This window comes from Bufo gargarizans, chromosome 1 (assembly GCF_014858855.1).
Source record: "Bufo gargarizans isolate SCDJY-AF-19 chromosome 1, ASM1485885v1, whole genome shotgun sequence".
In the NCBI taxonomy this organism is placed as follows: domain Eukaryota; kingdom Metazoa; phylum Chordata; class Amphibia; order Anura; family Bufonidae; genus Bufo; species Bufo gargarizans.
Window position 1 is genome coordinate 279,863,440 of NC_058080.1, and position 72,089 is coordinate 279,935,528.

Sequence of the window (72,089 nt, forward strand, 5' to 3'; positions counted from 1 at the left end):
CTATTTGAAATCTATCCCTAAAAGGGTATATAATATTGAAGGTGCACATAGGGTCATTCAGAATAACTTCACACACACCCGCTACTGTGTATTTCCAAGTCTAATTCTGTCACTAAATCCATACCGGTGACCCAGCGCCTAAATACTAGGCCTCAAATTTAATTCCCTCTAAATCTCTCGTTACCCACCGTTGTACTGTTGTTGCTGGGCAAGATATTTAGTGTCCGTCAAAGCACATTTTTTGTTCTGGGTTGAAGTACAATTCCCAATTTAGCAATTTCATAATTTAGTGGTTCCTGCTATATCAGAGCTATTTGAAATCTATCCCAAAAAGGGTATATAATATTGAAGGTGCACATTGGGTCATTCAGAATAACTTCACACACACGCTTCTGTGCATTTCCAAGTCTAATTCTGTCACTAAATCCATACCGGTCACCCAGCGCCTAAATACTAGGCCTCAAATTTATATCCCGCTGAATTTGAATACAATACATTGGGCCAAATAATATATTTGTTGTTGTGGTGAACCATAACAATGAGAAAAACATCTAGTAAGGGACGCGGACGTGGACATGGTCGTGGTGGTGTTAGTGGACCCTCTGGTGCTGGGAGAGGACGTGGCCGTTCTGCCACATCCACACGTCCTAGTGTACCAACTACTTCAGGTCCCAGTAGCCGCCAGAATTTACAGCGATATATGGTGGGGCCCAATGCCGTTCTAAGGATGGTAAGGCCTGAGCAGGTACAGGCATTAGTCAATTGGGTGGCCGACAGTGGATCCAGCACGTTCACATTATCTCCCACCCAGTCTTCTGCAGAAAGCGCACAGATGGCGCCTGAAAACCAACCCCATCAGTCTGTCACATCACCCCCATGCATACCAGGGAAACTGTCTCAGCCTCAAGTTATGCAGCAGTCTCTTATGCTGTTTGAAGACTCCGCTGGCAGGGTTTCCCAAGGGCATCCACCTAGCCCTTCCCCAGCGGTGAAAGACATAGAATGCACTGACGCACAACCACTTATGTTTCCTGATGATGAGGACATGGGAATACCACCTCAGCATGTCTCTGATGATGACGAAACACAGGTGCCAACTGCTGCGTCTTTCTGCAGTGTGCAGACTGAACAGGAGGTCAGGGATCAAGACTGGGTGGAAGACGATGCAGGGGACGATGAGGTCCTAGACCCCACATGGAATGAAGGTCGTGCCACTGACTTTCACAGTTCGGAGGAAGAGGCAGTGGTGAGACCGAGCCAACAGCGTAGCAAAAGAGGGAGCAGTGGGCAAAAGCAGAACACCCGCCGCCAAGAGACTCCGCCTGCTACTGACCGCCGCCATCTGGGACCGAGCACCCCAAAGGCAGCTTCAAGGAGTTCCCTGGCATGGCACTTCTTCAAACAATGTGCTGACGACAAGACCCGAGTGGTTTGCACGCTGTGCCATCAGAGCCTGAAGCGAGGCATTAACGTTCTGAACCTGAGCACAACCTGCATGACCAGGCACCTGCATGCAAAGCATGAACTGCAGTGGAGTAAACACCTTAAAACCAAGGAAGTCACTCAGGCTCCCCCTGCTACCTCTTCTGCTGCTGCCGCCTCGGCCTATTCTGCTGCTGCCGCCTCGGCCTCTTCCTCCGCCTCTGGAGGAACGTTGGCACCTGCCGCCCAGCAAACAGGGGATGTACCACCAACACCACCACCACCACCTCCGTCACCAAGCGTCTCAACCATGTCACACGCCAGCGTTCAGCTCTCCATCTCACAAACATTTGATAGAAAGCGTAAATTCCCACCTAGCCACCCTCGATCCCTGGCCCTGAATGCCAGCATTTCTAAACTACTGGCCTATGAAATGCTGTCATTTAGGCTGGTGGACACAGACAGCTTCAAACAGCTCATGTCGCTTGCTGTCCCACAGTATGTTGTTCCCAGCCGGCACTACTTCTCCAAGAGAGCCGTGCCTTCCCTGCACAACCAAGTATCCGATAAAATCAAGTGTGCACTGCGCAACGCCATCTGTAGCAAGGTCCACCTAACCACAGATACGTGGACCAGTAAGCACGGCCAGGGACGCTATATCTCCCTAACTGCACACTGGGTAAATGTAGTGGCAGCTGGGCCCCAGGCGGAGAGCTGTTTGGCGCACGTCCTTCCGCCGCCAAGGATCGCAGGGCAACATTCTTTGCCTCCTGTTGCCACCTCCTCCTTCTCGGCTTCCTCCTCCTCTTCTTCCACCTGCTCATCCAGTCAGCCACACACCTTCACCACCAACTTCAGCACAGCCCGGGGTAAACGTCAGCAGGCCATTCTGAAACTCATATGTTTGGGGGACAGGCCCCACACCGCACAGGAGTTGTGGCGGGGTATAGAACAACAGACCGACGAGTGGTTGCTGCCGGTGAGCCTCAAGCCCGGCCTGGTGGTGTGTGATAATGGGCGAAATCTCGTTGCAGCTCTGGGACTAGCCAATTTGACGCACATCCCTTGCTTGGCGCATGTGCTGAATTTGGTGGTGCAGAAGTTCATTCACAACTACCCCGACATGTCAGAGCTGCTGCATAAAGTGCGGGCCGTCTGTTCGCGCTTCCGGCGTTCACATCCTGCTGCTGCTCGCCTGTCTGCGCTACAGCGTAACTTCGGCCTTCCCGCTCACCGCCTCATATGCGACGTGCCCACCAGGTGGAACTCCACCTTGCACATGCTGGACAGACTGTGCGAGCAGCAGCAGGCCATAGTGGAGTTTCAGCTGCAGCACGCACGGGTCAGTCGCACTACAGAACAGCACCACTTCACCACCAATGACTGGGCCTCCATGCGAGACCTGTGTGCCCTGTTGCGCTGTTTCGAGTACTCCACCAACATGGCCAGTGGCGATGACACCGTTATCAGCGTTACAATACCACTTCTATGTCTCCTTGAGAAAACACTTAGGGCGATGATGGAACAGGAGGTGGCCCAGGAGGAGGAGGAGGAGGATGAGGAAGAGGGGTCATTTTTAGCACTTTCAGGCCAGTCTCTTCGAAGTGACTCAGAGGGAGGTTTTTTGCAACAGCAGAGGCCAGGTACAAATGTGGCCAGCCAGGGCCCACTACTGGAGGACGAGGAGGACGAGGATGAGGAGGAGGTGGAGGAGGATGAGGATGAAGCATGGTCACAGCGGGGTGGCACCCAACGCAGCTCGGGTCCATCACTGGTGCGTGGCTGGGGGGAAAGGCAGGACGATGACGATACGCCTCCCACAGAGGACAGCTTGTCCTTACCCCTGGGCAGCCTGGCACACATGAGCGACTACATGCTGCAGTGCCTGCGCAACGACAGCAGAGTTGCCCACATTTTAACCTGTGCGGACTACTGGGTTGCCACCCTGCTGGATCCACGCTACAAAGACAATGTGCCCACCTTACTTCCTGCACTGGAGCGTGATAGGAAGATGCGCGAGTACAAGCGCACGTTGGTAGACGCGCTACTGAGAGCATTCCCAAATGTCACAGGGGAACAAGTGGAAGCCCAAGGCCAAGGCAGAGGAGGAGCAAGAGGTCGCCAAGGCAGCTGTGTCACGGCCAGCTCCTCTGAGGGCAGGGTTAGCATGGCAGAGATGTGGAAAACTTTTGTCAACACGCCACAGCTAACTGCACCACCACCTGATACGCAACGTGTTAGCAGGAGGCAACATTTTACTAACATGGTGGAACAGTACGTGTGCACACCCCTCCACGTACTGACTGATGGTTCGGCCCCATTCAACTTCTGGGTCTCTAAATTGTCCACGTGGCCAGAGCTAGCCTTTTATGCCTTGGAGGTGCTGGCCTGCCCGGCAGCCAGCGTTTTGTCTGAACGTGTATTCAGCACGGCAGGGGGCGTCATTACAGACAAACGCAGCCGCCTGTCTACAGCCAATGTGGACAAGCTGACGTTCATAAAAATGAACCAGGCATGGATCCCACAGGACCTGTCCGTCCCTTGTCCAGATTAGACATTAACTACCTCCCCATAACCATATATTATTGGACTCCAGGGCACTTCCTCATTCAATCCTATTTTTATTTTCATTTTACCATTATATTGCGATGCTACCCAAAGTTGAATGAACCTCTCCTCTGCCTGTGTGCTAGGCCTAAATATATGCCAATGGACTGTTGCAGTGGTGGCTGACATGAAGCCTGATTCTCTGCTATGACATGCAGACTAATTCTCTGCTGACATGAAGCCAGATTGTCTGTTACGGGACCTCTCTCCTCTGCCTGGGTGCTGGGCCTAAATTTATGACAATGGACTGTTGCAGTGGTGGCTGACGTGAAGCCTGATTCTCTGCTATGACATGCAGACTGATTCTCTGCTGTCATGAAGCCAGATTGTCTGTTACGGGACCTTTCTCCTCTACCTGGGTTCTGGGCCTAAATTTATGAAAATTGACTCTTACAGTGGTGGGTGACGTGAAGCCTGATTCTCTGCTATGATATGAAGACTGATTCTCTGCTGACATGAAGCCAGATTGTCTGTTACGGGACCTTTCTCCTCTGCCTGGGTTCTGGGCCTAAATTTATGAAAATTGACTCTTACAGTGGTGGGTGACGTGAAGCCTGATTCTCTGCTATGATATGAAGACTGATTCTCTGCTGACATGAAGCCAGATTGTCTGTTACGGGACCTTTCTCCTCTGCCTGGGTTCTGGGCCTAAATTTATGAAAATTGACTCTTACAGTGGTGGGTGACGTGAAGCCTGATTCTCTGCTATGATATGAAGACTGATTCTCTGCTGACATGAAGCCAGATTGTCTGTTACGGGACCTTTCTCCTCTGCCTGGGTTCTGGGCCTAAATTTATGAAAATTGACTCTTACAGTGGTGGGTGACGTGAAGCCTGATTCTCTGCTATGATATGAAGACTGATTCTCTGCTGACATGAAGCCAGATTGTCTGTTACGGGACCTTTCTCCTCTGCCTGGGTTCTGGGCCTAAATTTATGAAAATTGACTCTTACAGTGGTGGGTGACGTGAAGCCTGATTCTCTGCTATGATATGAAGACTGATTCTCTGCTGACATGAAGCCAGATTGTCTGTTACGGGACCTTTCTCCTCTGCCTGGGTTCTGGGCCTAAATTTATGAAAATTGACTCTTACAGTGGTGGGTGACGTGAAGCCTGATTCTCTGCTATGATATGAAGACTGATTCTCTGCTGACATGAAGCCAGATTGTCTGTTACGGGACCTTTCTCCTCTGCCTGGGTTCTGGGCCTAAATTTATGAAAATTGACTCTTACAGTGGTGGGTGACGTGAAGCCTGATTCTCTGCTATGATATGAAGACTGATTCTCTGCTGACATGAAGCCAGATTGTCTGTTACGGGACCTTTCTCCTCTGCCTGGGTTCTGGGCCTAAATTTATGAAAATTGACTCTTACAGTGGTGGGTGACGTGAAGCCTGATTCTCTGCTATGATATGAAGACTGATTCTCTGCTGACATGAAGCCAGATTGTCTGTTACGGGACCTCTCTCCTCTGCCTGGGTGCTGGGCCTAAATATATGCCAATGGACTGTTGCAGTGGTGGCTGACGTGAAGCCTCATTCTCTGCTATGACATGCAGACTAATTCTCTGCTGACATGAAGACAGATTCTCTGTTACGGGACCTCTCTCCTCTGCCTGGGTGCCGGGGCCTAAATATCTGAGAATGGACTGTTCCAGTGGTGGCTGACGTGAAGCCTCATTCTCTGCTATGACATGCAGACTAATTCTCTGCTGACATGAAGACAGATTCTCTGTTACGGGACCTCCCTCCTCTGCCTGGGTGCTGGGCCTAAATATATGCCAATGGACTGTTGCAGTGGTGGCTGACGTGAAGCCTCATTCTCTGCTATGACATGCAGACTAATTCTCTGCTGACATGAAGACAGATTCTCTGTTACGGGACCTCCCTCCTCTGCCTGGGTGCTGGGCCTAAATATATGCCAATGGACTGTTGCAGTGGTGGCTGACGTGAAGCCTCATTCTCTGCTATGACATGCAGACTGATTCTCTGCTGACATGAAGCCAGATTCTCTGTTACGGGACCTCTCTCCTCTGCCTGTGTGTGTGCTGGGCCTAAATATATGCCAATGGACTGTTGCAGTGGTGGCTGACGTGAAGCCTCATTCTCTGCTATGACATGCAGACTGATTCTCTGCTGACATGAAGCCAGATTCTCTGTTACGGGACCTCTCTCCTCTGCCTGTGTGTGTGCTGGGCCTAAATATATGCCAATGGACTGTTGCAGTGGTGGCTGACGTGAAGCCTCATTCTCTGCTATGACATGCAGACTAATTCTCTGCTGACATGAAGACAGATTCTCTGTTACGGGACCTCCCTCCTCTGCCTGGGTGCTGGGCCTAAATATATGCCAATGGACTGTTGCAGTGGTGGCTGACGTGAAGCCTCATTCTCTGCTATGACATGCAGACTGATTCTCTGCTGACATGAAGCCAGATTCTCTGTTACGGGACCTCTCTCCTCTGCCTGTGTGTGTGCTGGGCCTAAATATATGCCAATGGACTGTTGCAGTGGTGGCTGACGTGAAGCCTCATTCTCTGCTATGACATGCAGACTGATTCTCTGCTGACATGAAGCCAGATTCTCTGTTACGGGACCTCTCTCCTCTGCCTGTGTGTGTGCTGGGCCTAAATATATGCCAATGGACTGTTGCAGTGGTGGCTGACGTGAAGCCTCATTCTCTGCTATGACATGCAGACTAATTCTCTGCTGACATGAAGACAGATTCTCTGTTACGGGACCTCCCTCCTCTGCCTGGGTGCTGGGCCTAAATATATGCCAATGGACTGTTGCAGTGGTGGCTGACGTGAAGCCTCATTCTCTGCTATGACATGCAGACTAATTCTCTGCTGACATGAAGACAGATTCTCTGTTACGGGACCTCTCTCCTCTGCCTGGGTGCCGGGGCCTAAATATCTGAGAATGGACTGTTCCAGTGGTGGGTGACGGGAAGCCAGATTCTCTGCTATGGAACCTCTCTCCAATTGATTTTGGTTAATTTTTATTTATTTAATTTTTATTTTAATTCATTTCCCTATCCACATTTGTTTGCAGGGGATTTACCTACATGTTGCTGCCTTTTGCAGCCCTCTAGCTCTTTCCTGGGCTGTTTTACAGCCTTTTTAGTGCCGAAAAGTTCGGGTCCCCATTGACTTCAATGGGGTTCGGGTTCGGGACGAAGTTCGGATCGGGTTCGGATCCCGAACCCGAACATTTCCGGGATGTTCGGCCGAACTTCTCGAACCCGAACATCCAGGTGTTCGCTCAACTCTACTCCCCAGGCCTGGGTCCCGCTGTGCTGCCGGATTCCTCCCGGCCCGTGCCCGCCTGAAACTAACCTGCCCCACAGCAGCACAAACTGGAAGATCCCTGGAGGGGCTCCTCTCTCTGCGCCGGACCCTCAGGGTCCCCTCCGGGCTTAGGCGCTTCGGAGGCCTGGTACTCCACGCCCATTTTCCTAGGGGCACTTCAGCAGCAGCACCACCCAACCCCGCCAGCAAACCCTGGATCTGAGCCTGCAGCATACATGGACTTCTCTGTTCCACAGCCACCTGGAGCTGCGCCAGCATCGCCTCCAACTTAGGCATGGTAAGTAGGTTCTAGGGCACACAGCACACTGTATTTTTATTTTTATTTTAATAGGGGGAGGACAATTGATCCCTTCACTGTGCCCACTAAAATGGCCCCTTTCCTGCCTTTGGACCCACTTTTAACTGTCTTCCTCCTCCCACCAGCCACTCCCCTACGACCACCGCCCTTAACCAATTTCCTGCCATTTTCTCCCCACTCCCTCCAAACCCAGTCATGCAAGCCTCCCCCAAGGCTTGCAGCCCAGGTCCGGCCCATCCTAAAAGAAAAACCCAGAGTCCAAGTGAATTGGGCATCCACCAAATTGACCCCCGCCCCACTGTCTAAGAAAACAGAAAATGTCTCAGTTTTATAAACCGAGACTACCATAGCTGGCAAAACAAACTGAGACGTTCATATGGAGGAGATGTATACACCCAAGTTGTCATCCTCCGCACAACCTGGGGTCAGTATTTTTCCGATTTGCTCCTGAGAGCCGGATCATTTCACTTAGTGTCCGTGGCCCACCTTCGAAACTTGGAACAATAAACCTCTGCTGACCAATCTTCCTGCTGAAGCCGCTGTAATCTAGACTCGGCTAGGAAGACTCGGTCAGGGTCATCGTATATGAGACCCAGGGCCTCAAAAAACTAATCTACCGAGTACCAGCTGATAACGAAAGCCCTGAATTGAGGATCAGAAGGTGCTGATTGGAGGACGAAGGGAACCCCCTCAGACTTTTTAGATTTGAGTCTGAATCAATTTTCCTAGAATCAAGAGTGCTCCAATTGACCTAAAATGTTGTGTATGACACTAAAGTCTTCCTGGACTATTATTTTTCTCTTTCTCCCTCCCTCCACCAAAAATTTGTCCAAATCAAATCACCCAAAATTTGGGTTGAAATCACATTCTGTTCATTTCAAGCTGGAGAAAGGCTATGCTGGATTTGTCAATGTGTGATGTAGGAACCTCCTTGCTTCCATGATGACCACGCCAGTGCTTAGACCTCCAGAGATATTTAGATCCATGCATCTATCAGATATTTCTAACTTTTATTATATTTGATTTTGTACAATCTCAGCGATATTTATAGGTAATAATCATTTCATCTTTTATATTACAGATCATGTTAATTGATTGTGTAGCAAGACAGAAAAGCAGATCCGGGACATTTACTGTATAAGCATCTGCCACTAGATACAGGTACGGGTAGAAGTGTTACAGCAGTGGTCCCCATGGCTGTCTCTGCTCACCCACTCCAGGGTGCCACTTCAGACGTGATACATACAGGGAGTGCAGAATTATTAGGCAAGTTGTATTTTTGAGGATTAATTTTATTATTGAACAACAACCATGTTCTCAATGAACCCAAAAAACTCATTAATATCAAAGCTGAATATTTTTGGAAGTAGTTTTTAGTTTGTTTTTAGTTTTAGCTATTTTAGGGGGATATCTGTGTGTGCAGGTGACTATTACTGTGCATAATTATTAGGCAACTTAACAAAAAACAAATATATACCCATTTCAATTATTTATTTTTACCAGTGAAACCAATATAACATCTCAACATTCACAAATATACATTTCTGACATTCAAAAACAAAACAAAAACAAATCAGTGACCAATATAGCCACCTTTCTTAGCAAGGACACTCAAAAGCCTGCCATCCATGGATTCTGTCAGTGTTTTGATCTGTTCACCATCAACATTGCGTGCAGCAGCAACCACAGCCTCCCAGACACTGTTCAGAGAGGTGGACTGTTTTCCCTCCTTGTAAATCTCACATTTGATGATGGACCACAGGTTCTCAATGGGGTTCAGATCAGGTGAACAAGGAGGCCATGTCATTAGATTTTCTTCTTTTATACCCTTTCTTGCCAGCCACGCTGTGGAGTACTTGGACACGTGTGATGGAGCATTGTCCTGCATGAAAATCATGTTTTTCTTGAAGGATGCAGACTTCTTCCTGTACCACTGCTTGAAGAAGGTGTCTTCCAGAAACTGGCAGTAGGACTGGGAGTTGAGCTTGACTCCATCCTCAACCCGAAAAGGCCCCACAAGCTCATCTTTGATGATACCAGCCCAAACCAGTACTCCACCTCCACCTTGCTGGCGTCTGAGTCGGCCTGGAGCTCTCTGCCCTTTACCAATCCAGCCACGGGCCCATCCATCTGGCCCATCAAGACTCACTCTCATTTCATCAGTCCATAAAACCTTAGAAATTGAGATATTTCTTGGCCCAGTCTTGACGTTTCAGCTTGTGTGTCTTGTTCAGTGGTGGTCGTCTTTCAGCCTTTCTTACCTTGGCCATGTCTCTGAGTATTGCACACCTTGCGCTTTTGGGCACTCCAGTGATGTTGCAGCTCTGAAATATGGCCAAACTGGTGGCAAGTGGCATCTTGGCAGCTGCACGCTTGACTTTTCTCAGTTCATGGGCAGTTATTTTGCGCCTTGGTTTTTCCACACGCTTCTTGCGACCCTGTTGACTATTTTGAATGAAACGCTTGATTGTTCGGTGATCACGCTTCAGAAGCTTTGCAATTTTAAGAGTGCTGCATCCCTCTGCAAGATATCTCACAATTTTTTACTTTTCTGAGCCTGTCAAGTCCTTCTTTTGACCCATTTTGCCAAAGGAAAGGAAGTTGCCTAATAATTATGCACACCTGATATAGGGTGTTGATGTCATTAGACCACACCCCTTCTCATTACAGAGATGCACATCACCTAATATGCTTAATTGGTAGTAGGCTTTCGAGCCTATACAGCTTGGAGTAAGACAACATGCATAAAGAGGATGATGTGGTCAAAATACTCATTTGCCTAATAATTCTGCACTCCCTGTATGGTTTGTAAGAATAAGTGACGGATATGCCCTCACACATCACCTACATTTCCTTGTAGTGTGTCTCAGCGCTAGTTGGGCGTTTTATGTTTGTTTTAAATATTATTTTAAAAGTGTGAACATTGTCCTGAACCGTTGGCAGCACAACGGTTCTCTATAGGTGGGTGGAGCGTGATTCCCTTTGCTAGGGCTAAGGAGCGCCAGTCTGGCACCGGCTGGAACAATTATTTCTATGACATCTGCAGTGAAATTCATTGACTTTAATCAATCCTGTCCCCTGTATTATGCAGTGGCCAGGTACGGGTGGATAATATTCTGTATTTGTTGTGATGCCAATTGCAGCGTGTGCAGGGTACTATCCGAGGGGCCTTCCAAGGTTTTATAACGCACGTTCCAGATAAGCAATGACAGAGTGGTGTAATGGCCTATAGCAGGGGTGGCCAACCTTACATACACAAAGAGCCCAAAAAAAACAACTTATGACTTCCAGGAGCCACAAGCTATACATTTGCACACAGTCACCGTATTTTGTGCCCAAAAGATGCACCTAGGTTTAAACAAAGAAAAATAAGATAAAACATTTTTTTTATCTGATCTGAGGTCTGCTAAAAAAAAATTCTTATTGTTCATTAGCAGACAAAAAAATAAAAAATATATTTTTCATCAGACCTCAGATCAGACGCCTAAATCAGATCCCCAAACCTCATCAGACTTCCAAATTAGACCCCCAATGCTTGGATCAGACAACACCAATCAGACTCCCAGTGTCAGACCCTTGGTGCTCATATCTCACCCACCATGCTCAGATCTCCCCCTTCTCAGATCTGACCCCCCATGCTCAAACAAGACCGCCATGCTCAAATCTGAACCTTCATGCTCAGATCTTCCCCCTCATGCTCAGATCAGACCCCCATTGCTCAGATCTGGACCCCCTCATGCTCAGATCAGACCCCTCATTTCCCAGGTCAGGACCCCCCCCCCATGCTTAGATCAGACCCACATTCTTAGTTCTATCATTTAAAAGAATCTCTTCCCTCTGCTGATCAGACACTGGGCTCCTGCTCTGGCACCTGCTACTCTGCAGGTCTGACATGCTCTCCACTGTGACCTGATGAGCAGTGATGGCCAGTTCGCAGTGTTCGCCAGCGAAAACATGCGGGCTGCCATCTTTAGTAAGGTAGACTCACACGTTTGGCGATGCACAGGTAAGCCCTTACCTGTGCCACGAGCCGGCCTGAAATCAAATGTGGTCACCGGGAGCAGGCAGTTTTGAGAACAGCCCGATGAAGGCCCCCGGCGGCTGTTCTCGGAACTGCCTGCTCCCCATGACCGCATTTGATTTCAGACCGGCTCCCGGCACAGGCACAGGTAAGGGCTTACCTGTGCATCTCCGAACGGGTGAGTCTACCTTACTAAAGATGGCAGCCCGCATGTGTTCGCTGGCGAACACTGCGAACTGGCCATCACTGCTGATGAGCACAATGTCAGGTCATAGTGCATGTCTCCACGTACTACGTTCCTACACTGTGTGCATCAGGACCTGGTAGAGAGTGAGCTGGAGCTGCAAAGTAGTAACAGTGCCCGGTCAGGAAAAGAGATCTGAGCATGGGGTGGAGAGTGCTTCCTGGCTTCACAGCTAGAGCCTCACTTGAAGAAGCAAACATAGAAACATAGAATGTGTCGGCAGATAAGAACCATTTGGCCCATCTAGTCTGCCCAATATACTGAATACTATGGATAGCCCCTGGCCCTATCTTATATGAAGGATGGCCTTATGCCTATCCCATGCATGCTTAACCTCCTCCACTGTATTTGCAGCTACCACTTCTGCAGGAAGGCTATTCCATGCATCCACTACTCTCTCAGTAAAGTAATACTTCCTGATATTACGTTTAAACCTTTGCCCTTCTAATTTAAAACTATGTCCTCTAGCAGTTTTCCTTCTTTTAAATATTCTCTCCTCTTTTACCTTGTTGATTCCCTTTATGTATTTAGCAGTTTCTATCATATCCCCTCTCGTCTTTCTTCCAAGCTCTACATGTTAAGGTCCTTTAATCTTTCCTGGTAAGTTTTATCCTGCAATCCATGTACCAGTTTAGTAGCTCTTCTCTGAACTCTCTCCAAAGTATCAATATCCTTCTGGTAATTGATACTTTGGAGAGCCGCATGTGGCTCAAGAGCCACAGGTTGGCCACCCCTGGCCTATAGCATCTATGTAGGGTAGTGATAATTGTGTCACGGTGTCTCCTACCTGGGTACGGCTGTACTCCTGGCTCCTGGCTCACTTGCAATAAATTTAAGTGTAGTGATAGTAGGAGCAATAGAGTAATTTTGCGGAAGAAATGATGTCCAGACCTTTAGTTAATGTTTAAACGTTGCTTTACTTGAAATAACTTGCATCCAAGTAGTATACAGCTTTGGTCTCTTGGTCCCAGCAGGTTTTGGCAATGACTGGCAGGAATAAATACTTCTAAATGTGACCTCTGCTGTGTGGGGACAGACTAGCTGAGAAGAAATAGGGTTCTCCTAGGTCTCTGGGCTTTTTTCTCAGATGGATTCTCAGGGGTTGCTTTTTTCCTGGAACTCTGGAGCTTGTCGGTAGTTTTCTGCTTTTCTAATCCAGCTGAGCTGAAGGTGCTCAGACTGGGAATATGACCAAGTCTCAGCCGAGACTAGGTCCTTGCTGTCTTTCCTATGCAAGGGTAAACTAAAATCTGGTTCTAACAGTTTTTTCCCTCCCTTGATGCAGGAAGCCGGCATAGCCCACCTCTCTACAGAAAGGGAGTGGGGGTGGGGCAGAATAGAACAGGATTGTTCCACTCTGAACTGCCATAACATTAAGACTATCTCTGCCAATATGTTGCTGCCACCTACTGGTAACCAGGCAGTATTACATGAACAGTGACATTTAACATAGGTTTATATGCACATTTGAGGAACACATAATCAAAATCAAATCAGATGACTATATAAAACTCTTAGGAGATAGTAGTGGGGTAGAGGCGTGTAGTAACACAACTCTGGGGTGTTACAATTACTGATATATGATTATTTTATGATATTTGAGCATATACGAGTATAAAGCAGTTATAGGCTCTAGCGCTGGACTCCCCTATGCAGGATAATTATCTCCTGTCAGTGGTGACCTCAGTACAGCCAGGCGATCACAATATTCATGATGAGTCCACCCAAGAAGAGCCGAGCGCTGGATCCAGAATACAGGAAGGTTCCTGGAGGAACAACACAGAGATCAGGACTTTATTATATACATGTCTATACATATATATGTATAGACATACATACATACATATATATGTCTAAAGAATGTCTGGAAATACTGCTTATTCAATCCTTTACACTTGCATTAAAATTGTAACATTGTTTCTGTTAAGTCTGTGTTTCTCCACTCCACCCCTCCCACTAGAAGGTTCTAGTTCAACTAGAAATGGTATATAAGGAGCGCATCTAGAGTCCCCAGTGTTCTGCAGTTAGGGACCAGTGCTTAGAAGAGTCTCGTGCCAGGCTACATGATTGACCAGAAGAAGATGCTGAGATGGAGAAAACTGCTGCGTGCAGCATTTTTTTTCCAGCCAATGTTAGGCATATTTGCCAGAATGCGGACATATCTCCACCAGTTCCCGTTTATGGTGAATGGGCCCGGACAGAGCATTACAAACCTCCGGTAATGTCAGAGTGTGCACAGATCTGGTGGGCTGTTCCCTGCTGGAACAGCTGCCAGATCGCTGCTGTTAGTGCGCAACTAGCCTAACTCAGACCTTTCCTCAGCATCAAACCTTCTTCTGCCAGGGAGGAGACTGGAGAAGCCAGCCCTATGCCTTGCCTGTACTGTTTTGCACTTGAGTTCCACCAGTAGAGAGGCATACTGGTTTACTGCAGACTCTGACTATCTGGACTTATTTCCCATTGGTGCACCACGCCTTACCATTCCTTCCAGAGAGCAGGAACACGTGGTGAAATCTCATTTCCATCCAGCTTTGGGACCACCCCAAACCCCACCCACTGTACAATAATTAAGACAAAAAAAAAACACGAGAGTTTTATTGTGCATTGGCACTAGCCCCTTAATACTTATCTCACAGTTAGGTTAGTACATCCAGACACTGGTATTTTTTGGCCATTCTTCTAGACAATCTGTCCTAAACACATTTTCAGTTACCCTCCCTCCCCCCGCATAATATCCTCTGGGTAGGTCATCAGTATATGATTGGTGGGACCGATCAGCTGTTTGAGAAGGAGTACATTGTATAGTGGCTGGGCTTGGTATTGCAGTTCATTCCCATTCCCTTCAATAGGGTGGAGCTGCGCCTAGGCCATGTGACGATGAACGTGGCATCACTGGCGTAAGAAAGGCTGAGATAAGGTCACGGCGCTACTGAGAGCGCCACTGCCTTCTCAACAGCTGATCGGCAAGAATCCTGGGTGTCAGACCCCCACTGATTACATAAGGATAGGTTTAAGTATTAAAGTCTCTGAAAGCCCCTTTAAGGGTTAAAACGTGGGTTTTGGGTTCTGGGGAGATGGACCCTGGGTCCACCCCCTGAAAGGTTCTAGTCTTTTTTATATTTTTTTTTTCAATTTTCACTTTTTCACTTTTTTGTATTTCACATTTTTCATTTTTACTTGAGATTTTTTTATTTTTTTTTGTTTTTAACATATTTTTTTTTTCCATTCCACACTATGCTATATACTTTGATCACTATTCTCACTTTTTCACATTGTGTCACGTTGTATAGCTCTTTTCAGGCTGGTTGTGTAAGATGAATAGTAGCTTTTATTAATGTGACCCAGTGGGTCACTGCTCAGCCGCTCATACTGTCTCTGTGATTGGCTGAATGGGGCAATGTGGGGCACTTTTGTAAACCTCCAGTGGGCAGAGTTAGGCTTTATCTTAGGGCCCCGGTGCAGCAATATGGCTGACCCCGCTCCTCTCTGCAGTGGTCTGCTTGGAGATAATAGTAGGAGCACAAGGTAATTGTGAGGATTCTGCTGCACGCTGTAAGGGGAGGAGAATGGAGCACGATAAAACCAAAAATGTGCACTTCAGATATTTACTGAACTGCATCGCGTCACATTTGTATCTCTTACCTGAACTGCAATGAAAATTTTCAATTCTCTCTTCTAAAAGAACAAAAACATGTTGTGAATTTACAGAATAAAAGAAAATCAAATCAATGAAAATCAGCAGAACGAGGATCGGTCAGGGTCAAGGAGATTTTCTGCTTTTATGTCAAGTTAGAATTTACTTATGTAATTCCTCACACATACACGTGGGAATTTAATCTCCTTCCACATGTCAAGAGCCTAAAGTCATAGTCACCTCTCACAAGATAAAATGAAAGGAAGCTATGTGCTGCTGTCTGGACTACAGGAAACAGGAATCGTGTAAGTAAATGATAGTTTTCCTGAAGGTCTTGTCGGAGCACATATAAGAATGTAGCATGATCCCTTACTTGTGGGAAGTGCTGAAGATTAACATTGAACATCCAGACCATTCTGAGACCAGTCTGCTCACAAAATATTTTTTACAAGCTTGAACTCCTTCTGGGTCAGTTTTACTTTTGCTGCAGCATGTGCTAATAATGTCCCTTACCCACTATGGTGGGCTTGGAGGGTTTTCTCCTGGATTCTGTACATTTTCTGCTTTCCCTCCAGGACTTTTCCAGGACCAGAGTCCTAGGATACTGTTTGGCCACATGGGACTTGTCTATCTCCACCAGCACTGGGGAAAGGACTCACATAACCCTTTACATACAGTACAAACGTGTCTGGGTGCCAACAGAGCTTATATCCAAGAAGTCAGAGAATCCACTCTTTCAAGAGTTAGACTGGGAATTAAATCCTTAGAGTCTACTACACAATCAGGTTTCAGAAATTAGGCCTTCACAATGTTCAAAAATCTATCCTAGAGAGTGTAAAAAGTTTACTACTCTTCTGTCTTCATAGGAGCCTAGTAAACCCCTGCTTGACCAACAGATCTTCTAGATATACAAGCACAATGACAATGCCCTTAGCAGACTTCCCAAGTGTTCCTCTTTTGGAGGGACAGCCCCACTTTTGACCCAAGTCCCTCTGCCCCACTTTGCTCCTTAAATGTCGCTCTTTTTGATCTGAGGTCTAGACTTGCATTATTACATTTACAATATTGATCCAGAAAGTGTCTGGTTCCTCTCTGTATATTGCACATAGCTTGTATATTATTTCATTATTTGATGCAATTTGCATTTTATATATCGCATTGTGTAAAAGAAACCATCGAAGTATAAATACGCAGGAATATTGAGCTTTCATACAATAAAGCATGTGTTCCTCTTTGACCTTCCAAACATGTGAGGTACAGGTATGCTTTAGATATAAAATAGCCAACCTTGTTAGGACCAGTTTAGCTTTGAAAAGCCCACAAGGGTTGGCCAAAACTGGAGATGCTGGATCATTGGTTACTATCAACTCTCTGTGAGCTTAAGCCACCAGAACATGCAAATAGGCATTTGAGGACCTGATGATTGGAAAACAGGTGATGAATGGCAAACAATCACTGAATTCTGTGCCCATGCACCGTGGTGGTCATTTTGCCAATTTGTCATTCATTTCCTGTTTAGTGACTTTCTCTTTAGATCTCCCATTTTGCCACACTTAAAGAGTAACTATCAATTTTATTTTTTATTTGCTAGTTTATTAAAGCTAGGCATTTATACCTGAGTTAGTCTGTCAATGATTGTCAAAAGATCTGTAATTTACCTTATAATAACAGCTTTCATTAATGTCCTCTGTCCCTTTCCGCTGCTCCCTTACAAGACCGTTGCTAGGGCTTGTCTGTCTTCCTTTTAGTATAAGCAGAAGACAGAAGGGCGGTCCTTCACACTGCATGCCTGCATTAGGCTTCAGAGTAAGGAGGCGTGTCTCTCGGTAATCCAATCTGATTGGCAGGAAGCTGCTGGATACAGCAAGTATGTATGGGAAGTGAGGGAAAGCAGTTTTGGCCTCAGAGAACTAGCACAGGAGCCATCTTGAGAAGGTTCTCATATTGTAAATGGTTAAACAGCCATAACTAAGGGAGAAACGCAAGGAAAATTGTGGTATGTGAAGAAACTAAAGATTGCTAAATGCATAATGCTGCTGCAGCAGTAACATATGCTAAAATTGATTTTTTTTTTATGAAAACATGACAGTTACCCTTTAAAGTCAGCGACTGACCAAGTTCCTCATAGATTTTCACTTGTGCAGTCTCTGCATCATGTCCCGGGTCAATAATTTATCAGGAAGGAATTTTTTCTCCACAAAACAAAATCCTTGAGTAATGTCATAATAATAACAGATGTCTCACCTCTCCCTATTGATGACAATTTGAGATCAGAATGGCACATGGTGTTACGACACTTTTCTCCTATAATTAGAGATCATTGGCAATTATCCAGAGAGAATGTGAAATAAAGAAAAAACATATTCATAAAAAAACTATAAAAATACAAACTAAAAAAAAACATTTTAATCCAGCAAAATAATATAAATCATCACCAGAAATGAGCAAATCAATTCTAAACAAATCACATTCGTTATAGTCGCAAATAGTGATGGACGAACATTGGCCGGGACGTTTCGCGGACGAGCGTTCGCAATCAAATGTTCGCGAACCGTGCGTTGGCAGCGGGCCCCATTCACTTTATTGGCAGGTGAACCTGAAAAACCTTCAGGTCATATTTTCATCCAGCTAACACTTACTCGAAGTACACAAATAGTCCCACAACATGGACAGTGACATACCAGAGGGGGATCAATGACAAAAATTCCCACAAAAAAAATGTATTTTAATCAGGGGCCATTTTTATGTGTCTTAAAGGGAAACTCTCAAAAATGTTCCCTGCTGGAGCCTAGAAATTTTTTATTTTAGGCCACGGGAGTACAGGCCCCAAACATTAGGCATTCACCTGAAAGAAAAGAACAAGTGATTATGTGGTTGGAGGGATATTAGACAGTCATTGGATAACAATTTTACTGTAGGGCAGTGGAGTACAGGCCCCAAAAATTATGCATTTACTGGACAGAAAATCACTGAAATAAAGTGGCCTAAATGGGAGAAAATGCGGGGGAGAAATTCCTCTGCATATGATCCGTTGCTAACCCCCAGCAAAATCCCCAGCAAAATTTTCTTTGAACATATTGGGGTCTAAAGACCACTCTCCTGCTCTTAAATTCTCTCTGCTGAGATAATCTGCTACTACAGTATGTTCTCTTCGCCCTTTAGATGGATGGCTACTAATGTTTTGAATTGTTTTTCTGCCCAACAAAATATCTTCCCTGCCAGATCCTAAAGTCTTTTGCTCTTTTTCCCTCCCTGCCGGTTTAGGTAGGCCACTGTGGTGGCATTGTCGGACAGTATTTTTATATGGTGGGACCTTATCAATGGATGTAGAGACAGAAGTACTTTGAAAACCGAAGAGGTTAAGGCCATCTCTGGACTCCAAGTGCCCTGCACCACTTGACCTTCTGTGTGGCCTCCCCATCCTCGCCTGCTGGCGTCGGTTGTTATGACAACCTGATATGTTGGTCTTCAAAAGACTTCTCTTTGAAGATTCTTTCTTATTTTTCACCAGAAGAGATAAAGTTTACCTTTAATGGAATCTTTACTCCAGGACTCTAAGAGAAAACTTTGTAGGATCCTTGTGTGGTGTTGGGCCCATCTGACTGCAAGAATTGTGGATGTTAGATGACCCAATAGCATCATGATGTCCCTTATCGTCACTCTTCTGGACTCGCAGAATAGCGATATCCTTTGACACAAGGAAATCTGTTTCTCCCAAGGGAGAAAAGACATAAGCTTGTGGGAGTCTAGTAGCATCCGTAAAAATGTCTTTTGTTGGCTGGGGACTAGATCTGATTTCGGTATATTTATTGACCAGACTAGTTCCACCATTTTCTCCTAGACAATATTTAGATGTCTCTGAAGATCTTGAAGGATTGGGGCTGCTATCAATAGATCGTCCAAATATGGGACAATTACTATCCCCTGGAGAGGCAAAAACCCGGTTACTTCCGCTATAATTTTTAAACATATTCTGGGGGCTGACGACAGCCCGAAAGGTAGTGCCTGGAGCTGAAAGTGACATTTTTGACCTTTTTAAAAATATTGTGATTCTGAGAAATTTTTGATATCCTCTGTGCATTGGAACATGGTAGTACGTGTCTGATAGATCCATTGTTACCATGTAACAATCACGAGACCGGAGGTTTACTGTAGATCTGATTGTTTCTATTCTGAATTTCTTGTAGGTCATGTATCTGTTTAGTTTCTTCAGATTGATTATTACTCTGAAAGTCTTGTTTGGTTTCTTTATTAGAAAGATGGGCAAATAAAACCCCCTTCCCTCCTGATCTTTTGGAACTGGGACGATGATGCCTTTTTGCAAAAGAGACTATCTCTGATTCTAGGGCCTGCTGTTTTTCTATTTGGCGTAATGGTCTGTTGAAAGTGAAGTAATCCGGTGGAGGTGTGTCGAATTCGAGCTTGTACTCCATACTTATAGTATTTCTTACCCATAGCAAGGTTGAAATCTTTTCCCAGGCTGAGGAAAACATCTTTAGCTTGCCTCCTACCTGAAGCCTTGCATCATTGGGCAGGTTTTGTAGTGGATTTGGGGTTAAATAAGAATACCTTCCCTCTTCCTCTAGAGGGTTGATATCTTCCTGAGCTCTCCTTTCTTTTATGATCTGATCTAGCCTTCCTTTGATTTCGAAACGAACAGCGCTGTTGATAGAATCTTGAATCAGAGGGGAATCCTTTCTTCCTATCTTATGCCTTGTCCAATATATCTTCAAGGACTGAACCTCACATGGAATGGAGCATAGACAACTCTTGGAACTGGCATCTCCAGACTATTAATCTGAGCCATATAGCTCTTTGTGTGCCATTCGAGAGGGCCGAGAATCTGGCCGAGAGTCTAACTAGGTCTGCCAAGGCATCAGATAGGAAATTTGCAGCTTGCTTTAAAATGGGAACCGAAGCTAGGATGTCTTCTCTTGGGGTCCATGCTGCCAGGTGCTCTTCTAGTGGCGATAACCAGACGGATAAAAATCTAGAGGTACAAGTGGCAGCTATACTGGATCTTAGCGTGGCTGTGTTCATCTCCCATGCACGTTTAAGAAGGCCCTCACATCTTTCAACAGGCCCATATCCTCAAAAGGAAGGGAAGTCTTTTTCGACATGTGTGCGACAAGGGAATACATTTTAGGAGTCTTATCCCATAAGGCTGATTCTTCATCAGCGAAGGGATATTTTCATTTAAAAGAATTCGGAACTACATTCTTCTTTTCCGGATCTCTCCATTCTTTAGTAATTAACATCTTTATATTATTATTTATTATAGACAGGGAAGACTTTCCTTTTCTTTTCTCCTAGTGCATGGAACATTCTGTCCTGAATAGACTGAGGCTATTTAACTTCCTCAATCTTCATCGTAGCTCTTATGGTTTTTAATAACCTTTCTGTATCCTCTGGGGTACAGAAGGGTTTCCATCAATTCATCTTCAGAGGATTCAGAACCTCAGTCTGATATTATTTCTCCCTTATCAGAGTCAGGTTCCATCTGAAGATCCGACATCTGAGATCTTTGCGAGGTAGAGGGCTGAGGAGAACACGGCGGTAATCTTGTATTAATTGCTGTTTTAACTTCTTCCTTTATCATACTTATTATAGATTCTAGGAAGAAGGGTGACTCTTCAGTCACTACTTTGTCCATACATCTGGAACATAATACTAGTTATACTAGTTTTGGACGGCAGGGATTTTCTGCATTTCACACACTTCTTCCGTCCCGAAGATCCATCAGTGGATTTTATGGTGCTGGTTTCCCTGCCCTAAGAAATGGTTCTCCTGAAAACCAGCACCACACCAGTGGGGGTATCTAACTTGTGCCCCCCCTGCAGAATACAATATGCATAAATGAAAGGAGGCTTACTGGGCTCTAGGCGGCTTGCGGGATATCTCTGGGGCATCCACTGAAGCTGCACAGCGCAGCGCTCCTTGCGCCCGGCAACCATAATATCCGCCAGTCCTCTGACGTCATCCGCTGCCGGAAGTGACGCTCAGAGGCCTGGCAAGCGGAGCTCTCTGCCCAGAGAGTTCCGGCCTGTATGCGCATGCGCGCTGTGATGAGGCCAATCTCACCACATTGGAGAAGCCTGGTTGCCTGCCTGCTTCCTTTAGACAATGGCCCCATGTTGAAACACTTGATTTTCCCCTGCAAAAGACTATGTGAAAGAATTTGTCTCCATGGCAATTGAACTGTATGTATGTGATCTGAGCGCCATTCAGTAATAATGTGCGCTCAGATCCAAGCTATCTGGGGATATGTTAAATGTCTATGTTTACTGTAATGGTTGTGACATTGTATATTTGAATGGTGATTTCTGTCCTATTGTCCCCACGTGTATAAGGGCGATTTCCCTTTGTCCTGAGAGATAATTGAATTACTCCTCGGTTGTCTCCAAGACATAAATCATTGTGTAAAACTGTGTATTCTCCTGCCTGTGATAATTACATCAACCCATTGTGTAAGGTAATTGTATCACAGGCAGAGGGGAGGATTTTGTATGGGAGTGTTTTACTGTATTGTATGTGTTTATACTAATGTGTATAAGAACAATAAACCCACAGCTCTGGCGGTCCACTGCTTTACCCTCCACACAGAGCTTGGTCTCGTTCTTGGGGGATTCACGGTATGCTGTTAAAGACTGATTGCTAGGAGTGTAAGCCGCTTGGGTGCGTTTCCTATTCGTCTGATAGCAGCTATTAGTGAGGTTCCGTTCGGAGTTTGGAGCATTCCATTGTATGCCGTTACACGCGCGATCTCTCGTTCCCCGCGATAATGAAGGCGGGGGAACGGAATCCCAGGGCTGGCTTCATGGAAAGACTTATGCCAAAGGTACAGGATAGAGGTTAGTTCCAAGGTACCCATCCTCTGCACGGCCCTCCCGGAATGGGGCAATCAATAGGCCGTGCGACATCCTTTCAACCCCTGAAGCCTCAGGAGCAGCTTCCATGCGATCCTGAGGACAGGAAACAACAAACTGGAGTAGGTAGAGGAAGGGGGCCTATTTAACATGACTCTACATTGTTTCCTGTCCTGGGGAGGCGGGGACATCCTCCTGGAGTGCCGTTGTGGAGGCATCGGGAAAAGAACAAGTGATTATTTGGCTGGAGGTACATTAGGTAGTCACTGGATACAAATTTTACTGTAGGCCAGTACAGGCCCCAAACATTATGCATTCACTTGACAAAAAAGGCCTTTTATGAAGCTGTATATACATAAGACAAGGACCATTCTTTAGTCCAGGTGGTGGAGGATATTTGTGCGCTGGCATGAGGAAATTCAGTTACACGTAGTCATCAAATTTTTTTAATTCTTCCAAGATCCATGCATTATTCATTTTTAGAAATGTGAGGTAGTCGTGAGCTAGGCGAGTGCGCTCAGATGATGCAGGCAATTAAAAACATGGGACAAATATGTCCATTGGTCGGTCCTTAAGGGGTTAACCCGATGTAGTAGGACACCTGTCAGTCTAGGCAATCCCTGAGGCTGGACCCGGAGGGCGGCTTTCCAGTTATCAATTGATAATAGTGGGATGTAGTTGTGTCCTATGAACGTTGAATAAAACATAGGCATAAAAACATTATTAAAAGGCACTCACTTCACCCAGGAAGGGCAGGGTGGGATAAAGCTCAAGACACCAACTCTGCTTCCTCCTGCGCCTGGGTCACCCGTAGAGTATCCGGAATTGACGGCAGTCACACTTGTTACTTCTGGTCAAAATATCCTTTATTAAGCACAGGGTATGGGTGGGGTGCAGGCTCTGCATTCTGACAGCCCTCTGTGATGCTGGTAATATGTCCGCCACTTTGTGTTTGTACCAGGGGTCTAAGTACATTGCCACCCAGTACTGTTCCTTGCCCTTTATGCTTTTTATACGGGGGGCCCTCTTCAAACACTGGAGCATGAAGGACCCCATTTGCACTAAATTGGAAACGGTGGAGTGGCCTGGCTCCTGCTCATTGTCCAGGAGAATGTCGTCCTCGGTCTCCTCCCCCCAGCCACGGACAACACCAGGGATCCCCGAAAAGTTTAAAGTATCCCTCAAACCCTGCTCTTATTGCTCCTCCCCCTCCTCCCCCCAGCCACCATCCTCCTCTGACTCCTCTTCAGACTCCTGCTGACTTGTCTCAGATGGAGCAGCCCCCCCGGAATTCATCCAGCATTGCGACTTCCTCATCTTCCTGCTCCTCGACGGCTTGATCAATGACACGACGCAATGCATGCTCCAGAAAGAAGGCGTAAGGTACGATGTCACTAATGGCGTCCTGGCTGCGACTGACCAGTTTGGTGATCTCATCAAATAGCTAGAAGTCTACATGCATCACGCATGAGCAGCCACTGGCGCGGTGAAAAGAAACCAAGCTCCACAGTACCTGTCCTGCCGCAGAGTTCGTACAGGTAGTTGTCAACTGCACGTTTCTGCTGGAATAGCCTATCAAGCATATACAAGGTGGAGTTACAGCGTGTCGAGCAGTCACAAATCCGACGTCTGACAGGCAGGTGGTGTCACTGCTAAACGTCAGCAAGGCCAACCATTGCCGTGTAAGATCTTCTAAAATGGCCAGAGATTTTCCTGGTCTGCCGCAAGACATCCTGGACCCCGGGGTATTTGGCAACAAATCGCTGCAAGGCTAAGTTCAGGACATGTGCCATGCACAGCACGTGTGTCATTTTGCCCTGTTTCAGCGCGCTCAGCAGATTGGCACCGTTGTCGCACACCACTTGACAACTGTCAAATTGAGCGGGGTCGGCCACTGATCGGCCTGTGGACGCAAAGCTGAAAGCAGCGCAGGACCGGTGTGGCTCTTGGCTTCCAGGCACAACAGCCGCAGCACAGGATGGCAACGTCTCACCTGGCACGTCGAATAGGTTCTGGGGAGCTTGGGGGGTGCATCAGAAGAGGCAGTAGCAGTGGAAAAGGAGGAGTCAGCGGAGGAGGAGAGATGGAGGATAGAGTAGGAGGAGGAGGAGAAGAAGAGGCAGTCCTGCATGCAATCCGTGGTGGTAACACCAAATCCACACGGGTGCCACGGGTTACATGCTTGACAGCCGTCAGAAGTTTCACCCAATGGGCAGTAAAAGTTATGTACCTTCCCTGCCCGTGTTTGCTAAACCATGTGTCTGTGGTCAGATGTATCTTGGCACCGACACTGTGTGCCAGAGATATATTTACTTGCTGCTATATGTGGCCATATAGCTCTGGGATGCCCTTTTGGGAGAAATATTTCCTTCCGGGGACCTTCCATTGCAGTGTGCCAATGGACCCACATTTTCTAAAGGCCTCCGAGTCCACCAGTTTATATGGCAGTAGTTGGCGGGCTAGCAGTTCCGACAAGCCAGCGGTCAGTATTTGGTGGAAGCCTATTAGCTAGCTTTTGGTGTCCCTAACAGCCTGTCCCTGCTCCACACAGCAACCTCTACCTACACTGGCAAAACACTGAATGTAAAATGGCTGCCAGATCGGGTTCTTTGATAGGGTAGGGGGTGTGTTCATGTGCTGAAACGTCTTAATTGGCTGTCCTGTCTCAACTGATGGATGTGTCATGGGTCAAAGTTCGGCGCAGTGCAAAAGAATATTGTGCATGCAAACATCGCCCAATTTTTGCATGTTTGGCGATTCAACGCAAAATTACCGCAAGGCCAACTCTATTCACAAAGTTCTGCTGCCAAACGAATCAGAAATTTTGGTAATTCCCTTCAGAAAAATGTGTGCATACTGTGTTAATTGGTGGGAAAAACTGCAAGGTAAATGAAGATGGAAGATCACATGACCCTGGGGGTTTGCCTGATTGGCTTACAGGCTGACAGACAGGCTGTAAGCCAATCAGGGGGAAGGTTCTTGTGCTCAGAAGCCAGAGACCCCATTCTGAGCACAGTTTGCTGTCTGAGAGCATGTGCTGTAGCCGTGTCTACCAAAAAGTAACAACAGACACAAGCCAGAAATGTAGGTGTGGGAGCTACACAATAAATAGCTAGGGAAGTCAGGGTTTTATCAGGGAGAGCACACGGTGTCCACTCAGAGGTCTATGTGTGTTTCATATGGTTTTCATACAGCTGCTGACAAGGGAAAAGTTCATGTTGCACTGCAAATTCTGCAATCAACTAAATCCTGAAACAACTTCATTGTTTCTGTAAATGAACATTTACTCAACAGTTTCTAAGTGTTTTATAGGCTTACTGCCAGCACCTCTAGCACCAGCAGCCTACATTCTGCTTCAAACACTGCACAATTGCCCCCCCCCCCTTTTTTTTCTAAAAACAAGTTTCAATTTTGCTACCTTTTATAACTAGGCCCTTCAGTGCATTTTAGTGTGTCAATTCCTGTGTGTTTGTAGATAGGGACATATTATTGCCCTTCTTTTAATTACTGAAAAAACAACTGCTATTTTGCTAATGTGTACACTTAAGCAGCTTATCGCATTTTACCGGTATGTTCGTAGCAGGGCACATTTAATTTCCCCAGTTAGTTATTTAAAAAAACTGTTTCAATATTTTGTTATCCTTTATAATTGGACATTTCAGTGCATCAATATACCAGTTTCATTCAACACTTTGTATTGCATTAATAGATCATTGTAAATTTGTAAATTGTCAATACCAGTCTGCAGTGTGTTTAATTAAAGAAAAAACACTTGCAATTTTGCTAGTACCATTTAATAATCTGTGTACCAAACTGTGACATTTTATTTGTAGGCCTCATAATAAAATGTCTGTTCAAAGGAAGAGTGGACAGCAAAAGACCCAGGCCTTGTCCTCCAAGAGTCAGAATGTGGGTAGTAGCAGCACCAGCTGTACAGCCAGTAGTAGTAGTACTCTGATCAGCGCCACCTTATTATTCAGGACAAAGTGGATGAGATTGTGGATTGGATGGCTTACTCCTCCTCTCAGTCATAGCAAGATGATGTAGAGGTGACCTCTGAGTCTGACACCGTGCGTTGGACCCGGCATTCCTCCTTCTCCTCCTCCTTTCAACCCCAGAGAAGCCTTTCAGTGGTGTCCTCTCTGTCTTCACTGCCCCTACCATATAGGGTGCCTCCTTTTTATTAAAAGAAGCAACAAAACCCCATGTGCTATGGACTATACTCAAGAGAGTCTCCCGGTTGACGAATTGTGTGAGAACGGTCAGTGTTTGGACTGCCCTGAGGAGGAGGTTCAGGGGGAGGTTGGGGACCCCATGCATAGCTGTGTTGGTGGTTATAGTATTGGTACTTGTAGCCATGGTAATGGCGGGAGGGGCAGTGGTAGCGACAGTGGCATTCTGGGCAAATACAGACCAGGGAATCGGGAGGGGAGCCAAGGAGCCCACCATGATATATCACAGTCTGATAAAAGTGGCAGGGAGAGTGAGGACTTTGATGATAACTATATGTTGGACAGGATCTGGGAACCAGAACCTCTGGCTCCTCAGCAAACTGATGATTACTGGGTAGCCATGTTTTAGACCCTTGTTATCAAAGCAAAATGGGGGAATGTTTTCCTGTTGTGTATATGGAGGCCATGTTACTTTATTACCAGCTTGCCACAGCTTTTAGCAATCAGAAGCCTGCTGCATACATGTCTGACCAGGAGTTTTGTATCGCCCCCGAAAGAGTTACCCGCTTCTCGCCATCTCCTCTACCACAAGTAGCAGAACCTGCAGTCCCAGCAGCAGCCAGTTCAGTATTATCAATATGGTGGAGCAGTTTTTTCATGTGCCTCTCCAGGCTGATGCAAATCAGCACACAGAGACGTACTGCCTCAACACCACGTTCAGTTCTACCAGGACGCTGGTCTTATGGACAGGCAGATTGGCATAGTGGCCAGAATTAGTCCAGTTAGCCCTCTCTGTACTGTCTTATCAAGCCTCCAGAGTCATCTCAGAGAGGGTTTTCAGAGCGGTAGGTGGCGTTGTCCCAGCCAGATGGACAAATTTGTCCTCCACCAGAGTACAAAACATCATTCCTTTATCCATGAGGATTTACACACTACTCTGATGAATAGATGTGCCAGTGCTTAAGGTGGCTGTTTGTCTCTGGCCCCATCATGCCACCGACACAGTCTGCCTGCCTACCATCATGTTCCATACTGTACGGTTGCAGCTGCTACTCCCACCACCACTTCCACTTCCAGAGCTCCTGATGACATCATGCTAGATAAGAAAAAAAAGTCAAATAGAAGAACCCGTGACCTCATAATGATGACATTACATTTGCTAAAAAAAAAAACTGTGACCTCCTAGTGATGACATCACACTCACCTCCCAAGTATGCACAGTTGAAGTAGCTGCACAGCTGCCCGGTGCTCTCCACAGTGTAAGTGCTTCCACTTTTCTTTATGTTTCTGAATGTTTCTGCCACTGGAATCAAGACTTCTAGTTCGTCATAATTTGAAAACTCGTCAATGTCTACCCCAAAGCAGGTCGAGATGATGAAGAAAGGATTTGTGCCAAAATTTTCAGCCTCGCTCTTATCTAGAGAGGAGGATGTAAACCGGCCGAAGCGGAGCTCTTTAGCGATGTTGATGTTGCCCAGTTCGGTTCCTCTGTAGGTGGTGAAGCGCTTGGCACAGCCTTCCCTCAGGACCTGCAAAGCTCGGGTCAGGTAGAAGTGAAGAGCTTTGAAGTGGAAATTCTTCATATAATGATCTCGGGACTGTCCAGCAATAGAGACGTTACCATTCAGCTGCTTGTAGATGGAGTACGGCTTTTCCATCGTGTATAAAACCACCGCTACCCCATACTCATGCTTGAAGGAGTCAGGGAGCTTTAAATTGCGTGTGCTCCAATGCTTGGTTGCTTCTATCCACATTTCGTCAAACTGTTTATATTTCCTTTCTTCTCCAAGAATCTTTTGCATTTCTTTCTCCATTTTCACTTCACAGCCGATATATTGATCATCAAAAGCATTGGGCTGCATGTCCAGATCTTTCGCCATACAACACAGCTGGAAGAGAGAACGTCTGGATAGATTATCTGAGGTTCTGTGTGGACGCAAGGCAAAGATGTCACAAGTGCTCCCAACCCCTCGACCAAAGTAAAAGGAAAAAAAGTGATGCACAAAATGAAAAAGAACGAAAAGCCGCAAGTAGTGAGCGGTGCACTTCTTCAGTATTGGCTTTTTACTCCCCAAGTGTCTGATACCAACCAGAGACCACGGGTCAGCCACAGGTGGAGCCGCACTGCATGGTGGACGTTGTCCAGAGCACATGGGAACCCATAAGAAAAGACAGTGACTGTGCCTGCCCGGTCACCGGATCGCTGACCTGTACTCTACTATTAATAATAAAAATAATCATAGTAATAATAACAATTCTAAGTAAAATATTATAATAGTAATAATAATAATATATCAATAAAAAATATGTATAATAAAAGTTATAGTAATTTTGTAAGTAGTATTTATATTAATAATAATAATGAAAATAGTAACATTAACATTAAAAAATCATGAAACAAATCAAACAAAATAACTGTAATAATAATAATAATATTAAAATAAAAAAGTAGTAAAATATATAATAATAATAATAATGAAAATAGTAAGTAAAATATTAATAACATAAAATAAAACAAACAAAATAACAGTAATAATACTAGAGTTGAGCGAATTGAACTACACAAAGTGGAGTTCGATCCGAATTTCAGGGAAAATTTGTGCTTCGTGGTAGCGAATGGATTTTCCCTGAATGGCAGTAAAAAATAAATAAAAACCTCATACTCACCTCATCCGTTTGAAAGCGAAGAGCCGGTCGCCATCTTGATTGAAGATCTCGCACAGAAGCCCGCACAAAAGATCTTCAATCAATGGTGGCGGCCGGATCTTCGCGATTAAATGGATGAGGTAAGTATGATTTTAATAATTTTTTTTAATGTTACATTGTAAAATTAATGTCAGATGCTGCGATCAGCGATGAACACGGCGTCTGAGCGGTATAATGACGGGGGCAAGCAATCGCGTCCCCTGTCATTGCACCCATTATTTACAAAGAAATGCGCTTTGTGGTGAAGTAATTCGTCACAAAGCAAAGTTTTTTGCAAAATTCGGTGAAGCAGCCGAATCAAATTTTTCAATACTAACTAATAATAATAGTAGCAATAATAGCAATATTGTTAGTGTTGAGCGAATCAAAAGAAAATGGAGACGAACTTGATCCGAATTTCAGGAAATATTTGATTCTCCACAAATCCAAATTTCTTGACGCATCGAGATAATGAATACATTTTTCCTGAAATGGTGGTAAAAAAAAACACGTACCTCATCCATTTGATAGCGGCCATCTTGATTGAAGAAAACCTGCCAAATATCGCGATGTGTGACGTCACCACGTCAGCATTAGTGTTGATCACGAATATTCGAATTGCAAATTTTAATTGCGAATATCGGCACTTCGAGAATTCGCGAATATTTTGAATATCGCAAAATATATTCGTAATTGCGAATATTCGATTTTTGTGAAAATACCAGTTCATGCGAATTTTTATGCGAAAATTGTATGCGAATTTTATGTGAATTTTCGCAATCAAGAAAATAATGCCTGGAGATCATGAATTCGCGAATTCTCGAATATATGGCGAATATTCGCCCAAATATTCGCGAAATATCGCGAATTCGAATATTGCCCCTGCCGCTCATCACTAGTCAGCATGATGGCCGGGCACAGTGACGTCGTTATCACATCAGCGCACGCAAGATTTGGGGGGTTTTCTTCAATCAAGATGGACTTGGCGGCCTCTCCACGATGAAATGGACATTTTTTTAACCCCTTATTATCCCCTGAAAGGCCTCAATGTGACTCTCAGATGCCACAGTCAGCGCTGATTTTAAAGTAGGGGTGGCGTGTTCGCCGTTCCCCGTCATTGCACCCGATACAAACAATGGAATGTGATTTGTGACAACGCACCTTGTAACAAATCCAAATTTCTTGTCAAAGTTCGACAATTCAGCCGAATCAGATTTTTTAAAACTTCTCTCATCACTAATTGTTGTTACTGTTATTATTATTATTATTATAGTTGTGTTTTTTTTGTTTTGTAGTAGTTGCAGTAGTGTCATAGAAGGAGTAATGGTGGAGTACTAGTATAAGAAGTAGTATTGTACTAGTAGTGGTAGCAGAAATAGCAGTAGTAGTATTGTTATAAGTAGCAATAATAGAGTGGTGATAGTTATAAAACTAGTAGTAATATTATTATTACTGGTAGTAACAATAGTAGTAGTATTAACAGTAGTAGGGGTAGTAATAGTAGTAGTATTAGAAATTTTTATTAGAAGTAATACCAGTAGTAATATTGTTATTAACAAAAACTGCCGAATATATAAAGGGATGTTAGTTGATACCTATCATAAGTAATTCGAAGAATCTATAAATTATTTCATAATGGTCATGAACCCTAAAATATACTCCTTTATTTAAATACTTTAAAAATGTTCATAAATAATGATACTCAAAATATAGGTCAACAAGAAGAATAGATACCATGACCGAAAGAAAACACACATAAAAGACACAGACAAATGGCGTAAATAGAACACTAGCAAATTCACGTGTGGGAAGGAGGAGGGAAATAGAGAGGGAAAAACTACCCCATAGCACCCTAGGGGCTCCCTGTCCTCATGCCTCACCTAGAACCGCCCTAAAAAACAAAAACATGAAATCCTGTGATATCAATATCCCACATCCCGAGGTGTTTCCCCGAAAAATGGGTTCCTCAGGGGCAGGGCCGTTTGAAGGAATTTGGGGGCCCCAAGCAAACTAGACATGGAGGCCCCCTCCCGCTGACAGCCGCTAGCGACTTTTCCCTCTGGCAGGGCGACCTGTCAATCAGGTGACGTCACAATACGCCTGTTGTAACTGTAAACACAGCGCTCCTGTCCGTGCCCCGGTCAGTCCCTCATCCCTTCACCTACCGTTCCCTCCGGGCTCTGTTGCCCCTGCACACGCAGGGCCACCTACCTGCAGTGCAGACCTGATCCCACTAGAACCCATTAATACAAGACAATTTATTGAGAAGGGCCGGGCAGGTGACATCATGTCCCCAGTAGCAGCGCCTCGTCCAATGGGCTTGCAAGCTGGGGGAAGACAAGTGGCCCCACCCATGGCCCACCTCCAGCCACGCCCATGTCCCGCCTCCAACCACGCCCATGTCCCACCTCCACCCCTGATCGCTGTTGCACCGCAATCGTTACGCCCCTGATCCCACGCCTGCGCCGTACTGTTTAGTATTCGACGCAACCGCGGAATTTACGGGACGAAGAGGAGAACTCGGACGTCAATCAAATAAACATGGGCGTGCCACTGCCAAAAGGTGAATGGACGGAGCCTCTAGGTGCTGCAGCAACGCCCTCATAGTACCTAGAGGCTCATTAGCATATTATAAGTCTTTATTTTAAGAGAACAGCGGCAGGCAGGGAGTTAAAACACACTGCTATGTACTGCTGATATTCAGCACATCGCTAATGTCAGTCAGCTACATAACGTAACGTTTTTTCTGATTGACACATTCAGAAACCTGAGGCTGTTTAAACACTGTTACAAACACTGCTTCAAATGTTTTATATTTATACCTTTTTAGAAGTAAAGTAAGTGATTATCTGGTGTCACAGTCAGACTCAGTCTTGGTCAGGTTGAAAAACTAGCAGGGCACAGTGGGCACAGTCTGGGCTGGGCATGGGCAGGCTGCTGGAGCCTGGAGCTGCTGGAAGAATGATTTCAAATCTCCCTCCCTGCCCCTCTCTCTGATGTCACTTCCTGTGGACTTGACTTAGTTCCTTATCAGAGAGAAGGAGGGAGGGACTGGGAGGCAGGGGAGGAGCGAGGAGACTGGACTGGAGACTACTAAACAGTGAGTGAGCCGCTGCGGCTGCGCTGCCTCCCTGGCAGCCGCATCACTGTAGTGATTGTAGACTGGAGAGGAGCGTATAGAGGAGGAGGGGAGGGAGCGCTCTGCTCAGCTGATTATTACCCGGCCGCCGCCGCAGTGAGTGAGTCACTAGTGAAGTGACAGTGCAGTGCACTCAGGCAGCAGCTTAAATATGCGATCGGACGGACTCCACACTGACTGTCTGCAGTTTCAATGAATAGAATAGAATAATCCTGTGCCCAGGTCTAAGAAAGGCTTGTACCCGGGCACAGGATTACAAACCCGGACTGTCCGGGTCAATCCTGGACGGTTGGCAACCCTATCTGGGGCCCCGGCCCAGCTCGGGGCCCCAAGCAATTGCTTGTTTTGCCTGTCTGTTAGCGACGGGCCTGCTCAGGGGGTATGAACAGGGAGAATAAGTAATAGAAATAGAGCACTAGAAAAAACGAGATGTTAATGAAACTGATGTAACAATCGATGTAGAGGAGCAGTACACACATTAGAGAGAGGCCCCTTCTAACGAGGATACATTTTGTCCGCACATAGTAACATAGTAACATAGCACATAAGGCCGAAAAAAGACATTTGTCCACCCGGTTCGGCCTGTCATCCTGCAAGTTGATCCAGAGGAAGGCAAAAAAAACCTGTGAGGTAGAAGCCAATTTTCCTCACTTTAGGGAAATAAAAAATTCCTTCCCGACTCCAATCAGGCATCAGAATAACTCCCTGGATCAGCGACCCCTTTCCAGTAGCTATAGCCTGTAATATTATTATGCTCCAGAAATACATCCAGGCCCCTCCTGAACTCCTTTATTGTACTCACCATCACCACCTCCTCAGGCAGAAAGCTCCATAGTCTCACTGCTCTTACCGTAAAGAATCCATAGTCTCACTGCTCTTACAGTAAAGAGTCCATAGTCTCACTGCTCTTACAGTAAAGAGTCCATAGTCTCAGTGCTCTTACAGTATAGAGTCCATAGTCACACTGCTCTTACAGTAAAGAGTCCATAGTCTCACCGCTCTTACAGTAAAGAGTCCATAGTCTCACTGTTCTTACAGTAAAGAGTCCATAGTCTCACTGCTCTTACAGTAAAGAGTCCATAGTCTCACTGCTCTTACAGTAAAGAGTCCATAGTCTCACTGCTCTTACAGTAAAGAGTCCATAGTCTCACTGCTCTTACAGTATAGAGTCCATAGTCTCACTGCTCTTACAGTAAAGAGTCCATAGTCTCACTGCTCTTACAGTAAAGAGTCCATAGTCTCACTGCTCTTACAGTATAGAGTCCATAGTCTCACTGCTCTTACCATAAAGAGTCCATAGTCTCACTGCTCTTACAGTAAAGAGTCCATAGTCTCACTGCTCTTACAGTACAGAGTCCATAGTCTCACTGCACTTACAGTATAGAGTCCATAGTCTCACTGCTCTTACAGTAAAGAGTCCATAGTCTCACTGCTCTTACAGTAGAGAGTCCATAGTCTCACTGCTCTTACAGTAAAGAGTCCATAGTCTCACTGCTCTTACAGTATAGAGTCCATAGTCTCACTGCTCTTACAGTAAAGAGTCCATAGTCTCACTGCTCTTACAGTAAAGAGTCCATAGTCTCACTGCTCTTACAGTATAGAGTCCATAGTCTCACTGCTCTTACCATAAAGAGTCCATAGTCTCACTGCTCTTACAGTAAAGAGTCCATAGTCTCACTGCTCTTACAGTAAAGAGTCCATAGTCTCACTGCTCTTACAGTATAGAGTCCATAGTCTCACTGCTCTTACAGTAAAGAGTCCATAGTCTCACTGCTCTTACCGTAAAGAGTCCATAGTCTCACTGCTCTTACAGTATAGAGTCCATAGTCTCACTGCTCTTACAGTAAAGAGTCCATAGTCTCACTGCACTTACAGTATAGAGTCCATAGTCTCACTGCTCTTACAGTAGAGTCCATAGTCTCACTGCTCTTACAGTATAGAGTCCATAGTCTCTCTGCTCTTACAGTATAGAGTCCATAGTCTCACTGCTCTTACAGTAAAGAGTCCATAGTCTCACTGCTCTTACAGTAAAGAATCTTCTTCTATGTTTGTGTACAAACCTTCTTTCCTCCAGACGCAGAGGATGTCCCCTCGTCACAGTCACAGTCCTGGGGATAAATAGATGATGGGAGAGATCTCTGTACTGACCTCTGATATATTTATACATAGTAATTAGATCTCCCCTCAGGCGTCTTTTTTCTAAAGTGAATAACCCTAATTTTGATAATCTTTCAGGGTACTGTAGTTGCCCCATTCCAGTTATTACTTTAGTTGCCCTCCTCTGGACCCTCTCCAGCTCTGCTATGTCTGCCTTGTTCACAGGAGCCCAGAACTGTACACATTACTCTATGTGTGGTCTGACTAATGATTTGTAAAGTGGTAGGACTATGTTCTCATCACGGGCATCTATGCCCCTTTTGATGCAACCCATTATCTTATTGGCCTTGGCAGCAGCTGCCTGACACTGGTTTTTGCAGCTTAGTTTGCTGTTTATTAAAATTCCTAGATCCTTTTCCATGTCAGTGTTACCCAGTGTTTTACCATTTAGTAAGTACGGGTGACTTGCATTATTCCTTCCCATGTGCATAACTTTACATTTGTCAGTGTTAAACCTCATCTGCCACTTATCTGCCCAAGCCTCCAGTCTATCCAGATCCCTCTGTAGTAGTGTACTGTCCTCTGTAGTATATATACAGCATACTGTCCTCTGTAGTATATATACAGTATATGGTCCTCTGTAGTATATATACAGTATTCTGTCCTCTGTAGTATATATATAGTATACTGTCCTCTTCAGTGTTAATTACTTTACACAGTTTAGTGTCATCTGCGAAAATTGATATTTTACTATGCAAGCCTTCTCATTAATAAATATATTGAAGAGAATAGGGCCCAATACTGACCCCCTGAGGTACCCCACTAGTGACATTGACCCCTCCAGTACTGACCCCTGAGGTACTCCACTAGTGACAGTGACCCAATCTGAGTGTGTACCGTTAATAACCACCCTCTGTTTTCTATCCCTCAGCCAGTTACTTACCCACTTACAGACGTTTTCTCCCAGTCCGAGCATTCTCATTTTATATACTAACCTTTTATGTGGTTCAGTGTCAGATGCTTTGGAGAAGTCCAGATACACGACATCCACTGATTCGCTGCTGTCAAGTCTAGAACTTACCTCCTCATAGAAACTGAATAAATTAGTTTGACATGACCGATCCCTCATGAAGCCATGGCTGATATGGTGTTATTTGCTTATTTCCGTTGAGACGCTCTTTCATAGCAGCTCTCAGAAAACCTTCAAACAGTTTACCCACAACAGATGTTAAACTTACCGGCCTATAGTTTCCAGGCTCTATTTTTGGACCCTTTTTGAATATTGGCACCACATTTGCTATGCGCCAATCCTGTGGGACATTCCCTGTCAGTATAGAGTCTGCAAATATCAGAAATAAGGGTCTGGCTATGACATTACTTAATTCCCTTAGGATACGCGGGTGTATGCCATCTGGTCCTGGCGATTTGTCTATTTTAATCTTTTTAAGACGCCGCTGTACTTCTTCCTGGGTGAGACAGGACACTTTTAATGGGGAATTTATTTTTACATTCTGCATGTCATCTGACAGTTTATTTTCCTCAGTGAATACATTGGAGAAAAAAATATTTAACAGCTTTGCTTTCTCCTTGTTGCTCTCTGCGACTCCCCCTGTGACTCACATGTTAGTAGATAGATTGGTGTTGCTGTACTATAGCAGCGCGGTACATGGGACAAAGAGTGGGGCAGAAGAAATAGCAGTAGTAGTATTGTTATAAGTAGCAGTAGTAATAATAGAGTGGTAATAGTTATAGAACTAGTAGTAGTAATATTATTTGTGGTAGGGGCTGAGGTGTTCATGAGCGTGGAGTTGGGAGGGATGCCTACCACCCTTCATGATCGATCTGGCTGAACTGTGCCCGGAGCCAGTGCGGGGTAGGCCTGAATATGTGGGCCACCCAAGAGAGTGGAATGAAAGAAAGAAGGGTCGGGTGGGTGGGGCACGAAGCGACCGTCCTCAGGGTGAGGTCGCTCGGGATGATATAGAGGGCAGCCCCGTTTACAAATGCAGGCTGTAACCAGCCTTACTATTTGTGGTAGGGGCTGAGGTGTACATGAGCGTGGAGTTGGGAGGGATGCCTACCACCCTCCATGATCTATCTGGCTGAACTGTGCCCGGAGCCTGTGCGGGGTAGGCCTGAATATGTGGGCAAAAAGACTACCAACGCTGTTAGGTGTGAATTATTTATTTGAATCGAATGGGACAAATCACAAAGCCAATGAACAAAAAGCCCTGGAAATCTCGACCTGCGGGTTAGGTATATACCTGGCAAAGCACGAGGACCGGCAGCGCCCCATCTTGCGGATAACATGCGCGGGTACCTGGTGCTTGGAGGCCGAGGAAGCGGCTCCTATGCGGAATGAGTGCCCTGAAATTGTATCTGGATTATACCGCAAACCCGCTGCTAACGTGCGAATGTAGGACACGAACTGAGCCGCAGTGAGAGGCCTGCCCTGGAGGGGAAATAGTGGATCCTCCGGAGCAAGAGGAAGGAGAAACTCGGCAAGGTCCCCCAGCACCTTCACGAGACACCAGCTGTTTGATGTGGGAAAGAACTTGATCTCGACGGGAGGACCTACTTGACTAGTATTGGAAGAAGGGAGAAATAAGGTAAACTGGCCACCCTGCCGAACGAGATGGCGTTTAAGGAGGGTGGAGCGTGTCATAGCACTACAAGTAAATTCCCCCGGCCTTAGGAAGCCATAAAACCCGAGATATATTGCAGCCTTGATGATAAGGCTTGCTGGGTGCCCAAAGGGGGAACCATCTAGAGCTAGGGACAAACCCCGAAGTAACTCACCAGAAACTGTCTGTCTGCGCTCCACTGGGCTTGCACAGTTTTTTTTGTATGACCCTAAGGGTGGCCTTTACAGCTTGGTTGGACAAGATGGATTGGCAGGAAGGATCATCAAGTAATCTGTAATGCTGGACCCCTGTTAAATACCCCTTAATAGGTTGTATGAGAGTGGCGAAAAATGAACGAGAGGGAGGACCCAAGCCGAAGATGCAGAGTGCCGGGAAAAAGAGGGCCGGAATGTGCCGAGGACGGGGTCGGGTGATTTGGTGACTAGAGGAACTAAAACTAATCTGGTGACAAGCCGAATGGACCTGGGTGAATCGAGTGACGTTCTGAGAGACTCAGGATGAAGTACCTGATGCTGGGCGATCCTGGACGTGTACATGCCGTGACAGAAAAGGTGACCCGAGCGACATGGTGGAGACAGGGGCCTGAGTGATTCAGGCAGGTGCCAGGCTGTTAAATATCCTGAGAGATTTTCAGGAAAGGTACCAGAAAGGTATGAGGTGGAACTAAGATAGACCCTGATGGTGGCTGACGTCTAAGTTATTTTAGGAAAAGACAGCCAGTACGTGGACCTGAGTGATTCAGGTGGACACTGGCCAAGAAGAATACCCGAGCAAATCAGGCAGAAAATTAACCCTGGAGGTTAAGGTAAAAGACAAACTGGTGAAAGCATCCGTCTAAGTGGGCCCGACGTGCTCAGGAAGGCCTAGAACCAGGATGACAGGGACCGAGCAAGCCTGGGCGATCCAGGATGACAGAGACAGAGCGAGCCTGGGCGATCCAGGATGACAGAGACAGAGCGAGCCTGGGCGATCCAGGATGACAGAGACAGATCGAGCCTGGGCGATCCAGGATGACAGAGACAGAGCGAGCCTGGGCGATCCAGGATGACAGAGACAGAGCGAGCCTGGGCGATCCAGGATGACAGAGACAGAGCGAGCCTGGGTGATCCAGGATGACAGAGACAGAGCGAGCCTGGGCGATCCAGGATGACAGAGACAGAGCGAGCCTGGGCGATCCAGGATGACAGGGACAGAGCGAGCCTGGGCGATCCAGGATGACAGAGACAGAGCGAGCCTGGGCGATCCAGGATGACAGAGACAGAGCGAGCCTGGGCGATCCAGGATGACAGAGACAGAGTGAGCCTGGGCGATCCAGGATGACAGAGACAGAGCGAGCCTGGGCGATCCAGGATGACAGAGACAGAGCGAGCCTGGGCGATCCAGGATGACAGAGACAGAGTGAGCCTGGGCGATCCAGGATGACAGAGACAGAGCGAGCCTGGGCGATCCAGGATGACAGAGACAGAGCGAGCCTGGGCGAACCAGAATGACAGAGACAGAGCGAGCCTGGGCGATCCAGGGGGACTACAGATGATGTGTGAGAGCGAGACGAGAAGCATGGAAAACAGACAAAATGACGTATGCGTGATACCTGAAGAAATTCAGGAAGCTGATGAGCAGCTACTTGGCTGAACGGGAAGACTGGATATCAGACGGTACTGCAGCCCTGTTCATTTTGGAAAAAACTATCAGCACCCAGGTATAGACAACAAGCTCATAAAGTAAGTCCTGAGCCCGAAATGGTACATTAGACAACTGGAAAACAGCATCTCCACCTAACCTGGGAAGGGAAGGACCCGTTTAAGGGACATCCTGCCCCCCCCCCCTCCCCCGCATGTGTGTCAGCCAAGCGGAGATGCTGCTCTACAGGTGACCGGAGAACTCCTTGAAGTGCACCACAGCGCCTCCACCTTAAGCCCCGGCCCAGAGCATGGGTCAGAGTGCCATCTGAGCAATGCTGCGGACCCAATCCATGCCATGGGTTGCCAATGGTACTACCAGCATCCCGCAGCCCAATGTTGTAAAGTAATCAACCCCATAACCCACCCAACCTGCATGGAGTTAACTTCATCAGAGGGAATGATGAGACCACAGAGCAGTGCGGTTTTTGACATGGAGTGCCGCAAACCGAGCCCAGCAGGAGCGGTCAGCCCTACCTGAAGTGCCGTGGATGCTGGCCGTGCCGAAACCCTAAACAGCAAAAAAGAAAATTGCACGCTGTGAGGAGGCTCCCCAGGAGCGGAAGGAGGGAGCCCCGGCCGAGCCCAGCTAGGCAGGCCGGATGGACGAGGAAGCTGGAGAGCCATGACTTACCCGGAAGTGACGTAGGCTGGGAACACCGGAAGTGACGGAATGGACTGGTGGAAGAAGCACGAAGCGACCGTCCTCAGGGTGAGGTCGCTCGGGAGGATATAGCGGGCAGCCCCGCCCACAAATGCCACCATTTAATATGGCATACAATGTAGTGGGAACACTGGCTGATCCAGGTAAGGGGGGGGCAACAGGGAATTGCCCCCCACCGAGCTGGCGACGTGCCCCTGGTGAATAGTAACGGGCGGCGGCAGGGCACAAGGAGATGAGCGCTTCCATTGTGGAAGCGCTCATCTCCATAGTCATCTGATCTGTATCGCTGTCCTCAGGAAAGTGATACAGATGCCTGTGCTAAGGGGCAGGGGAGGGAGAGGCATGTCTCTTCCCTGTGTCTCTGATAGGCTGCCAGCATTAGGCTGGCAGCCTATCAGAGCCCGATGCAGGCGGTGCGATGACGTCATCGCGCTGCCTGAGCCGTATAGCGTGGGAGGCAAGCATCGCATCGCTGACATGGAGGCAAGCATAAGTGTTTATTTTTATTTTTTTATATGTACAATTGCAATACTTTTACTGGCACATTATGGGGGGGCCCCTCTTGTTACTAGCACATGATGGGGGGCTCTTGTTACTGGCACATGATGGGGGGGCCTTTTGTTACTGGCACATGATGGGGGGGCCTCTTGTTACTGGCACATGATGGGGGGCTCTTGTTAATGGCACATGATTGGGGGGCCTCTTGTTACTGGCACATGATAGGAGGGCCTCTTGTTAATGGCACATGATGGGGGGGCTCTTGTTACTGGCACATGATGGGGGAGCTCTTGTTACTGGCACATGATGGGGAGGGGGCTCTTGTTACTGGCACATGATGGGGGGCTCTTGTTACTGTCACATGATGGGGGGCTCTTGTTACTGTCACATGATGGGGGGCTCTTGTTACTGGCACATGATGGGGGTGCTCTTGTTACTGGCACATGATGGGGGGCTCTTGTTACTGGCACATGATGGGGGGGCTCTTGTTACTGGCACATGATTGGGGGGGGCTCTTGTTACTAGCACATGATGGGGGGGCTCTTGTTACTGGCACATGATTGGGGGGGCTCTTGTTACTGGCACATGATGGGGGGCTCTTGTTACTGGCACATGATGGGGGGCCTCTTGTTAATGGCACATGATGGGGGGGTGCTTGTTACTGGCACATTATGGGGGGCCCCTCTTGTTACTAGCACATGATGGGGGGCTCTTGTTACTGGCACATGATGGGGGGGCCTTTTGTTACTGGCACATGATGGGGGGGCCTCTTGTTACTGGCACATGATGGGGGGGCTCTTGTTAATGGCACATGATTGGGGGGCCTCTTGTTACTGGCACATGATAGGAGGGCCTCTTGTTAATGGCACATGATGGGGGGGCTCTTGTTACTGGCACATGATGGGGGAGCTCTTGTTACTGGCACATGATGGGGAGGGGGCTCTTGTTACTGGCACATGATGGGGGGGCTCTTGTTACTGTCACATGATGGGGGGCTCTTGTTACTGTCACATGATGGGGGGCTCTTGTTACTGGCACATGATGGGGGTGCTCTTGTTACTGGCACATGATGGGGGGGCTCTTGTTACTGGCACATGATTGGGGGGGGCTCTTGTTACTAGCACATGATGGGGGGGCTCTTGTTACTGGCACATGATTGGGGGGGCTCTTGTTACTGGCACATGATGGGGGGCTCTTGTTACTGGCACATGATGGGGGGCCTCTTGTTAATGGCACATGATGGGGGGGCGCTTGTTACTGGCACATGATGGGGGGCTCTTGTTACTGGCAAATGATGGGGGGCTTTTGTTACTGGCACATTATTGCGGGCACTTTTTACTGGCACATTATTGGTGGGCACTATAGGGGCATCTACTGAGGCCTCAAAGAAGGGGTAATTTTTATGGGGGGCTCTGTACAGTAGCATTTTATACTGGGACACATTATGGTGGGTACTACGGGGAAGGGGGTAGAGGAGTACTATGGGGTAATCTACGGGGGGCACTAAGAAGGGGTACATGGGGACATTAGCTCAACTGGGGGCATTACAAGGGGGTATTTTCTGCACTGTCACATTATAAGGAGAATTATTTCTACTGGGGGGGCATTATGGTGGGCTTTATTACTCCCCCATGGTATGACCCCCTAGTAGCAGCACCAGCCTCTCCCTGCTCTCCTATCCCTCTGCCCCTTATCCAAATCTTTATTATGAAATCTTTCTCATTAGGATAAAACACAACATCAGCTCCGCCGAGCCCCCGACCAAAGTGTGGAAGTGGCGTCCGAGATCCCCAAGGGCCAAGTAACTGTAAGTTTTCATGTGGAATATGTTTGTTATACACATATAGCCTACACTGTGCCCCACAATATACAGTATACCGCTACACTGTGCCACACAAAGTACAGTATACCGCTACACTGTGCCCCACAATATACAGTATACCTCTACACTGTGCCCCACAATATACAGTATACCTCTACACTGTGCCACACAATATACAGTATACCTCTACACTGTGCCACACAATATACAGTATACCTCTACACTGTGCCCCACAATATACAGTACACCGCTACACTGTGCCCCACAATATACAGTATACCTCTACACTGTGCCCCACAATATACAGTATACCTCTACACTGTGCCACATATACAGTATATATACAGTATACCTCTACACTGTGCCCCACAATATACAGTATACCTCTACACTGTGCCACACAGTATACAGTATACCGCTACACTGTGTCACACAATATACAGTACACCGCTACACTGTGCCCCACAATATACAGTATACCTCTACACTGTGCCCCACAATATACAGTATACCTCTACACTGTGCCGCACAATATACAGTATACCTCTACACTGTGCCCCACAATATACAGTATACCTCTACACTGTGCCACACAATATACAGTATACCGCTACACTGTGCCACACAATATACAGTATACCGCTACACTGTGCCACACAATATACAGTATACCTCTAAACTGTGCCACACAATATACAGTATACCTCTACACTGTGCCACACAATATACAGTATACCGCTACACTGTGCCACACAATATACAGTATACCGCTACACTGTGCCACACAATATACAGTATACCGCTACACTGTGCCCATAATATACAGTATACCGCTACACTGTGCCCCACAATATACAGTATACCTCTACACTGTGCCCCACAATATACAGTATACCTCTACAACTGTGCCCCACCATATACAGTCTACCGCGTACACTGTGCCCCACAATATACAGTATACCTCTACACTGTTGCCCCACAATATACAGTATACACAACCTGTGCCGCACCTTACAGTATACCTCTAACAACTGTGCCACACAATATACATATACGCTTACACTGTGCCACACAATATAAATATACCTATACACTGTGCCCCACAATAGACCAAGTATACTCTCACGGTGCCCCACAATATACGTATTCCTCTACACGGTGCAAATATACAGTATACCTCTCCACTGTGCACAAATATACATATACCTCTACACTGTGCCCCACAGATATACAGTATATCTCTACACTGTGCCCCCAATATACAGTATACCTCTACACTGTGCCACACAATATACAGTAACCTCTACACTGTGCTCATATATACAGTATACCTCTACACTGTGCAACACAATATCAAGTTATACCTCTACACTGTGCCACACAATATACATTATACCGCTACACGTGCCCCACAATATACAGTATACCTCTACACTGTGCCACACAATATACAGTATACCTCTACACTGTGCCACACAATATACAGTATACCGCTACACTGTGCCACACAATATACAGTATACTCTACACTGTGGCCCCACAATATACAGTATACCTCTACAACTGTGCCACACAAATACAGTATACCTCTACACTGTGCCCCACAATACTACAGTATACCTCTACACTGTGCCACACAATATACAGTATACCGCTACACCTGTGCCCCACATATACAGTATACCTCTACACTTGTTGCCACACAATTACAGAATACCTCTACACTGTGCCACACAATATACAGTATACCTCTACACTGTGCACACAAATATCAGTATACCGCTACAACTGTGCCCCACAAATATATAGTATACCTCTACACTGTGCCATCACAATATACAGTATACCTTCTACACTGTGCCCCACAATATACAGTTATAACCTCTACACTGTGCCACCACAATATACAGTATACCTCTACACTGTGCACACAATATACAGTATACCTCTACACTGTGCCACACAATATACAGTATACCTCTACACTGTGCCACACAATATACAGTATACCTCTACACTGTGCCACACAGTATACAGTATACCTCTACACTGTGCCACACAATATACGTATACCTCTACACTGTGCCACACAATATACAGTATACCTCTACACTGTGCCCCACAATATACAGTATACCGCTACACTGTGCCACACAATATACAGTATACCGCTACACTGTGCCCCACAATATACAGTATACCTCTACACTGTGCCACACAATATACAGTATACCTCTACACTGTGCCACACAATATAACAGTATACCTCTACACTGTGCCACACAATATACAGTATACCTCTACACTGTGCCACACATATACAGTATACCTCTACACTGTGCCCCACAATATACAGTATACCTCTACACTGTGCCCACAATATACAGTATACCTCTACAACTGTGCCCACACAATATACAGTATACCTCTACACTGTGCCACACAATATACAGTATACCTCTACACTGTGCCCCACAATATACAGTATACCTCTACACTGTGCCCACAATATACAGTATACCTCTACACTGTGCCCCACATACAGTATACCTCTACACTGTGCCCACAATATACAGTATACCTCTACACTGTGCCCCAATATACAGTATACCGCTACACTGTGCCCCACAATATACAGTATACCTCTACACTGTGCCCACAATATACAGTATACCTCTACACTGTGCCACACAATATACAGTATACCTCTACACTGTGCCACACAATATACAGTATACCTCTACACTGTGCCCACAATATACAGTATACCTCTACACTGTGCCACAATATACAGTATACCTCTACACTGTGCCCCACAATATACAGTATACCTCTACACTGTGCCACAATATACAGTATACCTCTACACTGTGCCCCACAATATACAGTATACCTCTACACTGTGCCCACAATATACAGTATACCTCTACACTGTGCCACACAATATACAGTATACCTCAACCTGTGCCACACAATATACAGTATACCTCTACACTGTGCCCCACAATATACAGTATACCGCTACACTGTGCACACAATATACAGTATACCTCTACACTGTGCCACACAATATACAGTATACCTCTACACTGTGCCACACAATATATAGTATACCGCTACACTGTGTAGTCTGTTCTATAAGCACCATTGTTTTGTGGCGGCGGACAGAAAATAATCTGGAAGTGCCCCTCCCGAGACCAGGCTCTGGATCCGCCACTGAGTGGGAAGCGGGAAAAAATAAATTCAAATGGGGTGGAATTGGAAAAAAAAACTTCTGGGTCAGTACGATTACAACAATACCTCATATGTATAGGTTTTTATGTCTAAATAGAGTAAAAACAAATGTAAACTTGGAGAAAAACAAAATTTTCTTTGCATCACCATATTCTGACCCACAGAACTTTTTTATAGTTATATCTACTGAGCTGTGTGGGGGTATATTTTTTGTGGGACAATCTGTAGTTTTTAATGATACAATTTTGGAGTGTTTGTGACTTTTTGATCACATTTTATTACATTTCTTTGGGTAAGAGAAGTGAAGAAAAAATGGCAAATGGGCCATTTTGACCCTTTTTTCCGTTGCGCCATTCGCCGTATTGGAAAAATATTTTTATATTTTAATAGTACGGGCATTTTCAGTCGCGGTGATACCTTTATTCTTTATTTTTAACAGCTTTTTTAAACTTTTTTATGATTTTGAAGCTCGTATTTGAGCTTACAAAATCCAATTTTTTTTTTTATTCTGAACAACCACGAAAATTTTTTATATTCATTAATTGTTCAGAATTGCTTTTTTCTTATGTTGGCCTACCACCTGCTGACCAAAATAAGAATTGCAGCTTTAATGCCCTAGGTCTCTTCAGCAAGACCCAGTGCATTAAAATCAATCAATTACCGGCATCCTCATTGGCCGCAGAGTATGCCGGTAAGAAGTCCGGAAGCATAAGCTTCAGGATTTTTCACCCTTTAGATGCCATGATCTGATTTACTAACCGCGATCAGCATTATTGCCGATTGCGGTCATTGACCGTGGGTCTCTGCTGTTTGAAACAGCGCAATGTTTGCCCATCGCTTCATGGCTGTACATGTACGGCGCTAGTAGCAAATGGTTTAATAAATACTTGTGATTGGACACATTAAAATTGATAGCTAAAGGGGGAGGTGGTTAGACCACCCTAATATGCAACTAATAGAATTGACTCTGGGGGCGTTGTCGGCAGAGAATCCTTTCCCCAGCAAAGTGTCTAGGTTTTGATTCTTAGGTCGACCGCACCTCCTGGCACATAGGGGAGAACTTATTAACCAATTTGAATCCCACAGACAAGCGAGGTGCAGTCCCCTAAATTGCAGCAACTTGTTGTTGTTTTTTAGAATACAGAAGATATAGTGGCTCACCTGTCAAGCAACTAGGGTTAGGTGCTCTAAGTCGTGCCTGACCCACCCGGTCAAAAAAATATATAAAAGAAGATAGATACTGTATAAAGACCGGCACTCTGAATCTGAGGTCACGCAGAGAGTTGCAAATATATAATTTAATGGATAATATAAAAACACACAAGTCAAATGATATAAAGTAAAATAAAATCAGATATATAATTCGATAGTCCGATATCACCACAAGATGGCAGCAAGAGCTAGAACCAGATGTCCAGTGCAGACCGTATCCCGACTCCAGGTGTGTTCATAGCATATGGGATTATCACCACTTTTGTTAATATAGTTAATCAGAGGTTGAAAGGAACAATCGGGGATTATTTTTCAATATTTCTGCAGTTACAGTCATTTGGCCATTTACAATATCGCGGACCAGTACTCACCAATCTTTAACAGTGGCGTCCCACCGTGCACGGGTATTCTGGCCGCTTACCTGATGTCCGCGCAGAGCTTTCACTGTTAGGCTTCATGCGCAAGACCGTTGTTTTGGTCCGTATCCGAGCCGGGATGTTCTTTAATATTGTTAATGGAAGCGCTTCCACATTGATTGCCCGGTATTTTCTTGTCTCAGAACAGGGTGTACGGGTATTGTATCAGGTCATTACACCAGACGCGTTTCGAAGTCTATTCCCAACTTCTACCTCAGTGGTTACCACTTCCTCAGGGCAGACAGTTGATGGAACCTGCTGACACAATCCTGTTAATCCCATATGTTATGAACACACCTGGAGTCAGGATACGGTCTGCACTGGACGTCTGGTTCTCGCTCTTGCTGCCATCTTGTGGTGATATCGAACTTGCTCCAAAAATTAATAACAATGACTTACCTTACAGTGTTGCAAATTTATGCAAATCAATGAACATTAAATTCATGGCAATATTATAGTGCCACATGTTGGCCACAAAAGATGGAGGCGAGTACAGACAGATCTGATGCGGACTGACATTTGGTCCATAATGTCAGAGAAATAGTACAATATATTGTTTTATTTTATGTGCATTATTGTATATTTTTCTTTTCAGGTGATTACACCTTTCTTTTGTAGTTGGTTTTGCAATTAATACCTTTACATTTTAGGGGAATTATATATCTGATTTTATTTTACTTTATATCATTTAACTTACTTTGTGTTTTTATATTATCCATTAAATTATATACAGTCATGTGAAAAAATTAGGACACCCTTTGAAAGCATGTGGTTTTTTGTAACATTTTCAACAATACAGAGAGATTAAAGTAATCCGACTAAACAAAGAAAACTGAAGAAAAGTCTTTTCAAGATCTTCTGTAAATGTCATTCTACAAAAATGCCTATTCTAACTGAGGAAAAAGATAGGACACCCTCACATGTATTCCCTCTTAAATTGGCTCAGATCTCACACAGGTATATCACACCAGGTGCACATAATTAGTAGATCGTTACTCTGCATGTTGAATGAGGCTTGCCCTATTTAAACCTCAGACATTTAGTTTGGTGTGCTCCTGACTGTTGAAGTGAGAGTGAGCACCATGGTGAGAGCAAAAGAGCTGTCAGAGGACTTCAGAAAAAAGATTGTAGCAGCCTATGAGTCTGGGAAGGGATTTAAAAAGATCTCAAAAGATTTTGAAATCAGCCATTCCACTGTCCGGAAGATAGTCTACAAGTGGAGGGCTTTCAAAACAACTGCCAACATGCCCAGGACTGGTCGCCCCAGCAAGTTCACCCCAAGAGCAGACCGCAAGATGCTAAAAGAGGTCTCCAAAAACCCTAAAGTGTCATCTCGAGAACTACAGCAGGCTCTGGCTACTGTTGATGTAGAAGTACATGCCTCTACAATCAGAAAGAGACTGTACAAGTTTAACTTGCATGGGAGGTGTGCAAGGAGGAAACCTTTGCTTTCCAAGAGAAACATCGAGGCCAGACTGACATTTGCCGGAGATAAAGTTGACAAAGACCAGGACTTCTGGAATAATGTTCTTTGGACAGATGAGTCCAAAATTGAATTATTTGGACACAACAGCAGAGGACATGTTTGGCGTAAACCAAACACAGCATTCCAAGAAAAGAACCTCATACCAACTGTGAAGCATGGAGGTGGAAGTGTCATGGTTTGGGGCTGCTTTGCTGCAGCAGGACCTGGTCAGCTCACCATCATAGAATCCACGATGAATTCTACTGTGTATCAGAAGGTGCTTGAAGAACATGTGAGACCATCAGTTAGAAAATTAAAGCTGAAGCGGAACTGGACCATGCAACATGACAATGACCCAAAACATACTAGTAAATCAACCAAAGATTGGCTGAAAAAGAAGAAATGGAGAGTCCTGGAATGGCCAAGTCAAAGTCCAGATTTGAATCCCATTGAGATGCTGTGGGGTGACTTGAAAAGGGCTGTACGTGCAAGAAACCCCTCAAACATCTCACAGCTGAAAAAGTTCTGCATTGAGGAGTGGGGTAAAATTTCCTCAGACCGATGTCGAAGACTGGTAGATGGCTACAAGAACCGTCTCACTGCAGTTATTTCAGCCAAAGGAGGTAACACTCGCTATTAGGGGCAAGGGTGTCCTATCTTTTTCCTCAGTTAGAATAGGCATTTTTGTAGAATGACATTTACAGAAGATCTTGAAAAGACTTTTCTTCAGTTTTCTTTGTTTAGTTGGATTACTTTAATCTCTCTGTATTGTTGAAACGGAGATGAAATAACCTTTTATTAAAAATGTTACAAAAAACCACATGCTTTCAAAGGGTGTCCTAATTTTTTCACATGACTGTATATGCAACTCTCTGCGTGACCTCAGATTCAGAGTGCCGGTGTCATCATAAACTGCAGGTTTGGAGGTTCTATTTATTTTGTGCTCCCTTTCTGTATACTACATATTTATTTAGTCCTATTCAGAGACGAGTAGAGCTGCCACACCAACATTCCGACCATGATCCTAATATTAGGGGGGGGGGGGAGGGGGGTGCACAGTGAATGAAATACAAATAAATAACTAAACAAAATAACACAAAATACGAACAAAGCCATTAGCGCACACTGCAGAATCCGTGACCATGGACTCTATATCTCCTATGTAGGTACAGCGGAAAGAATGTAATACATTTTTTAAAAATATTTTTTCTTATATATTTACTTTATTACTTTTTTACAAACAACTTACAAAGTACTTCAACTTTCAATTTTAATTACATTACATACAATTCCCCTCCCTTTGGCCGCCGCATGCACCTTTCTCCCCTCCCCCCCCTCCACCTCATCCCTCCATCACTCCCTCATCCCCCCCGTCCCGGCTCTCCCTCCTCAAGAGCATCTACTTTTTATTTAACCATTTCTGCAATATTCTGGCAAATCTATATTTTTTCTTAATATTTACCAGGTGAAATTCCTCTCTGGCAAGTGAGACTCTGGTGAAATTCTCCCATTCATTAACCGTGGGGACAGCACTCCCCTCCCCCCCCCCCCAATGTGCAATACATCTCCTGGCCTGGAATAAGAGTTTAGATGCTATCTCTCGGTGTTGAGGGGTGTCCACTCCACCCATCACCCCCAAAATGCAATTTTCAAATTGCCTAGGTACTTTAAACCGATGGTACTCCTCTATTTTTTCGTTGACCTTTTACCAGAACTCTTGAATTTTTACACATGTCCAAAGAATATGTGTATTGTCCACTCCTATCTCTCCACATTTTTGATAATCAAACATTTTAGATTTATAACACTTCATTAAAGTCTTGGGAGAGTAGTAGAGACGATACAATATATTAAATTGAGTAATTCTGTGTGAGAAGTTCTTTGAGACCCAGTTTTTTTGCCTGTATGGCCAGTTCCCAAAACTCTTCCCGCTGGGAATTTAAGATCCCTTGCCATTTATGCATTAAGCTATTAACTGCTCTTCTCTTAGTCTTTTGATGCAGCAGGCCTTCATATATTTTGGAAACTAATTTCCTCCCTGGTGTTAATTTCGTAATATTAACTAGTGGCGGCGGTAGTGTGCCAATTTGTGTGCCTTTTCCTAGCATCTTACACAATGCTCATTTTAGTTGTAAGTAGAAAAACCTCAACTCTATATTATTCAGTCGGTACTTAACTTTAAGGTCTTCATAAGGAATTATTGTCACCACCAGACATCTGAGAAGCTCTGACAGACGTTCTTCAGAACCTCCTCCTTTAGGTTCCTTTTGTTTTGCTTTCATTTTCTCATCTCGTTAGCCTCTCTCAGCTGTCATGTAGTTGCACTGATTGCATCCCTTTAAATCCCTTCCCATACTGCATCACTTTGCGGTTTATACAACTTCCTGGAGTGTGTGCATGCTGGATGCTACTACTGAGTCTTCTACAGATAAGTTTTGTTCATTCATTTGTGTTTTCCTGTTTGCTGGATCCCAGGTGACCCTGACTCCCTCCGTATCAAGTGTAGGGAGCCGGTGGTCGTGTCCCCTCACTATTATAGGGTGTTCAGGTGTTATACAGTCGAGGAACGAGGATATGCGATCATCTACTATTGAGATTTTTGCATAGGCTGAGCAGTTAGGGAGAGAGCCAGGTCTGTTGCAGGGCTCTCCCTTTGGTTCCTTTGTTTTGCATCCAGTCAGTCGGATCTTCATTTTGTGTCTTCTAGTTTTTTGTACACCTTCCGTGACAATTATATCCCCCTCATCCCATACCTGTCCCAGTTTATATATTCCATGTTTCCACCAAATTTTCTGTTCAATTAGTTTTAATTCTGTGAGATAAATATTATCCCACAGTATGGTATCGGTATGGGACCCACTCTAGGACCACAATTCTCTTGCTTCCTTCCAAACTCTGGTCATCAACTCAAATAGTGGTATCTTTGTACCTTCCTGTTGCACCAGAATACCTGCTTCCAATATTTGAAAAATATTGAATTTTTCCAATCTTTTGTTAATCCCCACTATCATGTTCTTATATCTTTGCGTATTACTCCATATTAACATATTTTTTATATGGCCAGAAGTGAAATAGAGTTCCAAGTCCGGTACTGATAATCCTTCTCGTAAATGCACAATATTTGTGCCTTTAGTCTCATTTTTTTCCCTCGCCATATTAAATCCGTTAGTAAACTGGGTATTATTTTAAAAACTATTTTTGGAATTATCACCGGTGTATTCCACAAGATATAGTTCAAGCCGGGTAATAAGCACATCTTCACCAATGAGATACGACCTAGCATCGAGACATATCGTTTTTTCCATATCTCTATTTTCTTCCTAATTTCCTGTATTTTAAGGGCCACGTTCAACTGAACGTAGTCCCTGGGGATTGGGGTGATTTGAAGATCTAAGTACTTAACAGGTTCATTAATCCTCTTAATTTCCAATGGTCCCAAACTAAAATTGTTCAGAGGGTCAATCGGGACATAAGGCGATTTAGACCAATTTATACTAAGTCCAGCATATTTGCCATACTGGTTGAAAACTTGAAAAATCTTGGTGAGTGATCCATGTGAACCTACAAACAGCATGATGTCATCTGCATACAAAGCAATTTTTTCCTCATGACTGCCAAACCTAAACCCCACAATTTCTTTATCTTGCCTAGTCATATCGGCAAGCGGCTCCATGGCTATAGCAAATAGCAGAGGAGACAGAGGGCAACCCTGTCTAACCCCTCTGCCAATATGTATATTATTGGAGTATTCTCCATTTACAATCACCCTTGCAGAAATATCGGAGTATAGTAGCTTTACCCAGGAAACAAAATGATCACCAAATCCCATTTTCTTGAATGTTCTAATTAAAAAGGGCCATTCTACAGTATCAAAAGCCTTTGAGGCATCTATGGTGAGAATCATTCGTTCACCGCAGTTTGTAGGTTCAAGTTGAGTGTTCACAAAGTATCTCGTGATATTATCAGTTGTAGTCTTTCCTGACATGAATCCCGTCTGGTCCTCATGAACAAGCACCAAGACCACACTCCTGAGTCTAGCTGCCAAGACCCTGGCTAGTATTTTATTATCAATATTAATTAATGAAATGGGGCGATATGAATCCGGGAAGGCTGAATCCTTTCCAGGTTTTAAGATAAATGTAATTAAGGCTTCTCGCAGGGAGTCTGGCAGTTTTCCTACCTTCCTCGAGTCCACCCACATTGTGAGCAGTTTCGGTATTAATATTTCTTTATATTGTGCATATACCTCAAACAGAATACCCTCTATTCCTGGGGCCTTATTCTTTGTTATCCTGGATAGTATATCATCTACTTCTATAGAGGTAAAGGGAACTTCCAGACTCTCGCATCGATCTGCTGTTAGTCAGGAAATAGTGATTATCTCTTACATAGTTGTCTTTTTGGTGTTCTGCCAGTGGGAACAGTTCATCCTGTAATTCAGAGGCTTTCTCATTCCAGTCTTTATAACTTTGCTCTGTGGGATTTTCAGTAAACTAAGAATGTAATACGATTAATATATAATATAAAAGCCGACAACTTCCTGGATATAAAAATTAATAACATCAAAAATCCATAAAATAAAAAACCTTAAAATAAAGTCTCATTTATCACAGAGAAAAAGACACAAAAATGAATGACATAGCCAGATAAAAAAATAAATAAAAATGCTTTCACTTTCAAAGTGGCAAACGGCCCAGTCCTGAGTCGCCTTCGGAAAGACGCCTTCCTGTAATGCAGGGCGTGTCGGATTAGATACTGTACGGCGTTCTGCTGTGTACAGTACATGTCCGGTGTTAAACTCCCTTCACTGCGTAAACACAGCACTGCAGATAAAGTGATCGTTCCACATTCCTTAAAGGGGTTATCCCAAAATAAAAGTTTAAAAATCCAATTAATCTAATACAGGACCCTGTCTTTCTAACAAAGCCAGAACCAGCCCCGTACCTCAAATGGATCCAGAGATCTCTCCATTCATTGCTCCAACAGCTCTGCTAGATATATTTCAGGCTGACAGCTCAGGCGATGTGTCCTTTCTGCTGCATCTCTATCCCTATCACAGCTCAGGAGGTGTGTTCTTTCTGCTGCATCTCTATCCCTATCACAGCTCAGGAGGTGTGTTCTTTCTGCTGCATCTCTATCCCTATCACAGCTCAGGCGATGTGTCCTTTCTGCTGCATCTCTATCCCTATCACAGCTCAGGAGGTGTGTCCTTTCTGCTGCATCTCTATCCCTATCACAGCTCAGGAGGTGTGTCATTTCTGCTGCATCTCTATCCCTATCACAGCTCAGGAGATGTGTTCTTTCTGCTGCATCTCTCTCCCTATCACAGCTCAGGAGGTGTGTTCTTTCTGCTGCATCTCTCTCCCTATCACAGCTCAGGAGGTGTGTTCTTTCTGCTGCATCTCTATCCCTATCACAGCTCAGGCAATGTATCCTTTCTGCTGCATTTCTATCCCTATCACAGCTCAGGAGGTGTGTTGTTTCTGCTGCATCTCTATCCCTATCACAGCTCAGGAGGTGTGTCCATTCTGCTGCAGCTCTCTCTCTCTCTCTCACAGCTCAGGCGATGTGTCCTTTCTGCTTCATCTCTATCCCTATCACAGCTCAGGAGGTGTGTCATTTCTGCTGCATCTCTATCCCTATCACAGCTCAGGAGGCATATCCTTTCTGCTGCATCTCTCTCTCACACAGCTCAGGAAGTTTTTCCTTTCTGTTGCAGCTCTCTCCCTATCACAGCTCAGGAGGCATATCCTTTCTGCTGCATCTCTCTCTCACACAGCTCAGGAAGTTTGTCCTTTCTGTTGCAGCTCTCTCCCTATCACAGCTCAGGAGGTGTGTACTTTCTGCTTCAGATCTCTTCCTATCACAAATCAGAGTATGTCCTCTCTGCAACTCTATCCCAACTAGAAGGCTTTCCTATCCGCTTCCTATCCTCTTTCTCTCACAGCTCAGAAGACCTTTCTGCTGAGGTTCTCTCCCTGACACAGCTCAAGGGTTCAATCTTTTTTGGGGAGCGGGTCCTTTCTGCTGCAGCTCTCTCCCTGTCAAAGCTCGGTCCAGAAAATACAAGTTCTTTTTTTTTTTTACCTATAAGATCCTATGTGATGATGAAACCTTCTAGCCCTGACAATGCCACCTCTTTTCCAGAGCTGGACATGTTGTATATCTCATTCATTTCAGTGTCTGGTGTTCCCTAGGCCACCGCAACAGAGGATCCTGAGGTTCCTCGTCCTTATAGAACATATACATTTCCTCCATAATGACATCATCATCATCGTGGGCAGAGGATCAATTATTGGTGAGTCCTTTTATAAGAAGCAAACACTAGTGGTGAGTATTTGCTCCTTTCCATGGGGTTGTCATCTCCTGGACCTTTGTGTCAAACCTCAGTCTCACCAGAAGATCCTCTGCTGGGCTAGAACCTGTTGAACCTGCTTCACATTGGGTCACAAGAGGGGTCTTTCCTGAGGATCTCCTAACTGCTGACTTCTAATGGATAGTTACCTGTGTGGAGCAGAAGAGGAGGACAACGCACCCGGCCACCACATATTGGACAATCATCTTGACCTGTGAAGAGATTTAGGAAAGTTATGAAGGATAGGCTGACAGTGGAACATCAGCCAATGCAAGCAGATCCACGTCCACACTGCCTGGACGCTGTTGTCAGAGTAGTTCAATTTCCAGGTACAAAGTAATTAAATAATTAAATCGGCCAAACATAGACACAGACACAGGTGCTGCATCTAAGGAGATTTCAGAGACCACCCCAAAAATCTTTATTATTATACCTTTATGATAATGGGAGTAGCTGGGTGGTTTAATGCGGTTACAATACTTAAAAATCAGATGTTGCTCATTGCATAATTGTAAAGTCTGCTCTGTGTGTCTGATACGGGTGAGGAAGCAGCCGCAGAAGTACCAACGCTAAAACGTACTCTCCTGGGAACCTGCCTCACTATCCCCTGTCCACCCTGTATTCCTCCTCATTCTCATTTGTGATCATGCCTCATTGAGTTAGTCAGCCATGCCTTCACCTGGGCTTTCTACCCATGTTTCTCCATCCACTTCTCCATCTAGTGGCATCCAGACGCTTTCTTAAGAATAGCAGTAGTATCCTTAATTGCCCATTTCCCATGTTCTATTTTTATCAAGTCCTTCATCGTAATCTTGGGAATAACCTCTTCTTCCCTTTCTGGCTTGATAGAAATAGTTCCCATAGCAGCCTGATCAGGGTAGCGATCCCGGAACTTTTTGGTTATCCTGCTATGTATAATCTCTTAGATTCTCTAGTTAGGTTAGGCTAGATATCTGTGAACCTTATATAGGAAACGAGCAGAACTTCAGAATGAGGAGTCTCTCTCGCCTTTTGACAAATTCTGTACCACAGGTAAATGCACACAAAGACATACAAACATAACCCAATAGTAATTCCTATTCTGACGCTCTGCTTGTTTCCTGATGCCATAAAAATTTTAATCCATGATGCCATAAAAATATCACATGACCTAACCCCTCAGGTGAACACCGTAAAAAAATAAAAACGGTAAAAAAACTATTTTTTTGTCACCTTATATCACAAAAAGTGTGATACCAAGCAATCAAAAAGTCATATGCACCCCATAATCATACCATGTAAAGCGTCGTCTGATCCCACAAAAAATGAGAACCTTCCTAAGACAATTGATCATAAAAAATAAAAATATGGCTCTCAGAATATGGAGACACTAAAAGATCTTTTATTTCAAAAATACTTTATTAGGTAAAACTGAAGCAAACAACCAAAAAAGTATAGATATTTTGTATTGTTGCATCCGTAACAACCTGCTCTATAAAAATACCTCATGATATGACCTGCCAGAGGAATATTGTAAATAACAAAAAATAAAAACGGTGCCAAAACAGCTATTTCTTGTTACCTTGCCTCAAAAAGTGTAATATAAAGCAACCAAAAATCATATGTACCCTAAAATAGTACCAACAAAACTGCCACCTTATCCCGTAGTTTCCAAAATGGGGACTCTGAAAAACATATGACGTTCTTTTCCTTCTGCGCCCTGCCGTGTGCCCGTACAGCTGTTTATGAGCACATATGGGGTGTTTCTGTAAATTACAAAATCAGGGTAATAACTTTTGAGTTTTGTTAACCCTTGCTTTGTTACTGGAAAAATTGGATTAAAATGGAAAATCTGCCAAAAAAGTGAAATTCTGAAATGTCATCTACATTTTCCTTTAATTCTTGTGGAACACCTAAAGGATTAACAAAGTTTGTAAAATCAGTTTTGAATACCTTGAGGGGGGTAGTTTCTAAAATGGGGTCATTTTTGGGTGGTTTCTATTATGTAAGCCTCACAAAGTGACTTCAGACCTGAACTGGTCCTTAAAAAGTGGTTTTGGAAATTTTCTGAAAAATTTCAAGATTTGCTTCTAAACTTCTAAGCCTTGTAACGTCCCCAAAAAAGAAAATATCATGGGTAACAGTTAATTTGCACAGGAATCTAGATAACAGTTCAGTTCGTTCAGATAACGTATACCAACCATCTGGATCCTTTATGTAGAAAACATTTCCTAGAATCCCTGAGAACATTGTTCTATATCTGCTCACACTATAGATTTCTTTGTGAGGAAATACTCCCTTTTCCTCACAAATATTCATGTTACAGCACGATCACAGATGGCCTTCAGAGTGTGTTCTAAAACCAACTTGTTATAAAAGTGGAATAAATGATAAACTTCACAGAGGATATACATATTATAGAAATAAGCTTCATCTATATGAATATATGTATAATATAATCATTCATGTTATACACATTATATGAGTATAATGTTGACAATGACCTCATTACTCTCACACCGGTGACTACTCCGGAAGGTTTAGCCTGAGGGAGACAGTGAGGGGCAGCCAGCTACAACCCTATACAAGGGCACAAAAGACTAACCTTTATTGTGGACAGATTATGTGAGGTCCTCCTCTATCTGTGCCCCCAGGAGACTCTCTGTGTACCCATGTCATAAGGAAGAACTCCTGCGGTTTTCTCATTGTTACTACTTGTTCAGTCATCAGTAAAGAAAGATACAACCACAAGGCGCCCGCATGTCACCTGCACCCTGCAGTGTTATGGATGCATGTCCTATGGATGGTCAGATGTGAGAACCTTCAGGAAGAGGAGACTCAGATCCAGTGACAGCTCAGGCTACCCCAAACAGTCACTGGACTATGGGGATTTCTGGAGTATCATCTGTATTCTGATCACTATGTACGGATAAGAAGTAGTGTTGTCGCGAATATTTGAATAGAGAATTTCTATCGTGGATATCGCCACTTCGATAATTCACAAATATTTAGAATATATTGATATATATTAGTTAAAACGAATATCCGTTTTTTTTGTTTGTTTTTTTTCATCTGAATCCATTAGTGATAGTCAATATAATGGGTTTAGATGGAAAAAAAAAACACACAAAAAAGAATATTCGCATTACGAATATAGCGCTATAGTCTACATATTCGTCAATTCTACCAAATCAACCCAATAGTAAAGTTGCCTAACGCCCTTACGTGATTCGATTTATGCGCATATTTAATTGCCGATTTTTCTGATAAGATAAACTATATTAAATAATACTGCAATTCAGTACTGACCAAGATATTTTAGCTTTCTCACATTGGCCCACAAGCAAAAAGCAGGCCGGTAATGTACCATTACTTGTGGGCCAATGTGAGAAGGCCAAAATATCTTGGTCAGTACTGAATTAGAACGCTCTTCATTATTTAATATAGTTTATCTTATGCGAAAAATGCACAAGCGCACAAGAATATTTAAATTATGTTTTTTTTGCAATAGAATAGCATTGTAAGAATATAACAAAGTCTCAAATTAGCAAATATATCACGAATATTTAGCGAAATATTCGTGAAATATTGCAAATTTGAATATGGCACCTGCCGTTTATCACTAATAAGAAGTAGACGTCCCTCACCTCTCCAGCAGAAGTTCCTCTGTGCTTGGGGTCTCTGGGTGAATGAGGAATACTTTGTAGCGTCTTTCAGTTTCATTTTAGAGGCAAGCAGATTTACTGTTTATTCTGGCAGTCTCCAGGTCTCCCACAGCTTACAAAAGAATAAAATTCCAGCAGTCTTTATTCCAGTGTAGAAACAACAATACCAAGCAGTGGCACTTCACCTCCCGACACCTCCCGTTAGATCGACATGTTTCGAACCAAAAAGCGGTTCTTAATCGTGATCCAAAAGCACCTGGAACTATGGGTATTCTTATACCTCGTTACCACCAACCAGAGGCGAGGAAATGGGGAGATGGGGAAGGGGCAAAATCAGGACCATCACCCTCACCTGTGGATGGGCGATGAGGCAGAGAAAACCCAGTTCAAAACTTACGTGTGATGAGAAAATAATGAATACATACAAAGATTATGTGCATCCAAATGAATAAACATAATAGAATTTGCGTCATAGAAAACGCATGGTGTGAACATCACTCACAATGTAAACAGACAACTTGGCGCAGTACTACATCGATCCATACAAATAGGAACCTTATATGTATCCTCAGGCAAATTCGATATGAAACATTACACTGACTATTAGCTAGAAAACATATATATGAGGCAGATATTGAGATATTGTGTAGCTATTTAATAGAATCGCATTAACTCCTTCCTAAGGTTAAGACCAAAGGGCATTCTAGTGTTAAGATGGAAGATCCAGTAGGCTTCACGAAATAGAATCTTCTTTTTAACATCACCGCCTCTTATGGGAACTCTGACTGTTTCAATAGGTAAAGTACAGAGTCCAGTAATGTCACGATTGTGGGTTTTGCTAAAATGTTGGGCTACACTCGACACATCAGTAGCCTTAGTGTTTGTAATATAATTGAGATGTTCTCTGAATCTTATTTTACATTGTCGGCTGGTACTGCCTTGGAATGATTAAAAACAGAGAAAAAGAAGCAACATTCACAAGATCTATCAGATCCCTAACACAATCCAGTCCAGACTTTTAATTAGACATAGGGCATATAAACCAACCAATTGACAGATAGCGGGCAACCACTGATGAAGGAGGCAGTTAAGACCCCCGAAACGCGTATGGTAGAGAAACAGACAGACCCGCAACAAATGTTTTAACCGGACACAATCTGTGAATATCCTGGAAAGCGCTTCCATTCCGAGACCTTCCCTAAAGACGGTGAACTCAGCGAACGAGACACGTGGGACGCCAGTGACGTCATAGACACATGGGACGCCGAAGGAGACAATCCTGGAAGGCGCATTGGCGGCTGTAACAGGTGGAACCAACGGAGAAGGTACCTTCAGTCAGGGTGTGAGCCTAATAATGTGTGGGACGCCGCACTAGGCATAACAACTGACTGATACATCCATTTTCTGCACCTCTATGTACTTTATGGTCCACAGTGACTGGCATATAAATCAGGAGAAAACCTAAACCTACTACTAACTGTCATCATCCCACTGTACACTATATAGATGTATCAAGAGATCCTTGATTTAGAGATCTCAGAAACGATATATATTATTGGGTGATTAATGTATAGAAGTATATGGTAAAAGTGATCGCTGTATGATCAATCTGCCACCTACATATCTACATATCCCCATACCTGTGACCACCTACATTAACTCTTATACGTCTGATTATACGAACATTGAAGATACCTATACTCTTGACGCAGGACTGCAAATATAAGGAATCTCCCTTTCCATCAAAAGGGTGAAAACAAGATACGCATCTTATGCACTCCATGCAAATTTTTTCTAACTTTTAATTAATTAACCCTCTTTTTAACTAACTAATTGACCTTTTTTACATATAATACATTTTTATACGGAATATATATATATTTTTTACAATCTTTGCAATCTTATGCATTTTGTATTTACACCCTAAGTTCAAACTTGGAGGGGCAATACTTACTCCCTCCCCTCTCAGAGTGAAATCTCCACCTAAGGGACACCTTCCTAACATACTTTTACAATTATAGCCTAAATAAATAAATACATTATATTTACCTATATTGCTCTCAGTGTGGTCAATCAAGTGAAGAGTGCCGGTTTTACTACATTTATATCTTATTTATAAGATATCTGACAAAGGGGGATCAGTTGTCATTATGACTAAGGATTCTTATTGTCAACAGTTAAACCTCATGCTTTCGGATTGCTCTACATATGAAAGACTGGTTGCTAACCGCCTGCCCAGGTACAAACTAGGATATATGTCTCTTATTGAAAAAGGTAAAAATCAGGGCTATTTCAGTGCTAAAGAATATGATTTTTTATGCATTGAGTCACCGGTCACACCTACCATACACGCCCTCCCCAAGACACATAAAAATCTTAATCCTCCACCTTTGCGTCCAATAGTCACGGGTATTGGGTCCCTCACTGAGCGGCTGGGAGGCTTGACTCGCTCCTCCAGCCTTTAGTCAGGAGACTACCAGGTTTCATAAAAGACACCTCTGATGTTTTGCATGCGTTCTTTAGCAGAGAATGGCGTTCGGGTTATTCTTGGATTACCCTTGATGTGATATCACTTTATCCATCCCTCATAGGTTTGCTATATGGGCTCTGGACTACCACCTACATAGATACACCACCTTTACCACTGACTATGTTCCTTATGAGCCACAATAATTTTTTATTTGACAGTAAGTATTATTTACAGATAGGTGGTGTATCTATGGGGGCCAAGTACTCCCCTTCTTTGGCCAATTTGGTGATGGCGTATTGGGAGGAAAAATATATCTTCTCTGCGGACAATCCTTTTTTGGGTTGCGTGGTCTGGTATGGCAGATACATCGATGACCTGTTAATTAAATGGTCTACCGATGTGTCTGCCATTCCAGACTTCGTGACTTACGTCAATGACAATCCTTACAACTTAAGATTCACTCATCATATTGATTTGCATTCTGTGTCATTCCTGGATTTGGAGTTGAGTGGCATTCCTGGCTGAATTATTAAAACCAAGACTTTCCGCAAACCACTGTCAGGTAACACTATACTCAAGGCTTCCAGCCATCATCCACCCCATACCATTAGGGCAATTCCTGTGGGCGAATTTGTACTTTGACTGCTTTTGCTACGGAATGCGATATTTTAAGAGACCGTTTCACCAGCAGGGGTTACCCTAAATGGATGCTGTATAGGGCCTATGGCATAGCTGTATGTATTAATTTTTTTTCTCATCACACGTAAGTTTTGAACTGGGTTTTCTCTGCCTCGTCGCCCATCCACAGGTGAGGGTGATGTTGATGATTTTGCCCCTTTCCCATCTCCCCATTTCCTCGCCTCTGGTTGGTGGTAACGAGGTACAAGAATACCCATAGTTCCAGGTGCTTTTGGATCATGATTAAGAACCGCTTTTTGGTTCGAAACATGTCGATCTAACGGGAGGTATCGGGAGTGGAATATCCACTGCTTTGTATTGCTGTTTCTACGCTGGAATAAAGACTGCTGGAATTGTATTCTTCTGTGCTGGATTTTCTTCTTTTGTAAGCTGTTGTATGAAGCCCTACCTTGGCTGATCCGTGCAAACAGAAGATTTGGTGAGCTGGACTTTTGTTACATTGTCCAGGTCTCCCATGTCATCCCTTGACTGGTCTTACTGGTATCCATCATTCTCACCTTTACAACAAGACTAAATAGAGAACGGTTAAATCTGCGGGCCATAGGAACAATAAAGATGATGGTAGAACGTAGAGTCAGCACCAGAATGAAAGGATTATCTCACCAGGTAAAGTCACACGGTGGGGAAATAAGAATATGAATATGAGCCTGAAAACACAAAAAAGAGAATAAGGCCCTAACCTCTAAGTGAACCTCTCTACCTGCCTGAAAATAATCAAAGGGCTAGAAAAGTGATTAAATTGTGATTAAATTGTCGTGTTTTCCAAACTGAAAACCTAAAAAACAATTCACTAACCAGTTAAAGGTCAGGGCTCCGCTCAGATGTTACCAAGTGCAGGAGCTGTCAGAGCCGTCTGTACAGGATGCTGACTGCTCCCTCAACTTCTGAAGAGTAATGGTTTACATAGCCCCATTGTGGGGCAGATTATCAGGAATTAACGATCCTGTAGGAGGATAAATCATTGCAGCAGCCATCGCTGATTCTCATACTGTGGAGGTGATCACTGCATGTAAATGCAGAGCTAGACCCCCATTGAACGAGAAGACAGTTGTCAGGAAGGAACGCTTCCTACCCGATAATCTGTCCTTCGGCTGTGTAAACCCACCATAAAGCTCCATTCACACGTCAGTAGAATGGGTCCCCATCTGTTCAGCAATTCTGCGGAACGGGTGCAGACCCATTCATTCACACTGGGGATGGAAAGGATGCGTACAGCACACATATTGCTGTCCGCATCTGCATTTCCGGTCTGCGGCTCCTTACTTCCGGTCTGTGGCTCCCAAAAAAGATAGAACATGTCCTCTTCTTGTCCGCAATAGCAGACAAGAATAGGCATTTCTATAGGGGTGGAAGCCCGGTGTATTGCGGATCCGCAATTTGCAGATCCGCAATACAGTACGGATGTGTGAATGGAGCCTAAAAGTGACAGACGTAACATGAAAATTAGGAGGGTAGATAGCTCCTGCAGAGGTCAAGCGGGAGATAACACAAGGAGAGATGAGGAGGGGGAGATAAGACCTGGAGCAGAGGAGGAGGAGTAGTAGATAATACCTGGAGGAGTGGAGGAGGGGAAGATAACACAAGGAGGAGAGGAGGGGGAGATAATACCTGCATGAGAGGAGGATGGGGAATTAACACAAGGAGAAGGGGAGGGAGAGATAACACAATGAGGAGAGGAGGAGATGGAAATAACACAAGGAGGAGAGGAGGAGATAACAAAAGGAGGAGGGGAGGGGGAAATAAGACCTGGAGGAGCAGAGGAAGGGGAGATAACACAAGAAGGAGAGGAGAAAGGGGAGATAACACAAGAAGGAGAGGAGGAGTGGGAGATGACACAAGGAGGAGAGGAGGGGTAGATAAGACTCGGAGGAGATTAGGGGGACATAAGACCTGGAGGAGCAGAGGAAGGGGAGATAACACAAGAAGGAGAGGAGGAAGGGGAGATAACACAAGAGGGAGAGGAGGAGGAGGAGGAGGAGGAGATAACACAAGAAGGAGAGGAGAAGGGGGAGATGACACAAGGAGGAGAGGAGGGGTAGATAAGACTTGGAGGAGAGGAAGGGGACATAAGACCTGGAGGAGAGGAGGGGAAATAATACCTGAGGAGAGGAGGGGTTAATAATGCCTCAGGAGAGGAGGTGGAGATAACAGAATGAGGAGGGGGAGATAAGTCCTGGAGGAGAGGAGGGGAGATAAGTCCTGGAGGAGAGGAGGGGGAGATAAGTCCTGGAGGAGAGGAGGGGAGATAAGTCCTGGAGGAGAGGAGGGGGAGATAAGTCCTGGAGGAGAGCATGGGACATTAGACCAGGAGGAGATGAGGGGGAGATAACACCTCAGGACTTATTTCTTTTTTCAACCGTATTAACTATGTAACTATGTAAGAGGAGGTAAAGAGAATACCTGAGGAGAGGAGGGGAGATTATACCTGAGGAGAGGAGGGGAGATAATACCTGGAGAGAAAGAGGGGAGATAATAGAGGGAGATAATACCTGGAGGGGAGGAGGGGGAGATAATACTGGAGGAGAAGAGGGGGAGATAATACCTGAAGGAGAGGAGAGGGAGATAATTCCTGAGGAGAGGAGTGGGAGATAATACATAAAGGAGAAGAGAAGGGAACATAATACCTGAGGAGAGGAGGAGGAGGAGATAATACCTGAAAGGAGAAGAGGAGGGGAGATAATACCTGGAGGAGGGGAGATAACACCTGGAGAGAAAGAGGAGGAGATAATACCTGGAGGAGGGGAGATAACACCTGGAGAGAAAGAGGGGGAGATAATACCTAGAGGAGAGAAGGAGGAGATATCACCTGGAGGACAGGAGGAGGGGGAGATAACACCTGTGTCACGCCTTGCCCTGTGAATGTGCGGAGATCTGCCAGGCTGGCTGCACATGTTTGACTCTTCTCTTTGTTTTGGTTTGAGTTGAGCTGGATCCACCTTCCTTCAGGTGTACTGGGTTGATTGTTTGCAAGGCCTATTTATTCCTCCTTCTCCCAGTGGCCTGTGCGGGTTATAGTTCATTCCTGTGGGCTTTGGATATGTTGTGGATTGTCTGATCCAGCTCAGCTCAAGATAAGTCCTCCTGTTTCTTCCCTTGTTGTCTTTTGTCTAGGCCTCTAGGGAGACGCTTGCTTCCTCCTGCTTGAGGAAGCAGGTCGCCTCTTCCCCTTTCCCTTCTGCTCAGGGTTTTCCCAGGGTATATACAGTACAGACCAAAAGTTTGGACACACCTTCTCATTCAAAGAGTTTTCTTTATTTTCATGACTATGAAAATTGTAGATTCACACTGAAGGCATCAAAACTATGAATTGAAGATTATGCTAGCTTTAGTGTACTAATAATCTTAATTTTAATAAAGACAGGAGGCGAGTATTTTGCATAAACTCTCTTTACTAACTCCACAGCAGTAAAGAAAAATGTAAAGAGTAACAAGTAGATCACTGCGCCACATAGTATATAAGGGTCATGCTGCCTGTGCACTTCCTCTTTCTAAAAGCGACATCAAAGTCCAGGTTGAGCTCGAACATCCAGAAATTCAACGAAAACTGTAACAGCGGTTTCTGGCGAGTAGAACTTGAGGAGACTTCTGGGAAACGAGGTTGGAGGTAAGACCGAACAAAGTTCTCATCTCATCCTATCGGGTCGTAAGATTAACAAACCAGCGACCAGTGGAGGACCTGAAGAGGGTTACGCTGAAAGGAGAGTATAAAATAGGTTAGGTATAGAATCTTAACTATTCACGCTTATGGGCTTTAACGGAATAGTGTAAAGTTAAATCATCACAAATAGGGTGCAAATTATCTAGTGGCTAAATGTATGGTAGGTGTAAGTATGTAATACAACTAAGAACTGTCCGTCAGGGTGGCAATACTTAGGGTGAGAAATTCCAAATATGTCCCAAAACAGAGAAATTATTAAAATCAAGCCCCATATCCGACACCTTGAGATTCACTCCCCCAAAGAGTCAGGGTAGGGAATAGAAGGGAGGGAAAATACTCGCCTCCTGTCTTTATTAAAATTAAGATTATTAGTACACTAAAGCTAGCATAATCTTCAATTTTAAAACATGACAGGAGGCTTCCTATTTTGCAATTTTAACGCTGAAGAAGAGATGTCCCAGCAGAAGGGGGAGCGCGAAAATAAAAGGTACGGAACGTAGATTCCCTAGACCAGTCCGCCGTTCGGAGAATATCCGAAAGGGACGCCCCTGCCATTAGGGCTGATGAAGCCGCCGCTCCGCGAACGGAGTGGGCGCCGAAAGCGGGGTCTATACCTGTGAGGGAAAGGATCCAGCGGATCCAACGGGCCAGCGTGGTGACAGAGACTGGGGCGTAAGGGCGCACGTAGGAAACTAGGAGTTGACCCGACGTAGAGGAACAGAGTGAGGAGGTAACCGAAACATAACTGCGAAGGGTGGAAACAACACAGAGCTGCGGGTCGTCTGGAAAAAAGGGATAAGAGACCGACGTCGAACCTGATTTAGTGCGACGAGAGATATGGAATGTGACCCCTTCAGGGGTCACCTCAAAGGCATCGACATCGAAGGCCGGAACGTCCGACACCCGTCGGAAAGACACAAGACAAAGGAGAAAAGCGCACTTAGCGGATAGTTGGCGAAGGGAGAGGCGGTCATTCGGAGGCCAATCCCTGAAAAAACGGAGAACCAGTCCCACGTCCCATAGGTGATGGTATTTGGGGGCTGGGGGGCGGCGGAGCCGCATGCCGCGGAGTAGGCGACAGACCAGAGGATCTTTGCCGACCGGGAGGTCCCCGACGGGAGTATGGGCTGCCGAAATCGCGGAGCGAACGACGTTGATAGAGCGATAAGAGCGGCCAGAAGAAAACAAGGAGGAAAGAAAATTGAGAATCATGGGAACAGGTGCCGTAAATGGATCGGAGTCCCGTTCCATGCACCAAGTAGACCAGGAGGCCCAAGCTGAAAGGTAGCAGCGTCTAGTTCCCGGGGCCCATGAGTCCCATAGGAGGTCCCTAGCAGTCTGCGATAGTCCGCTGACTCGCCAGGAACCCCGGAAAGAGACCAAGCCACCAGGGGTAGTCGATCTTCCAGGATGAGCGGGTGGAGACATCCTTTGGGATCCGTGAGCAGGTCCTGGAAGGATGGAAGGAGGAGAGGATCCATGTAGGAGGAGGCCAGGAGGTCCGGGAACCATGGTTGACTCTGCCACAAGGGCGTTATGAGAACCAGTTTGATTTGCTGTGTCCGCATCTGGTGTAGTGTTCTCGCAATCATGGAGAATGGGGGAAAAGCGTAGGCTCCTGTCGCCGGCCATTGTTGGAGAAATGCGTCTGTCGCCTTGCTCTCCGGGTCCGGGAGCCAGCTGAAGAACTCCGGGGTCTGGTGATTGTTGCGAGAGGCGAACAGATCCAGGTGAAAGGGACCCCTCCGGGCTGCCAGGGCCCTGAAGATTCTCGTGTTCAGCTTCCAGTCGCTGACGTCTCTCCAGTGGCGAGAGAACCAGTCGGCTGTGAGGTTGATTTCTCCCGGCAAGTATTCCGCTTGTAACGTGATGTTGCGAGGGAGGCAGTAGTCGAAGATGTCCCTCGTGATATCCGACAGTAGGCGTGAGCGAGCGCCTCCTAGGCGGTTGATGTACTGGACTGCAGAGATGTTGTCCATGCGAAGGAGGATGCAACAATTGGAGCTCTCCCGAGCCAGGCTGCGAATCGCAAAGGATCCTGCTAGGAGTTCGAGGCAATTGATGTGCATGGAGAGCTCCTGCGTCATCCATGCTCCTCCCGTGGAGATGGTTCCATTGGTGGCACCCCATCCCCACAAGCTGGCGTCTGACTCTAAAACGAAATCTGGAGTGTCTCCGAAAATGGCCTTGCCGTTCCAGGCTTGCATGCTGTCCAGCCACCATGACAGCTCTTCGCGAACTTCTGTCGTCACCGGGACGGGTTGATCGTAGGTAGGTCTGTGGCGAAGGTATTTTGCCTTGAGTCGTTGCATGGCCCTGTAGTGGAGAGGACCCGGAAATATGGCTTGAATGGAAGCTGAGAGGAGACCTACAATCCTGGCCAGGTTGCGTAGAGGGATGGAATCGAGTCGGAGAACTCTGCGAATCTCCTTGCGAATGGTTGCGATCTTTGAGGTTGGTAGCCTCAGAGTGCACGTCGTCGAGTCGATCTCGAAGCCGAGGAATTGTATCGTCTGGGTAGGGGTCAGCTCCGATTTCTGTTGGTTCACCACGAAGCCCAGAGATTCCAGTAGGGATACTGCCAGGTGAGTGTGTTGGCGTAGTCTGCGTTTGTCGGAGCAGAACAGGAGGAGGTCGTCCAAGTAGATGATGCATCGAATGCCGCTGGACCTCAGGTGGGCCACCACCGGTTTTAGGAGTTTGGTGAAACACCATGGGGCTGAGCTGAGCCCGAAAGGAAGGCAAGTGAATTGCCAAGGGCGACCATGCCAGAGGAAACGTAGGAGTGCTCGACAGTCCGGGTGCACCGGGACTGACAGGTATGCATCTTTTAGATCGAGCCTGGCGAACCAGTCGTTGCTCCGAAGAAGGTCCCGCAGGAGGTGGATGCCCTCCATCTTGAAGTGGCGGTAGACCATGTACGCGTTGAGGGCGCGAAGATTGATGCTGAAGTAACCTCCCTGTTCGTGGACTGGTTGAATAGCCCCTTTGTCCCGAAGCTCGCGTAGCTCCGCGTTGACGAGGTAGTGGTCGAAAGACGACATGTGGATGGGGTGAGGGGGCTGAACCTGAAAGGGGGTTCCCACTAGGTCTATGATATATCCCTGCACTGTTTGTAGAATCCATGCGTCTGAGCAAAGGGATGCCCAATTGTGGAAAGAAAGGGAAATACGGCCCGCAATGCGGGTACATGGTAACAACGGAGGAATATGGGTCCTTACCTGCAGTAAAGCGGGAACGTCCGCGTCCGCGGATTCCACGGCCTCTATCCGAGCCTCTGGAAAAGGGTCGTTGTTGATAGTCCCTTGTCGGATAAAATAGTGTTGGTTGAGTACGGGGGCCTAAAGGCCAAAATCGGCTGGCGGCACGGCCCCGTTGCCGGCCAGCCCTTCCAAAAACCCCTCTGGTAGGGTTGCTCCTGAAGACACTGCGCATTGAGGATTGCGCCTTATTAAGGGAGGTGAACACGTTGACATGTTTGTTTAATTCCTTGAGGAATGGTTCACCGAAAAGTTCTCCTTGCGCCTGGGGCCCAATCTCTTTTGTGCCAAGGTCTGCCAATTTACCGTTAATACGGAATAACGCTGCTTTTCGTCTCTCCGAAGAGAGCGTAACATTGGCGTTTCCGATGAAACAAAAACAACGTTGTGCCCACTCACGAATGTCATGTGCCCATTCCCTGAAGTCCTCGGTGGAGAAGGAATCGGCTTTGGCGTAGGCATCATCCGCCAGATACATAATGCGAGCCAGGGGGCCTACGGAATCCAGTAGGTTATCTTGGGCGCCCCATAGGCCTTTCTCTAAGCCCCGTCGAGGGTCTCTGCCACTGCGCATCATAAAGGTTGTCATAACTTTGTCAAATTCTGGGGTCTGAGCGACCTTATCCGGCAGGGAAGGGCGTGGGCATTCAGACCTGAGTCGGTTGCGGACCTCTTTCTCCAGAGGTTTGCGGAGCCACAGGTGCATGAACCTGGAAAGGTGTTCTGGAGGCGACCATTCACCCGATCTGGGGTGTCGTATGTTGCGAGGATCGAACATCGCCTGACCTGAGGGGTCCATAACGGTGTCTGAGTCAAGAGGAGGTTCTGCGTCAGCAGTGTCTTCGATACCTCTTGCCTGGACCGCACCCAGGAGGGTCTCCTGCATGAAAGCAGAAACAGACTTCTCGTCCGAGCCCCATGCGTCGTAATCCGACTCTGAAGCGTCAGCTTGCCACTCATCTAGCACTGACATGGAGTGGGTAGGGTCCTGTTCTTCTTCTGAAGAGTACTCCTGACGCGGGGCCGGAGTGTGAAGTTTGGCAGGTTTACGCTTGGCAGGTGTCTTACCCTTGGGTGGTTTGGGTGTATAGTCCTCGCCTTTGTCATGGCGTTTCGTAGGGCGGGATTCATCCCCTGTCTGATAGTCGGACAGGTCGGATTCCGACTCGTGCCGTGGACGCCTGCGAGTTTTAGGTACGTCAGTGTCATGGTCTTACCTTCTCACTGTTCTCCTTCGTTTGACATGTGCTGGCGGCCATCTTGGTTTCTGGGTTTCTTGTAGCCTCCCACCCTGCGGCTTCTCCTTCCCACTGGGAGGAGCTGGATGCCTAGCTCATATATATAGGAGGTCTGTGGCTTCAGTTCCTTGCTTGGTCTTCCTGTGTTCACATGCTTCTAAGACTGCTGCTGCTTCTGGTTCCTGATCCTGGCCTCGTCTGACTACCCCGTTGGTTCCTGATCCTGGCTTCGTCTGACTACCCCGTTGGTTCCTGATCCTGGCTTCGTCTGACTACCCTTCTAGTTCCTGACCCCTGTCCACGCAAGACCCTGCTTCGGTTTAGCCATCTGCTTGACTTTTGCTTACAGCTTGATTTGCAATAAAGCCTTCTTATTTCCACTTATCTCTTGTTGTACGTCTGGTTCATGGTTCCATGACATTAGGACCAAGCCATGAATTTTGACGGTACAGGGCTATCCTCGCTACCTACGCTGGTTGCCAGACTTGATCAGCAGGATCACCTGTTGGGTCGGTTCGCTGTGGCGTTGCAAACCCTGCTTGAACGCACGGCTCATTTCGCTTCCGTTGCCGATGGGTCGGTTGTCGCTCCTGGGCCCGCTCCTACTGCCGCTCCGGTTGTTGCGCAAGAGTCTACCCCGACACCTGTTGCTGCGCCTGCGGTGTCTCGGGGTATGACCGGTTCTGCCCCCCTTCCACAGCGCTTTGGGGGAGAGCCAACTCAGTGCCGAGGTTTCCTTAACCAGGTGGGCATTTATTTCGAGTTGCTGCCACATGCTTTCCTACTGAGAGATCAAAGGTGGGCTTCTTGATCTCGCTGCTCTCGGACAAGGCCTTGGCCTGGGCCAGCCCTTTATGGGAGAACAACAATCCGGTGGTTGCCGAGTTTTCCGGTTTTGTTGCTTCTCTTCGGAAGGTATTCGATGTGCCGGCTCGTGCTGCCTCTGCTGCGAAGCTCCTTATGTCCATCAGACAGGGTTCACGATCCGTAGCTGAATACGCCATTGAGTTTCGTACCCTGGCAGCAGAGGTGGGCTGGAATAATGAGGCTCTGGTCGCTGCTTTCTCTCATGGTCTCTCGGATGCCTTGAAGGATGAGGTTGCAGCTAAGGACCTACCAGTGAAGCTCGAGTCTCTTATTTCTTTCCTGATTTTGATTGACACCAGACTCAGGGAGAGGCCTTCCTTTAAGGAGAGCCTGCGGAGGTCTTCTAACAGATTGGCACCTACGTTTGCTGTCCCACCCGTGCCTCCCTCTCCTCCCACGCCTCCTGGGGATGACTTGTCTGGGGGTGAACCCATGCAGCTGGGGTTTGCTCGCCTGTCCGAGGGGGAGAGGGTACTCCGGAGACGCCAGGGCCGATGCATGTACTGTGGTCTCGGTGGGCATTTTCGGTTGGCATGTCCGAACCGTCCGGGAAACGCTCGCACCTGAGATCCTGTCGGGGGCAGATCTTGGGTGGAGTCTCCTCGTCCCCGGTTTCCCGTGTTGACAAACCACTGATCACTGTTGTCCTCTCCTGGGTCGGGGGCTCGGTGACGACCCAGGCGTTGGTGGACTCTGGTGCTGGTGGTTTGTTCATTGATAGTGTGTTCGCTGCCGCCAATTCCATTCCTCTGCAGCCTCGAGGTTCCCCACTGGCTCTTGAGGCGATAGACGGCAGACCCCTTCTGCCGCCACACGTGACTCATGAGACCCTTCCAGTGGGGATAGCCATTGGTGCCATTCACAGAGAGTCGGTCTGTCTCCAGGTGATTTCGTCTCCACACTACCCGGTGGTCTTGGGGTACCCCTGGCTCCAGAAGCATAATCCGACTTTCGATTGGAGATCGGCCGAGATCCTCTCGTGGTCACCGCAGTGTGGGGCTAAGTGCATCCATGGGCCTGTCAAGTTGCTGTGTACTTCCTCGGACTCTCTGTTGCCTCCTGAATACGAAGAGTACCGGGATGTATTCGATAAGGTGCGCGCGGTTGCCCTACCTCCGCACCGCCCATACGATTGTGCCATAGAGTTACAATCTGGTGCCGTTCCTCCTCGTGGCAAAGTCTATCCACTGTCGGTAGCGGAGAATGAGGCCATGGAGGAGTACGTGAGGGAGGCGCTTTCACGCGGACACATTCGCAAATCCTCGTCCCCGGCAGGGGATGGATTTTTCTTCGTGAAAAAGAAGGGCGGTGAGTTGAGGCCTTGCATCGATTACAGGGGTCTCAATCGCATCACGATCAAGAACGCTTACCCGATACCCTTGATTTCCGAGCTGTTCGATCGCCTCAAAGGGGCCACGGTCTTTACCAAACTCGACCTGAGGGCGGCATATAACCTGGTAAGGATCAAGGCGGGCGATGAGTGAAGACCGCGTTTAACACCAGGACCGGTCATTATAATCCTTGGTTATGCCCTTTGGGTTGTGCAATGCGCCCGCAGTCTTCCAGGAATTCATCAACGATGTTTTCCGTGACCTGTTGCAGCAGTGTGTGGTGGTCTATTTGGATGACATCTTGGTATATTCTGAATCCATGGAGGCCCACATTATGGATGTCAGACGAGTGTTGCAACGGTTACGAGAGAACAGGCTGTTCGGTAAGCTTGAGAAATGCGAATTTCACCGATCCCAGGTAACCTTCTTAGGTTACAT

General features: G+C 45.7%; 1 protein-coding gene across 2 annotated transcripts; it reads right to left on the reverse strand.

Moving 5' to 3' along the window:
* Window positions 1-13,405: 13,405 nt before the first annotated feature.
* On the reverse strand, window positions 13,406-58,190 carry LOC122926628 (ecto-ADP-ribosyltransferase 5-like). Of its 2 annotated transcripts, XM_044278063.1 has the most exons (6): window positions 58,111-58,189; window positions 54,634-54,696; window positions 27,778-28,462; window positions 17,780-17,839; window positions 15,544-15,576; window positions 13,406-13,667 (listed from the first exon to the last, which is right to left on the reverse strand). In XM_044278063.1, exons 2-6 carry the CDS (start codon window positions 54,688-54,690, stop codon window positions 13,585-13,587), a joined length of 918 nt encoding a protein of 305 aa, XP_044133998.1. In that variant the 5' UTR covers window positions 54,691-54,696; window positions 58,111-58,189; the 3' UTR covers window positions 13,406-13,584. The 2 variants fall into 2 exon arrangements, with proteins under 2 accessions (XP_044133998.1, XP_044134006.1); XM_044278071.1 differs by lacking the exon at window positions 17,780-17,839 and having other exon boundaries at window positions 58,111-58,190.
* Between the last annotated feature and the right edge of the window lie 13,899 nt (window positions 58,191-72,089).

Excerpts from the sequence above, each read along its gene's own strand:
- LOC122926628 (XM_044278063.1), bottom strand. The coding sequence starts at position 54,690 with ATGATTGTCCAATATGTGGTGGCCGGGTGCGTTGTCCTCCTCTTCTGC. Across the intron at positions 17,840-27,777 it reads CAACTGTGCATACTTGGGAG|GAGAAAAGTGTCGTAACACC; the intron begins GTGAGTGTGATG and ends CTCTAATTATAG. Across the intron at positions 13,668-15,543 it reads AAATTTTCATTGCAGTTCAG|GAACCTTCCTGTATTCTGGA; the intron begins GTAAGAGATACA and ends TTGTTCCTCCAG.